Raw genomic sequence first — 64,772 nt, 5'->3', positions numbered from 1 at the left:
CATTTCCGGTCTGCATTGTTTCTAGTCAAATTAGGGTATATTCCGAGCTAATAAACTAATGTTAAACCTATTAAAATGTTTTTAAAAAGCACATGGCTCCATAGCGCCATCACTTGGCAATGTCGCAATGACCATCATTTGTCAGTGCCTCACTTTAATGAGTGTGTAGATGACACGAAGCAGCGGAAGGTAGCTACATTAAAAACACATGGACGCTATTTGAATGGGTTCCTATGGAAACCGGAACAGAAAAGCATTCAATCTGACGTTAGAATTCGTAATGGCGGCACTCATCGTTTATTCAGGAAAAAGGTCTATTGTCTATAGCTCTGTTACCTGTATCATGGTGGGAAAATTCGGTCTATTTGCACTTTGAATATTGAAAGAGTAGCCTACTTTGATTATGGCTGCATTTATTGTCTACACGACTAAGAAAGAATTGTGTTGTTTATTTTTTGTTATTTATACAGTAGATTCCTTAAAAATGCAGTGACTGCCTCTAATTTAAATGGCTGTACTTATAATAGAAAAAAATAGACATCTTGTTCATGTACTCATATTTTCCTTAATTCCTATCCCTTGCTTAAGGCGTAAAATAAATATAAAAAAGGCTTTGAGAATCAGCCCATTTTCTTGCAAAACATCTGCAATCAGAATCAGCCATGAAGAATCAAGATCGGCACATTTGGGTAAATTGGGTGCTCCTATATTTTTTTTGTGCTCTAACGTTTTTACGTGGTAGCACTGTAAAAAAGTTCATTTCATGCCCTGCTATGCCTTAGGACAGCATGAAACCTACAAAAAATATATAAATAAATAAATAACATAGTGAATTATAATAATAACAGTTATTCTCCCTGTGCTATTTTTTTATATTTCAAGTGTTGCACGGTGTTTTCTCCTGTAGCTTTTATTTATTTATTTATTTTTTAACTAATAAAGCATTCATTTTTCATTAAGTTTAGTAAAATTATTTATTAGTCTTAGGTGGGATAGGTATCTTTGGGAGGGGGGGGGGGGGATTTTTTTAAAGGTTTAAAAGTTTGAGAACCACTGATTTAAAGTTACTGGTGTTACCACTTACTGGTGTTCAACGTTAATTGAGTCGCAGCCACACACCTGACTCGTGTGTAGAGCAGGCAGTGGGCCAAACCACTGTGAGGAAGGGGAGGGGAAACTCACTGTTTCTAAATGCATTTTTTTTTTTTTTTTTTTTTTTTTTTTACTTACACGAGTATTTTAGGTATACAAACATATATTTTCACAATAGAGAGTGCGATTTTTTAAATATTTTTTCATATTTAAATACAATTTAAATACAATTATATTTAAATACAAATCCCCCCCCCCCCCCCGGGATTTACGCCCATGGGGCGGCGTGACAACCATATAACTATGGTGAGAAAGACACAGTTTGAGTTTGGAGCGTTGTTAGTGTGTCAAATAGACACAAGTCTACGTTTATAGATATACACGACTATATATAGTAATTAAGAATAGTTGTTAATCGTCTGTTTTAACAACGAGCCTGTGAACTTTATTTCGTTGCTGCAGCACAAACATGTTTTCAGATCTGTATCTTGCAGGCCGGGTTGGACCTCATCCTCCGATGGGCAGAGGAGCACCTTCTCCACGTGAGTGTCTTTCTTTGTCGCTCCATTACGCTGTGTCTTTCTAATGGCTGTGCTGATTCTGCAGCTGTGATGACATTAATGTTTTCTGAGGCTGATGATGAGTCCGCTTGAATGGTGGCAGGATTACGCTGAGCTCAGAATCACATGGCTGTGTAGCGACTAGTCATTCTGCTGTATGAGGGTTAATATCAAAGACTATCTATAGAATGCCAAAGACATGTCACTCGTGTAGTTTTGAATGGGGGGAAAAATGCAACGGTCATCATGGCCGCGAAGCTCCGCCTTCTTAGTGAAAGAGCCAATCGTTGATTAGTAAAAAGAGTTGCGACACGCTTTGATCTCGCCGCCGCGCGGTCACGTGGTTCATGGAGCTCTCAATAGTTCCAAACAGCTCCGTGCTGTCAATGTGTTTGAATGGAGTTAAATAGGATAGACAGCAGTTTTACTATATTTGCAGCAATTTCGAGTAATTATTAACACATAATGTGCATTGATTGTGTATTGATAACTTCTCTGAATACTTTATAGAATAATTTACAATTGCATTTTATTCTGGGGAGTGATAAAGAGACATAATTAATATGTTCTCATACTCTTTGGCAGTAAAATGTGACCAAACACCTTAAGTGTAACTTTTTTATTCAATTAAATGACTGTAATATATAGTTAAGTTCTATTTAGTAAATATTTTGAGGTTTTTTTTTGTACTTAATATGTGCAATAATGATCCTGACCATTTAAAAGATAACATTTTCTAATATAGTATTTAGATTACAGTTAGTGTAATATTTAAGGTTAAATACATCTGCATGTGTATTTGGACATGATCAAACACTTTTTTTTTATACAGTATGTTTCGATTTAATGTTAAATAAAAAGTAATTTACTCTTGTTTTATGATATTCAAATATACAACATAAGTGAATATTATAAAAGGCAAGCAAAATGGCATTTAACATAATAGAAAAGATGAAAATAATGCAAGGCAACGAATTGCATTCAGCATACATTTTTATCGTGTTTCTTGAATGCAGTCTTTACTGAAACTCATTCAACCTCCTACAGTGAGAGAAAGATTGCAGAAAGACTAAAAACATAAAAATATGACAACTAGTATCTGGTTATGGTCGCTATTACGGTGTTTCTCACGTTATCCAGCTGCATTTATAGTTTAACTGTTTATTTTTTAACGATAAACATTAACTGTAACACGCTTCATAAAACACCACTATCGGCCAGTTTTTCGAGAGGTCAACTGATGCGTTAAAATGTAAAGAAATGCAGTAATTTCTTCAATATACTTGCGACTGTGCTTGAGAAGCGCTGAAATGAATGGGCTTCAATGGAGGAGCATATTGGTTGTTTGGAACTATTGACCGCTCCATGACACGCTTTACTTCCGCATTCCTCAGTTCCTATGAAAGCCTATGGGAGTGTCGCAACTCTCTTTTTATATGGCTCTGCAGCTACCGTGAGAAGTTCGGGTTGCTATAGAAACAGTCGGCGCTCTAAGACGTGCGTTTAGTACTGCGCATGCGCACTGGCTCATCTAGCCGGAAAAAATAAGCGTTTAACGCTAATAAAGCATAGGGAACTATATTTGAGGCAATTGTTGTTGGATTTCTTTGGAGATTTCAAATATGAATTGGCGAACAGTTTTGGAGAATTTTATCTTTCCCCATTCAAAGAGATAGGAGCTGCACTTGTATGCCCGAGAGGCGTTTCAAAGATGGCCGCCGAGTGACATGACTTGTCTTAAAAGGACTTTGTTAATATTCACCCTTGTGCTCTCGTCTGTCACTGCCACAGGTATGATGCCTCCAGGCATGCGGCCGCCCATGAGACCACCAATGGGAATGCCACCCGGCCGCGGCGCTCCGATGGGAATACCTCCTCCTGTCATGAGGCCTCCACCGCCTGTAATGAGCGGTAGGGCTGGTTTAGTTCAAGTGTGTTTGGAGTAAATCCACAAATGCAAATCAGCTTCTTTCTTGTCTGATTTTAATTGCTCTTTGGTTTCACCAGGTTCTTCAGTCATCCGTCCTTCCATGCATTGAAACGCCGCCCTGGACTGAGATGTCTAACATGCATGTTTTCCTTGCATAGGAAAGATTGGCTGCAAGTTCTTGTATAGTGTGTGGTTTGTTTGTTTGTTTGTTTTTTTTATTTCCTTTTGTTAATAAAGTGTCTATTTGCCAGGTATGTTTTAATGTGACTCCTGTGTTTTTACCACATCCTGAGCTCAAGATCAAAAACATGCATTGATATTTCAGACAGTGTTTCTACAGTACATCTCTCCTAAACCTGAGCTCTTTAAATGGTGTCATTGGTCGTTCTATGAGAAGTATAGTTTGTACATTTAGCTACTTCTAGGTATATTTGTAGCAGTAGCCAAAAGTTTGAGTGAAATTTATTTTTTTTCAAACATCATTAGGATCTTCTTAAAGATCCTACATGTACATTTTCTACTGTAACTGCATCAAAACGTAATTTGAATTGGTCTTATGCATTAAGAGCTACATTTGGACAACTTTTGAAGGTGTTGTGTGTGTGTGGTGTTTTTTTTTTTTTTTTTTTTTTTTTTTTTTTTTTTTTTAGAACAATTTTTATAAGATGTTCATTAGTAGACCTACTGCATTCCGTTTAAAATTTAACAGCATGTGTTAAAATGGTTATTCATATGTGCATTTTAATTTATTGGCAAATTATGAATCAAATGCCCCAATTTATTTTAGTGTTAAGACATATTTCAAACAATATTTTGTTACTGGTAGTAGTGTGTGTTTTTTTTTTTTTTTTTTTTTTTTTTTTTTTGTTTCCTGCCAGGTTGTAAAGTAAGGCCTGGGAGTCCAAACACTATCATAATGTTTTCTCTAAAAGGGCAGCTGTGATCTTGTTTATTTTATTTTTTTTTTTTTGCTCCCTCAGATTCCAGATTTTCAAGTAGTTGCATCTCCAAATCAAACTTATTTATCCAACTTTCAGGTGATAAGCCTCAGGTGCTCAGTATTGTTAATACATCAGACTATTTTTAGAACCAATAGTACACTTTTATAAGCTGTCCATTAGTACACATTACTGCGTTCAGTTTAAAATTCAACAGCATGTGTTAAAATGGTTATTCATATGTGCATCATAATTTGACAAATGGCTCACCTAGGCTTTTGTGAGCATTTGATTATGAATCAAATGTCCCCTTTTTTCAGTGTAAGACTTATTTAAAATTATATTTATTTTTTTTAAAGACATTTTTACATAATATTGTGTTTATTGTTTCTACTACTAGTAGTGTTGGTAGTATTTCAGTAAGGCCTGCGAGTCCCAACACTATCAATTTTTCTCTAAAAGGACAGCAGTGACTGACTCTTTTTTTTTTTTTTTTTTTTTTACAATATTGTATATTTTTTTTTTTTTACTACTAGTAGTGCTGGTAGTATTCCAAATGTAATAATTGTATTTTTTGTACAATAATATGTATATATATATATTTTTTTTCAGTTTGTAAAATAAGGCCTGGAAGTCCAAAAACACTATCAAAATTTTTCTCTAAAAGGACAGCAGTGACTTTTTTTTTTTTTTCTAGTTTTAAGATATTTTTTTACAATATTGTATATATTTTTTTTTACTACTAGTAGTGCTGGTAGTATTCCAAATGTAATAATTGTATTTTTTGTACAATAATATATATATATATATATATATATATTTTTTTTTTCAGTTTGTAAAATAAGGCCTGGAAGTCCAAAAACACTATCAAAATGCTTTCTCTGAAAGAACTGCTGTGACCAACATGTGTTGCCGAGATACTTGCTCTGGAAATCCTGTTTTAGTTTGGCCAACCACAAACGGCTTTTGTTCCTCAGTTTTTTGTGCTCTTCTCCTTGCTTTGTTATAATTTTTCGCAGTCTGTAGTACTCCAAATGTTATTCCCAGTCCGACCGATTAGTACAGCGCAAAACATGACGATAATTGACCATTTTCAGCAGGAATAATCATCAAAATATGCAAGATTTTTATTTGGTTCAGAGGCATTGTTTACGTTCAGTGCCGCCAATATGGCCAACTGACCATACGTTGTAAAAACACTCTGCTGTCTACTTCTATAAAGCACTTTCAAAGACGTTTTTGCTTAAAATCTTTGCTTAAAAGTTTGTAATGTTTAGATTCACCTCATAACAAGTTGGTTTGGTTCATGGCTTACAACTATTTAACAAAAACTACTTTTTTAAATCCCCATGGGAAGAATACTTGACTACTGCCATAAACTGGATATTTTACTGTTGTTGGTTGTAACATACATGTGTTAGTCATGTTTCTAGTAACACTTTGAGGTCTTTTCATATAAATTCAATTCAAGTTTATTTAAATTGCGTTGCCTGTTGTTATGTCGACTATTTTTTTATCCCTGGACTTTTTTTTCTAGTGGAGTCTTTGCGAAGGTAAAGTAAATCGACATTTCTTGTTAATGTAGCCGTGTAATAAGTAAGGTGGATTATCAGCCAGTCGATAGCACAAAAAAAAACTCCTTCACAGTGATCAGGATTTACCACGTCTGCGGTTCATCCGAGCGGAACTCTTGTCTACGCCAATGCTTTCTACACCGACAGATATCGGAGTAACTCCTTCCGCTCCTGTAGCAGGCTGTTTTCACGCCCAGCCGCTAAGCTAGCAACACAGAGTGCTGTTAAAAGAGCTATTCATTTACTTTCCTCACATCTTACTCCGTTTTACTTGAGGTAAGTACGTACAATAATATTTGCAAACAATAACACGTTACAGTGTCGTCGTTTAAAGATATTTGATATGAAATAATGTTGCCCGTTCAGCTGAATTAGCTTAACTAGTTAACTAAGTAAATAAACTCATTGTCTACATAGTAGTAAAAGCTGATGGTTTGCATTTATTTTATTGCTTTTCGACTTTCCGAGTAAGTTAGCTGTTCGTTATGTAAGCCATATCTTACTGTGCTCTATATTTCTCCTCTTTAAAAACACAGTCCGGTGTTAATACAACAAACCACACTTTTAACTTTATGTGTGTGTGTATGTATATACAGTACACACACAGACATTTAATATAAAAAATGCATTAAATACATCTTTAGTGAAATGGCATATCTGATGTGTTTAAGAATAGCAATTCATTTATTTTATACCTCAGAGGGGCTTTAAGTTATTGTTTGTCTTTCTTTTTGTCAGAAACACAGGTATTTGAAGATGACAGACCGTTACAACATCCACAGTCAGCTGGAGCATCTGCAGTCGAAGTACATCGGCACGGGCCACGCGGACACCAGCAAATGGGAATGGCTGGTTAACCAGCACAGAGACTCATACTGCTCCTACATGGGCCATTTCGACCTCCTTAATTACTTTGCCGTCTCTGAGAACGAAAGCAAGGCTCGGGTCCGCTTTAACCTGATGGAGAAGATGCTGCAGCCGTGTGGTCCGCCCGCTGACAAACCTGAAGATGCTTAGGACTGTTTTGACTCTGGATGTCTTCTGTTCATTCATTCATTCATCAAATATAGAGACTACTCTTGGAATCTTGTTTTAAACCAGTCAATGTTTTCTTGTTTTATGCTTTTTTTGTGGTATTTTGTATAGATTGTTGAACCACAAGTTTCTTTGAAGAAAATAAAGTTGATACAAATGCATTGATTTATTATTATAATTCATTATTTTATTAATTGCAAACTTTTTTTAAAAGAAATTAATATCTTTATTCAGCAAGGACCTATTCAATTGATCAAAAATGAGAGAAAAGTATAGTCATAATGTTACAAAATTTTTATAAAATTTCTATTCATCAAAGAATAAAAATGTATCAGCTTTCCACACAAACACACAGCACAACTGTTCTCAACATCGATAACAAGAAATGTTTCTTGAGCAGCAAATCAGCATATGTGACCCTGAACCAGTCTTAAGTAGCACAGGTATATTTGTAGCAATAGGCAAAAATACACTGTATGGGTCAAAATTATCAATTTTTCTTTTATGCCAGAAATCATTAGGCTATTAAGTAAAGATCACGTTCCATTGATATTTTTTGTAAATCTACTACCATAACTATATAAACTTCAAAACAAAACTATGATTCGCACTCACATGAAACCGTAACTATATCAAAACCTAATTTTTTAATAGTAATATGCATTGCTAAGAACTTAATTTAGACAATTTTAAAAGGCGATTTTCTCAATTTTTTTTTTTTTTTTTTCACAGATTCCAGATTTTCAAATAATTGTCCTATCCTAATTAACCATACATCAATGGAAGGCCTATTTATTTAGCTTTCAGATTATGTATACATCTCAATTTCACAAAATTTACCCTTGTGACTGGTTTTGTGGTCCAGGGTCACATATTAGAATGACTTCTAAACTATAATGTGATACTGAACACTGGAGTAACAGCTTTGCAATCACAGGAATAAATTACATTCGAAAACATATTACTATTGTTATTTTTTTTTTTTTTTACTATTTAAAAACGATTGTTTTAAATAGTAAAATACTGTTGAACAATTATACTGTTTTTATTCAAATAAATGCAGCCTGTGTGAACATAATTTTTTTGTGTTTTGAAGTAAAAAAATAAAAATTTCATACTTGCTAATAGGGCTGGGCTGGGTAAAAAAAAATAGTTTTAATATAATTTTTAATAAACAATATCAATTATTAAATCCTGTTTTTAGTTAATAAAAAAAGACATACCGCACCTCCCATCCAATAAATTGCAATAAGATTTGTGTTGTTACTTTTGGTATAAAAGTGTAATAACAATAATTAAAGGAAAAGGGAAAGGAAAGGAAAGGAAAGGAAAGGAAAGGTGAAGTGAGGCCAAGTAAGGTGACCCATACTCGGAATTTGTGCTCTGCATTTAACCCATCCAAGTGCACACACAGTAATGAACACACACTCGGAGCAGTGGGAAGGTTTGGGGCCTTGCTCAAAGGGCCTCACCTCAGTCGTGGTATTGAGGGTGGAAATAGTGCTGGTTATTCACTCGCCCCACCTACAATCCCTGCCGGACCTGAGACTCGAACCCGTAACCTTCAGGTTAGTCCAACTCTCTAATCATTAGGCCACGGCTGTCCCAAAAATTAAACAATAAATGGCGTTTTGGCGCTGTTTTAATGAGGAGTGACATAGCTGTAACGCCTCATTTCAAGAGAAGCGACACCTGAACGGATCATCTCCTCGCTTTAGCATGAAATAAACATGAATAGGCTAAACAACCAAAGATATGTTACAGGAAGAACTACAACTTAGTGAAATCCGTATCTAGCCTCATGTAATCGCTTAATCATTGTTTAAATCGCGCAAAGACATCAGTGTAACAGCTTGTAAAATGTAACATTTACCTCTGAGAAAACATATTCGGTGACCATAAACTCGTTAGTCAGCTAGAAAAATTTACTCTAAAGATGAGCATTTTGCTAAATATATGCACCATATAACATATTCATTAGACATATGTTTAATAAAAGTTTTTTTTTTTTATGACAGCCTTCATTTAAATGTTTATATTTCAAAAAACGAATTGGAGTAGAAATATAATTATGTATTTGTAACTTTATTATTATAAAAAAATGGTTGAGTGTAATTTAAGCATTTGTATACAAATCAGTTAATTTTAACCTTCAGTATTACAGTAATGTAACTCTCATGTGACCCTGGACCACAAAACTACTCATACAATAAGGGTAAATTTTTTTAAATTAAGATTTAAACATCATCTGAAAGCTGAATAAATAAGCTTTCCATTGATGTCTGGTTTGTTAGGAAAGATACAACTATTTGAAATCTGAGGGTGCAAAAAAAATCAAAATATTGAGAAAATCAATTAATCAATTAAAGTTGTCCAAATTAAGTTCTTAGCAATGCATATTACTAATTAAAAATTAAGTTTTGATATATTTATGGTAGGAAATTTACAAAATATGTTCATGGAACATGATCTTTACTTAATATCCTAATGATATTTGGCTATTGCTACAAATATACCCGTGCTACTTACGACTGGTTTTGGTGTCCAGGGTCACATATATATTTTACAGCATTAGTTGAGAGATTATTTTTCTAATCTAATCAATATTGAATCGCAAATTTGTGAATCAGAATCGGATCAAATTGTGAAATTAACATTCTTAATGAAAGTTACTATTATTATTAAGAAAATTATCTTTATTTTGGGTGTCTCTGGGTTGTTTTAGAGCAGTGTTTCTCAACCCTGGTCCTGGGCGCCCCCCAACACTGCACATTTTGTATATCTTCCTTATCTGACACACACATTTCAGGTCCTGGAGATGTTTTCTAATGAGCTGATGAGTGCCATCAGGTGTGCTTGATTAGGGAGACACACAAAATGTGCAGTGTTGTGGGGTGCCCAGGACCAGGGTTGAGAAACACTGTTTTAGAGTGAGTTGGTTTAAAGTGATAGTTCACCCAAAAATGAAAATTCTGTCATTAATTACTCACCCCAATGTTTTTCCAAACCTGTAAGACTTCCGTTCATCTTCAGAACATTTTTGGATGAAATCCAAGAGCTTTATGACACTCCATAGACAGCAAGGGTCCTACCACGGTCAAGGCGCAGAAACGTAGTAAGGACAAAGATGAACGGGTTTACGGGTTTGGAAAAACATTGGGGTGAGTAATTAATGACAGAATTTTCATTTTTGGGTTAACTATCCCTTTAAGTCTGTAAATGCTGAAAGCCCCAGCAAGGAGATTTTAAGGTTGGTCTGATAAGTAATTTATTTTGATGTGAAATTAGATCCATTTACATAATCATGAGATGAAAAACTATGGAAAGCTGCATCGATTTCCTGTGGCATACTGCTCATTTATAGGAAAACCAAGCGAGTACATAAAAAGGATTGGATTTTTCCAATGTTTGTCCGATAAATCACTGCAGAGGAAATTTCGCATCACCATGACTTCACTGATAAGAGATTTGCAGTGTTTGAGCGTGGCAGTCAGCGGTTGCCGCCAACATAGCAGGGCAAATCCTCACCAGCTGGCCACACAGTTGGATTTATTCTTACAACAGAGTCATTTCTGCTGTGTCAGGATCAGGAATAACATACTGGCACAGCAGATCACAGGCTGAGCTCATGCTGAAGCTCACCAGCTATTTTTATTTTGAAACGAAGAATAATGCTGAATTAAGCTGCTGAAGACCATAGAAAGATGCTACAGAAGAAATCGTGTACAAAAACGCTGCAGTTAAGCAGTTTTGTTTTCCATATTTTGGAGGAAAGCAGCAACAAACGACCCTTTCAGTCACTCATTACCTTTCTACAGCTTGAGCTCTTCTTTCAAACATATCGTCGCTCTGAGAAAATAACACCTGGACGGGCACACAAAAAGGTCATTGAGCAAACATTTAACGTCCTTCAGTGGCTGACACTAACCTTGACATGATGCGTTTACAGACGTGGCTATTGCTATTTAGTCAACCATAAAGCCATCACCAACATCTCTGATGGTAAAGAGCTGCCGCATGCTTGCTAAGTCTTTAGGCTTGTGCCTAAATGTGCTTATAGATTAAAGGTCATTTTGCTCCAGCGAGTCACTTATGCACAATTAACTTTGAAAATCTGTCTGTCATGCTGTAATTCAATATAAGATCATAAAGGTTTCAATTTAAAACGTTCTGTATGAGTACATATCTATGATTGAATATGTGAGAACAGATGCCGGTACCATCTGATTAGAGGCACAAGCAACTGGAGAAGAAAAACAAGTTAAAACAAGCATGAAATCAAATGGAGTGCACTTGGCGCCTATGACGACAGCACCGGTCATGTCTAAAAGGGCTTGATGGGAAAGGTGTGACTGGCCGACATATACAATATTTGCTCTGTATGTGTATACATGGCAGTTCCTTTTACAAGAAATAGGCTGTCATTAACTGTACATCGAATGTGCCACAGAATCAAAGGCGGCTTATGGATTTCTTGGAGATGGATCATTACAGATCTACAGTTGAAGAGCAAACACATATGTCGATACTACGAGAAGCCACAATTCATGACTGTGCAGTGCGTCACCGGGAAAAGAGTTCAAGAGCACAGCTGACTCTTCAATTATCTTACGCACTAAGATTTCCTGGACACCATCCAGTATTTACAATAATAGCAAGCGTATGATTGATCATTTACAATAATGGCATGTTAATACAACCATTTTGACTTAATATCAGTGTCTCTGGCCACTGCAGGATGTTGACCTACCGCAGGAATCTAACCAGTAGAGATGCATTAAAATGGCTTTGTATGCCAGTAATGACACCTGCTCATTTCATTACGAATTCTCTTGCTTTGTTTTACTCTAATCAGTTTTGCATAAAAGAAAACCAGCCAAATGTCCTTGTGTCCTTTTATTCGTTGCCCAAACATTCTGTAAAACAAGTGCACTTATGATGCTTAGATTCTTAGTCCATTATCTTCATTAAGCACAATGACAAACGAAGGCTTCAGTGATGAGACCATTTAGATGTAACAGAGATAACTGAAGAGGAAACAAAGGATACTAGCGTTTACAGTTATTTTTATGTTTTTATAGCCTGAAATCATTTACATTTTCATATATATGGGCCATTCTACAGAAATGGTTCAAAGTCAGAGTTTGAAACATCCTGAGAAATGTATTTTTCACAAATTTTATGTGTATGCAAATTGTATAATATCCAAGGTAGTACACATTTCTAGTAATTGTGCAGTAAATTCTCATATTTTATTTTCAGAAAGTTTTGTAATATTTGTCCTCTTCCCAAATTTGTCACTACCGAAACACAGTAATATATTTAATTAGAAGGGTTATATTGACATATTAAGATTTTGCTTACATCTACATTGTAAATATAGATTTTTGCTATTTTCTTACTTTTTTTTTAGAGGTAAATCAATAATAACTACACTTTTAACAATATTTTAAGTCTAATTTATGAGATTTGATGTATTTCCAATTTTTCTTTGTAAAAGGCAAGGTTTCTCAAAATCTTAAAATTCATAGACATCAGACGGTCCGTGTACTTTTTCGTTCATTCATTATTCTATTTTGGAATGAAAGATGAAATTTAAAAAAGGGTGCAGCTTGGTTTTTTGTTTAAAAGAAAAAAAAGCAGAAATTGCTGTATTTTGTTTTCCAAATTTATTGTTGTCATCAAATAATAGTATTAGAAAATTGGACGCATTTCCGATCGTTTTTTAATATGTAATATTTATTTGTACATTTATTGTATTTCATTTGACTGATCCTATCTTTACCCGGAAGTAAATTACACCGTCGTGCGGTATCAGTGATGCGCGGGTTGATCCGAAATGAGCGGGTGCCCGCGGTTACGAGTCATCCAAAAATATTTTTAATGATATTCGGGTAGCGGTCGGTCGGGTCGTTTGAAATAAAGATGCTAATTAAACCTTTGTGATTTATATAGAACACTTTTCTATGAAATACATAGACCTACACTTTATTGGCTGAATAATATTTACCTTTTGAATGTTGAGCGTTATTAACTGTTGAATAAATGCTGACGCGGGACAAAATGCCCGATTTCCCGACAGGTTGAACTGAGCAATGCCATTGTACCATTTTAATAGGCTACTTCTAAAGGCATATAGCTCAGTAATGTCAGCTTTATGTATTTTCTGAGAGGGGGTGGGATTTTTGTTGGGAAAGTCTGTTGGGAAACGTACGCTGTTTGGGTCCAGGGGATACGCTCCAAAATGGCGCTATTTTGACAACGTCTCTCATACTTTTCTGGGCCTTGACACTTTAATTACTTGTCAGTCAATGGGACAGCCACAAAGCTCCAGGTTTTCATCCAAAATATCTTAAATTGTGTTCCGAAGACGAACGAAGCTTTTACGGGTTTGGAACGACATGGAGGTGAGTGATTCATGACAAAATGTTCATTCTGGGATGGAGTAACCCTTTATGCACTGTGAACTAACGTGAACGAACAACTGTATTTTTATTAACATTAACAAAGATTAATAGTGTAATAAATGTATTGTTCATTGTTCGTTTATGTTAGTTAACAAATGACACCTTGCTGTAAAGTGTTACTATAAAACCGCTTAATAATTTGATTTAGAATTTTGTATAATGTTTCCACTACATTTGAAATATGCAAATAAAAGCTATTGCATACATACACACACTAAATGTACATGATTTCAAGATTATGTATATTTGTTCTAGATATGCTTTTTGTTAAAAGAACAACCACATAATTCTCAAACATGTTTACATTATAAAAATCACTGAAACACTGAAAACAAAATTTAATTAGAATGACTGAAAATATGACCCTATATTAGATCAATTGTAAGATTTAGCTTTTTGCTTTAGGACATAAAGGATATATTGACAAACTTTAAATATGAATATATGCCTTAATATACAGTGGAGGAGGTAATGTTTTCACCACCTTCATATGTTTCTCAGAGAAATAAATTAAGCCAATATACTGCAATATACTGGATGTATTCACATATATCTTACAGAGACTGTACAACTGATTTGAAATAATTTAAGTTTCCCCAATTTCTAACTACATGAAAAAAACAAAAAAAACAAAAAACAACCTCAAAGCTGGACATAAGTGACCATCCAGCTAATTCTGCCTGTGATATACAATCATATATTATATAGAGCACCAAAATATGCAATAATGCAATAGACACATTCTATAATGGACTAAAATAATGGGCTAGAAGCCCTTTCCAATTTAATTTTCAATTAAAATTACTGTTTCACTACATTATATTGCTTGCCACATATTGTATATGGTCAATACCACTGTACTCAATAAAACCCACCAAATTTATGTACAACCTAAAAGCCAAATCAATGAGATGCTATCTTAAACTTTAGGAAAACTGTGATAATGTTGGGGGAAACTAAAATACAAGGTATAAATATGAATTATGTCATAAACATTTGATAACAGACTTCCTGAACAGCAGTTACAGATATGTTACAACATGACCACATATATATCAAGTAATCAGATGTTTTTTGGGAAAACAAAACAACACTGTCAAGGCACAACATAAATCTGATTACATTCTATTATATTGAGGACATATTAATCTGGATACAGAGTAATAATGGCAGTAATAAATCTGGACATTACATTGCCCAAACAGACCTCAATATCCATGTAATATACACTGAACCAGATACATGAGTCTTATAAAATGTTTTTTTCACATGCATGGATATTCATAGATATTACTGGACTCTGCACGAATACTGCAAGAAATATGTAATATATACAAAACAAAAGAAAATCCTCAGAGCTGCACTCAGCAACAATGCGAGCCACCGATGAGTCACTGCACGCGCGTCAATGTTTTACACTGCTGTGCTCAACCTTGAGAGAATATCAGGGACACTTTAAATTAAAAGAAGTGCAAGTCTTGTCCTTAGTGTGTGCAAAAACAGTACAGATATGAAAAACGTGTCAGAACCATTGCATTGCTTTATCTCGTTTGAAGGTCCCTCTCTCTCTGTTTCCGTTTGCAATGGCATTCCAGGCCCATCTTTGGCCACGATGTAGCCCTCTAGTGGCTGAAAGCGAGAACCAAAGTGCAGCCGGAGCCAGAGAAGAGCCGGCTGCCGCAGGGAGCCAGTCTGTTAGCCTCCCGGCAGGAAGCATGGCAAAGAGACAGGAAGAGAGAGCCTCGAGTTTGCAGCCGTCCAGCACCCCCACCAACCAGGCACCGCCTCAGGGCCGATGAAACCTGCCACAAAACGGAGAGAGCAGACGCCAGTTTAGTCGTGATGCCAGCAGACGGGACACAGAACAGATCTGAGCAATATTTAGAGGAAACGAGGCAGTGAAAAGAGCAGCTGATGGGATCTTTTTTTTTATCAACTGTGAGTCTATTAACACTGCGCTTGATGAATGAAGACCCCTGCCAGATACTGAAAGATGGATAAGAGATGCAAACTAGTTGCACTTTGTCTATGCATTTCCAGCAGTTTGACCCACTCAGGGTGATCTGCAGAACGACTGTGACGATAGACACGAGCCAATCATAGTGCTATAGAGGCACCATCATGTGACTTTTTGCTGTATTTCATGGGTTACCTCACCTTAAACTCACACCACATTTCAGGACCTTAAAGAGATATTTCACCCAAAAATGAAAATTGTGTCATTAATTACTCACCTTCTTGTCGTTCCAAACCCGTAAGACCTAATTAATGACAGAATTTTCATTTTTGGGTGAACTATCCCTTTAAGTGGACACTAAAATGCTTCCTGTGGGCCAACAAACTCATATTGAAAAAGCAACTGCACTAAACTGTAGGTCAGTGAAAGGCTAATGTCCAATTATTATAAAAACAAAACATTAAACTGACTGAAGAGCTTTTGTAAAGCCCATTCAGTGCTTGACTCGTCTCCCACGATGTTTTAAATTCATCCTCCTTTGATCAGACTGCTAGTACACAAACATACCTGGTAAACTGTTTGCTTTCTTCATGGACTGCCATTTCTTTGCTTTTAAATTCATTAAGTTCTTTACGTATAGCAGCCTGTGACAAGAAAAAGGAAAGGTCATTAGTGACAATGACAACTGAAAGTTTGTAAAATTAAATACTTTCAGTAACAATGCAAACTGAAAAAAATATACTGCCATTTAAAAGTTTAGAATTGAATGTTTCTTAAAGAAATATTGTGAAATATTACTTTAATGTGAAATATTACTTTAATTTAATTAAACAGTTTTCTATTTGAATATATTTTAAAATGTAAACAGTAAGTTCAAAAGAACATTTGTTTGAAAATGTGTATTTTGAAGTCTATTACACATCATTATTCATGTTAATATAATGTTTTATGTTCATTAAAAAACAGCACTATTCATTATCATGAAGGACTGACAACACAAGTGATTGAGTTTTTGTTAATTACCATATTTTAATGCAAGAGTCACATGTCCAGTAGGTGGCATCTTTGACCATACAAAAGTAATGTAATGTAATGTAAAACTTACACTATCCAGATTTACTTTTCTCCAAATTATACAAGAGAGGAGCTGAAATTATGCAGTTGATAGCCCCAAAGGTTATATAACAATATAGACAGGTAATGAATGTGATTAACCTGTTTATTAATAATAAACCATCAAGAAATGGTTGTATAGTATGAAAGGGTCTCATTATTCACTTTGGAGCACATTGATTTTGTCCATAAAACGTTATCCTATGGTAACATTATAAATTCATAAGATGTCTTGTGTTCAAGAAATAAAAGGCGGTAACAGGTTTTGAATGATATAAGGGTAAATATTTACAGATTTTTCATTTTTGTTTAGACTGAACTACTACAGTTATGAGAGAACATTAAATCATTTGTGCTCTGAAATATATAAAATGATCTAGAAGATCTTTTAATCTACATAAGTGATAAATTGAATTAGTTTAAGATTCCCATTATCTTTAAAAATAGAATTAAAATATTTATTTAGGAAATGTATTAGATTAAGTAAAAAAAAAAACAGTATTAATTTAGTTGTAGGGATGTAATGATAATCAAAATCTCATGATACGATAATATCTGAATATGAAGTCTGATACAATATTTATTGCGATTTTAAAGTTAAATTCTTCTATCTAATGCATTTTGAGAGTTCAAAATTCTGAGTTCCAACCCAAGTTTTCTTAGTCAAGAACGTAAATCAGAAAAAAAGTCAGTAAATTGACTGACTTGAGGGGGACTCAACCCTTTTTTTTATTTGTGATATACTGTCTCAGTCTAAATAACATTCACACTGGTGTTTTAGGAACCCAAACAAATTAGAATATAATAATAATAATAATAATAATAATTATTTGATATTATTGTAATTCCTATGACAGCCATATATTATAAAACAATTGCACTGTAAAATAAATGAATATTTCATAGGTATATTATTTTTGCTTTACACTACAGTAGGGAAATTACAAATTTCCTTTCCTAATTTCTACACCTGAAACAAAACAAGCTCACTGCGTTATTTCAGTGTGAACGGAGCCGTTCTGAGGCACGAAAAACACTGGATCACGAGCTGATCACCTGAACGAAGTGCGCACTTTACTTTGAAACGCAGAGCAAAAACAAACTTGATGAAGGCATTAAGCTAAATTGTGCTTTCATTTTTAGCTCGTTTGAGAGATACTGTGACCTAAACACAACTTTAATAAGAAGTTTAAATATATTTTAAAATCGACACTTTTTGCCCGGAAGACCTACACTGCAAAATTTTTTTTGCTTAAAACAAGCAAAATAATCAGCCAATGGGGTGAGCAAAATAAGAGTGTTTGAAGTGTTTGATTTTTTTGCTTATCCCATTGGTAGATTATTTTCTTGTTGTTTAGTTTTCTCTGAAAACAAGAAAAAAAATGTCCTTGTCTAGAAAATCCATTTTTAGATATTTTGGCTTTTTGTGTGACTATAAAGATATTATCTACATTTCTTTTAATTCTCTGAACCATTATGTTATTTAAAATGAAAAATACCCTAACTTTAACAACTGGCATGGTGTATGTGCATACAGCACAGCATGCACAATGTAGAGCAACAGTAAGAAAGAGGAATTCCTTACTTTGTCTGCAGGGGTTAACCTGGTCCAGGGCTTGTCAGCACGGCGATCATAGTCTTTTGCGTCGGTGACCTCCACATATTCATTGAACCGCAAAATTCTCCGTGCCACCAGCTCTGCAACCGTGGGCCGGACGCTGAGCTACAGACACAGAGCAATTCCTTGAGTCACCTTTTAAATGTGTGTGCAGTCACCTTTAAAAGCAGTAAAACATGTTCCTTCTAGTCTAAGTAATACCTTATGTGTGTGAAACAATACATATATCAAACTAAATTTCTTCTTTAAAAATGAAGTAGGTTGGATGTGACTGACTTTACTATTGAAAATATTTAGAAATGGTTTCTTTGCCTGCAGTCATTTGTCTGAAAAGCATTGTCCATTATTGCAGTTTCAACTAGAACAGGTCAATTTTGAGAAAATCTCTAACTGACTATGGAACCACTTTATAGATCTGGTCTATCCGCCTGATTACATCCTCTGTCCTAATTCTCTCCATAATATAGAACATTAGCAGCAAACTAAATTAGAAGGCCATAATTAAAATGGTCAGACTTTCAGCCACTTCTGGCCACCACTCTTATAACAAGTCAGGAATATAAAACTCTTTTATACTCCTTGTACATTATACTTAGGAGTCAGCAAGTGGGTTGCAGACACAACCAAATTACCTCTTTAATTATTTCACAATAGTAGATGAACATCTTAAAGTATTAAATAATACATTCGAGTACAAGGACATTATCAAAATGTCAATTAGTCCTTGTGAAAGTGATGTATTGAGCTACTATTTTGGGGGCAGCCGTGGCCTAATGGTTAGAGAGTCGGACTTGTAACCCAAAAGGTTGCAGGTTCGAGTCTCAGGTCCGGCAGGGATTGTAGGTGGGGGGAGTGAATGTACAGTACTCTCTCCACCCTCAATACCACGGCTGAGGTGAGTCCCTTGAGCAAGGCACTGTTCCCCCAACTGCTCCCCGGGCGCCGCAGCAATGGCTGCCCACTGCTCCGGGTGTGTGTTCACGGTGTGTGTGTGTTCACTACTGTGTGTGTGCACTTGGATGGGTTAAATGCAGAGCACAAATTCCTAGTATGGGTCACCATACTTGGCCTCACTTCACCTCCTTTCCTTTATTTAGTCTCCTCATATTTTATATATTTTACTTCCTTGTCAGGCCAGCAGATGGCGCAATGCCCCACAATCCCCTATTTTCCACTAGATGATGTCACAATGATTTTGAGTCATGGTGATTCATAACTTCTGTTTTCACTGTATTTACTCAAGATTATTTTGGAAAGATTTCGAATTCTTATCAATAGAAAACTTGAGTGAATGATAAAAATACGTATATTTGATGTACTTTTTTTATTCAGAGAATTACAATTTGACAGAAAAAAACAAACATAAGCAGAAGTAGGGTCAACGTGAACCAAATTTTTCACATTTTATAATTGACTTTAAATTATATGTAAATCTCTTGGAACAAACCAAAAACAAACAAAAAAAATCTGAAAGCACGGAAATTTATGTCATTTTCCTGCTTTCTTTTTTCTCTTTCCTTTTCTTTTTAATTCCTCTGGCAGCTGTTGTTAATATGATATGTGAATACATAACATATTCTTGTGGCATTGAATTAATAAAGCATTAAAAAGTAACAGGTTACAAGTTATTTGTTATTTATTAGAGAACTAAATTAAATTTGTACCTATAATGTTTCAATATCTGATATGTCTATGGAAGCCTATTTCTGCCCCATTAGAAAAAAAATTCATGCTTTGAGAAATCATAATTATGACATAAGTCAAAATTATGAGACACTTAGTCAATTATGACAGGAAATTTGGTTTCAGAATTATGACTTCCTGTCTGTCTCAATTGCGATTTTTGTCACAATTATGACTTATCTTCTTTTTATCTAATAATTTGTCATAATTGTGACTTTGTAATGATTATGATTTGCCAAAACATGTTTTTGATGTTTTTAATTTTTCATACATTTCTGACAGATTCAACAAATCTTTTTTTTTTCTCCTCTGGCAGTTAATGTTAATATTATAATGTGGATATGTAATACCTCTTGTTCTTGTGCCATTGAATTGATAAAACATTAAAAAAATAACTTCTTGCAGCAGTAACGTATACCTGTAATGTTTCAATTTCTGACAAGTCTAATTTCTATAGAAGTCCATTTCTGCCTCATAAGAAAAAAAATCATGCTTTGATCATAATTATGACATAAGGAGTCAAAAATATTTCAGATTTCCTGTCTTAATTTAGATTTTTGTCACAATTATGACTTGCTGTCTTTTTATCTGATAATTTATATTATAATTGTGACTCTGTAATGATTATGATTTAGCAAAGCATGTTTTTTGTTTTTCATTTTTCATACACTATCATACACTGGTAGTGCATATTTCTTACAGATTCAACAAATGATGGTCGTACCTTTCGAGATAGCCTTCTTTTGATCTCCTGCTTGGCCTCATGTTCTTCTTCCTCGTTTTTCTCTGAAGGGATACAAGAAAAAATTTTGTCAGTTGCAAAACTGAAAATAAGACTTTACTACAACTAAGGTCACACTCAAAATTAACTGACATTTATCTGACCATTCTGATTTTTAGTCTTTCTTGTCAGTTAAGTGATCATAGTACAGAAAAGCCAGCGGTACATAACATTAAATGGTAGTTTAGAATCAAAGCATGGTCATTGATGAGCTTAAAACTGAATTGTGTAACATACATTTGCCATGGGCCAATTTTCAATATCTTATTTAATAATGCACCTTACTTTTACTTCAGGAGACAATAATGACTTGTTTGTATTGTAACTCTAGATTTGGGACATTCAAGCCCTCCAAGGGATACTTGCTGCGAAGATCAATTATATCTCAGGTAAGCAGTGAGCTTTAGGCAACCGTTTGATGAATTGTTTACACCTGCCTGTTTGTCAAAATATCGCTTACAGCTTGTTAGAGCAGAGCTCCTTCATCACATTCCTAGCCTTCATCAATTATATCATATAAAACCAAGGCAACAGAAAAGGCAGAACGACAGGGACTGAGACACACAGTGACGCCTGTGACTCAATGAATGTCTCTGCAACATCACAGGCAGCAATAAACAAGAACAAACATTAAAGCCCTGGGCATCCCAAACAAAGCAACTGTCTTCAGACTATGTAAATGAGATTGTGACATACGTTTTAGAATATTTCGCTGTTCAAGCTCTTCTGTAGTGGGCCTTTGGCTCAGCCGTCTATGCGAGGAGGAAAACAAGAATCAGTCTGGGAGGAACCACAAAGACTATTGATGAATCTTTAGAATCTTTTTGTAAAGTGAAAAACAGGCCCAAATTGTACTTCGAGTCTGGTACGTCAAAACTTTTGACTGACATTATATTGATTATTATAAATTGACAATGTGTCAAAAGCATATTAGCAGAACAGAACAGCATGCTTTAATGTACCTGACTAGTTTACAGCCGATCTGCTGCCGTAGCTCCTGTCGCTCCGTCTCTGAGGTCCGTGGGAGAATGTTCTTCTCTTCTAGCTCCTTCTTGCTGGGCCTGTTACCAAGTTTGATGGCGAGCGTGTCCTTGCGGCGAATTTTGCTGGCAAGTGAGCCTACAAACAGAAAAATTAAAAACAAACTATGTGTGATATTCGTACCATATTGGAGTTATTTTAATGTATCATTGTCTAAATAGATATACAGTTGAGGTCAAAAGTTTACATACACCTTGCAGAATTTGCAAAATGTTAATTATTTTACCGAAATAAGAGAGATCATACAAAATGCATACTATTTTTTTTATTTAATATCACCTGAATAAGGTATTTCACATAAGACATTTACATATTTAATTTATAAAAATGACTCAAAAGTTTACATATGCTTGATTCTTAATACAGTGTTGTTATCTGAATGATACACAGCTGTTTTTTTGTGTGTGTTTAGTGATAGTTGTTCATGAGTACCTTGTTTGTCCTGAACAGTTAAACTGCCCACCGTTCAGAAAAATCATTCAGTTCTTTGGTTTTTGTTTATTTGCACCCTTTCCAACAATGACTATATGTTTTTAAGATCCATCTTTTCACACTGAGGACAACTGAGGGACTATTACTCAGCAACTGTTACAGAAGGTTCAACTGTTCAATGCTCACTGATGCTTCAGAAGGAAACATAATGCATTTAGAGCCAGGGAGTGAAAACTTTTTGAATTTGAAGATCAGATTAAATTTAACTTATTTTGTCTTCTGAGAAACAGGTTCTTCTTCTGTAGCTTCTGAAGGGCAGTACTAAATGAATGAAAAATTATATTTAGGCAAAATAAGAAAAATGGACACATCCTCATTCTGGTCGAAAGTATACACCCCCTAGCTCTTAATGTATAATTTTTCCTTCTGGAGCATCAGTGAGTGTTTGAACCTGTAATAGAACTTTGTTGAACTCCTGTAATAGTTCCATATGAGTCTCTCAGTTGTCCTCAGTGTGAAAAGATGGATGTCAAAATCATACGGTCATTGTTAGAAAGGGTTCAAATACACAAAAATGCAGAAAAAACAAAGAATTTTTCTAAAGAACAGTGGGCAGTTTAACTGTTCAGGACAAACAAAGGACTCATGAACAACTAAAACTAAAAATAAATAAATAAATCACTAAAAAACAAAAACAAAAAAACAGCTGTGGATCATTCAACACATTATTAAGAATGAAGCATATGTAAACTTTTGAACAGGCTCATTTTTAGAAATGCAACTATTATTTTCTCTTGTGGACTATATGTAAACGTCTTTAATGGGAAATATCTTATTCAGGTAAGAACTAAATAAAAAATAACATGCATTTTGTAAAATAAATAACATTCTGCAAGGTATATGTAAAATTTTGACCTCAACTGTATATTTGTATATAATGGCTGATATTGTGATACTTTACTGTGATTTTGATCGTTGATGATAGCAAAGGTAATCTAGATGTAAAAAATAATATTGTACATTATAATGTAGACAAAATAGTAAATAATTTAAAAATCTGCCATTTATTAATAAATTATTATTGGCTTATCTGCACTGGACAGTACTTTAGTTCTAGTGCAACCCTAAAAAAAACACTACACAAATATTTGCATTCTGACACCAGTGAAGCATCTTCAGATTGCAGTGTGGAAAGAACAGAAAATTAGAAACAGGCATCAGTCTTTGCAGGAATGTGTTGTGCATAGTGCACTAGCAGCAAAGTCTGCGTAGTAACCAGCATGTCAGAAAGTAATGCTGACTACACAGAGCATGTTTTTCCAGTTTGACAAACTAAAGGCTCGAAGCTTCAAAGAATTCTGGCAAAGCTGTGGTCCAAAAGAAACTTGTAAAATGCAGATACCAAGAATGAAACCTCTTGGAAATGCATCAACTGCACTGTGTCGTTTATACATAAACATTTGGCGACCATTTAAGACACACCTGTACTAAAATACTTTAAATGCATATACTGAAAAGCTGCATATTTAAGGTCTATCAGTTACAATTTTTAAAAATGTCTTTTTAAAATCCCATTAGTGAAAGAATATACAGAGAAAAAAGGGGTTGGTATCCAAAAACAAAAATGCAAATCAGACTTAAACACATACTAGAGGTATACTCATCATCCTCATCCTCCTCTTCATCATCCTTGTAGAGTATAGGTCCATCTGAATCATCCGAGTCGTTGGCCTGGTTTTCTCGAATCGAGTCAGGAATGATGGTCACGTGTGGGCTTTCCACATTGACGGTTTGTTGTCTCTCTCCCTCTTCAGTCCCAACAGTCCTACAAAAGGCAAACCAAAATACTCATTCAGTCTAGCTAAATCATTCATTGGGATGAGCAGACATTATAATCAGTTTACATAATCAAATAAGGGAAACAAGTCAACTTATTCAAGACATTAAATGGAATCCACATCATTTAATTTTAGGTCTTTTCAAAATTTCAGTAAAGCTGTTTTTATACCAAAAGAGTCATAATTTAGTTTCCCATGACCATTTTTTACCCTCTTATTCTGACTTTTTGAGATACATGGTTTGTTTTTAGCTGCTGTGCCTTTAAGAAATGGCCACTCCACATGTGAGGTGAGCAACAGAGTTGATCGCTGCACTTCAGTGATCACACTTTTTTTTTTTTACTATACACTGCAAATAGCACACATTTGACAAATTGTCCAGCATGCATGCTGATTCGTCATCTGTTTTACTGTAATGCCATAGGTCTAGCTAAAAAGTTGATTATACATGTAATCATGTGATAATGTACTAGGCAACTCACTATATTACTACAACTTTATCACTAGTCAAATTTCCTGTCAAGGTCTATTTGATGTCTCACGAAAAACTGATTACGAAACCATTTTGGCAAACTATGAATAAACAGCACTAAAAAAAAAAAAGTAACAGAATTACACTACTGGTCAGTATAAATGTTTTTCTAAAATGAATCAATTTTTTTTATTTAGCAACGACACATTAAATTGATCAAAAGCAAGAGTAATTACCTTTACATTTTTATAAAATATAAGAACTCTGTTATTTTGAACTTTCTATTCATCAAAGAATCCTTAAAGTATCACAGTTTCTACAGAAGTAATAAACACCAAACTGTTTTAAAATATGATAAAAAAATGTTGCTTGAGCAGATAATAAGCGTATTAGAATGATTTCTGAATGATCATATGACACTGAAGACTGTAAGCTGCTGAAAACTCAGCTTTGCCACCACTGAAACAAAATACATTTTAATATATTTAAGAATAGAATATTATTGTTTTTACTAAGGCTGCCGTCGAGTCGACTAGTAGCTGTTCATTTTAAGCATTAGTCGACTATTAGTCGCATGTTTATTAATAAACCATATAAATCATAATGATGAGCCTTTAGTTGCCTACATAGCCTAATAAGCACTTAAGTGCACACAAAAAAGCTTGTCACAGCGCAGTGGCAGATATAATAATTATGAATGTGTCATAATTATGAATGTTAATGCAGCCTGTTTCAGGAGGCTGCATTAACATTTTAATAATTTATTTATAGACTAGTGCTTTCTTTGTTTTTGGCTTAAGAGATGAAGTTGGCGACACTGACTCGTCATCTCCGCAGTAGTGATGTGCCTGTATGTTTCATATACATAATCTGAGAATATTTGTTTTCAGTTTAAATTGGTTCATTTATAAGTAGACATTTCACTCTCTTTAGATATATTTTTCATGTCTGTAAGGCAAGTATACACAAAGTTTCGAAGTTTAGCGCTCAAGTTCACAGAGACCGAGCTTTATTTTACAAAAGCGCAATGTTTCGTTGTTATTCTGAGTGCACACAAATAAACGTAGAGTCTTTACAGATCCGAAAGATGTATTACTTTTATCTGTATAACCGACTAATATAATTTTGGTCGGCCAAGCCACTTCTCGTCGACTAACAGTTAGTTGACCTTTAAAGGCAGCCTTTAGTTTTTACTGTATTTTTGATCAATAAACTTTTGAACGATAGTGCACACTGTAAGTTAAACCCAGTCTCATTAAACATTTGATTGGAGGTTGACACAAGAGTATGACTCAACTGCAACAATCATATTACCCTTAGGGGAAATACACAGTAAGAGCACATGCCACACAGACATGCATGTGTTATATAATCAATATCAATAGCACAACAGAAGTGATATTAAACATTTACATTAAAAATGACAACATGTGTAAACTGACCTCTGTGTCTGATCTGCCACAGCCTTTTCTTTCTCCGTTTCACTCTCTGTGCTCGCAGGTTGCCCTGAAGTGTCTGAAGAAAGTCCATTTGAAGATCCAGTGAAGGACGTTTCCTCTGTAGTTTGGTTAACATAGGGTTGCCTTTTGTCCTTCTCTGCAGAGGACTCAGAGAGATGACTGGCACCCTTCCCGTTCTGAGATGTTTCCTCAGTCTTCGCATTATTGGAGGTCACTTCTTTTTTCTTTTGGTCCTTTTTAGAAGAGCTTTCCGCAGTCTCGGACGGAGTTTTGGAAGTGGGCCGTGGTGACCTGGAAGGTTCGGTTTTCTTGCCAGACTTGGGTTGCGCTGCTGTTACTTCTAAGTTGTTGTTCTTTGGGGTCTTCGAGCAGGTCACTGAAGAAGATTGTCCTGAGGCCTGAGAGGAACTCTTGGATGTGCCTGCAGTTTTCTTAGGATTCGAAGGCTTAGCTGTGTAGAAATCAGGGAAATCAAAGACTTAGATCTTGAAACGATAAGTTTATGGATACACCAACAACAACGGTGGAATTTAAATGTTTTTTCTAAGAATAAAAACCAATTACTTAGAGATAATCACAGAACTAAAAGATAATAAGATAATATAGTGCATGTTCACATGCAGGTTCAAACTAAAAACAAATTCCCTATGTGAAGGTCACTGGTGACCAAAGATAAGAGTTTAGTTTAACATTCACAAGAGCAAGGAAGTACAAAACACTATAAAACACAATAATATCAAATTCACTTGTGTATTCAATAAAAAATGCACAGATGTTCATTTAAAAAAAATGCTTTAGCTAAAAGAGGAAGCTGTCAAGCCACCAATGATGAGCTGCACCACAGACACACAATGGATGGGTAGAAGGACAAAGGAATTGCACAATGTGGAATAATAAGCCCCTGTTTATAGACTATTACATGAGTGTGGCATACATGCACAAAGTCCCAGTTACATGCAAAATGCAACACATTAATTGTACCATTATATTTAGACAAAGGCAAACATCAATAAAAGATAATGTGTTTAACCAATGAGAATGTAATGTAGGCACAATGACAACACAAGAAAGCCATACTGGGTCACAAATGAGTCAGGATGTCACTTTGCACAGTGGATATCAATCCCAAGCTAGTAAAACCATATAACTTTACAAAAAATGCTGGCTAGCAAACTTCCCATTTCCCTTTCTTAAACAGAAGACAGACAGAAAGACAATTCCGACAAACTTTTTCTAACTATTCCTCAAAAGACCAAGTTGGTTCCCAGTGAGACCAGTCAGGGGGAAAGAGACGCAAAAAGAGGACCCCCTCCATGCAGAGCTTGTTCACCACGCATGCAAACACGATGCTCTATTCAGATCACTGACATGTGTACTTACCATTGCCACGAGTGGCAGTTCGGGTGGTTTGTTTGGGTGGAGGAGCGGAGACCTGCTTATTGGTGCTCTTGGTTACCTTTTTAGCCCCTGCTTGGCCCCCTTTCTTCACGCCTGTGCTTGTTGCCTCACCGGAGGGTTTTTGGGGTGTGACCTGATGTTTTTTAGTAGGGGTTTTTGGAGCGGCTGACTCACTGGCCTGCGGGCTGCATTTGCTGCCATTCCTCTCTACAGGAGCACAGAGGAGCAGAGCACCCTAAACTGTTATTGACTAGGAAGACCCTCATGAGTAAGCTCATGAAGAAAGCAGTTCCTAGGCATTGTAAATACTCAAATAAGACCAAACATTATAATAATACGGTAGGTGATGACACTAAATGGCCTAAAAAAAAGAAGCTTATAAACTACAGTTGAGGTCAAAAGTGTACATCCCCTTTCAGAATCTGCAAAATGCTAATTATTTTACCAAAATAAGACGATCATACAAAATGCATGTCATTGTTTATTTAGTACTGACCTGAATAAGATATTTCACATAAAAGATGTTTACATATAGTCCACAAGAGTAAATAATAGTTGAATTTATGAAAATGCCATTTAAAAGTTCACATCCTTTTGATTCTTAATACTGTGTTCTTAACTGAATGATCCACAGCTGTGTTTCTTTCTTAGTTATAGCTGATCATGAATCCCTTGTTTGTCCTGAACAGTTAAACTGCCTTTTTTGTCTATTTGAACTCTTTCCAACAATGACTGTATGATTTTTTTTCACAACTCATATGCAACTAGGTTTAAATACTCACTTATGCTCCAGAAGGAAAAAACACTCATTAGGAGCCAGGGAGTGAAAAGGTTTTTTAATTTTTGAAGATCAAAAAAAAAATAATAATAATAATTTTCAGAAAATTAAATGTATTTTGTCTTCTGGGAAACTTCTCTTAATGCATGGATTTTTCCTTCTGGAGCATCAGTGAGCATTTGAACCTTCCCTAATAGTTTCATATGAGTCCCTCAGTTGTCCTCAGTGTATAAAGATGAATCTCAAAATCATACAGTCATTGTTAGAAAGGGTTTAAATGCACAAAAATGCTGAAAAAAAAACAGACTTTGTGGGACCTGAAGGTTTAATTGTTCAGGACAAACAAGGGAACAACTATCACTAAGCAAAAAAAAAAAAAACAGCTGATTCAGGTAAAAACACAGTATTAATCAAAGGGATGTAAAGTTTTGAACAGGGTCATTTTTATAAATTCAACTTTGTTTACTCTCTTATTACTGTATATAAACATTTTATGTGAAGTATCTTTCTCAGGTCAGTACTAAATAAACAATAATGTATTTTGTATGATCCCTCTTATTTTGGTAAAATAATTAACATTTTGCCCATTCTTAAAGGGGATGTAAACGTTTGACCTCAACTCAATTATTAGTAATTTAATTGGTTTATAAAACTATTTATTAAACATTGTTTATAAACTGTTGGTGCTGTTTTATAAAAGCATTTTATAATGGGTTTTTAAGGCATTTAAAAAATTTTTTTAATGGTTTAGTGAATCCATTCCCCAAGGCCTCTCCAAGATTAGAAGAATAACATATATTCATTGGTGGGAGGTAAAGAGGTGGAAACAATTACAGAATTGTTGTAGAACATTAAAAAGGTAAAAATGATAAAAATACAGTTTTGAGGTTTCCTATGCGCATCTCATGACTGTGGCCACGTCTGCCCACAGCTCAGATGAAAAAAAAAATAAAACCCAAAATGATGTCAGTCTAAACAGCATAATATCCATTATCTAAACGGAGGGTTTCAATACAAAGCATTTCCTGCTATTATTACAAATGGTTTTAATATAACTTCAACCAAATCTCACCACCTGAGTGGTTCAAACAATCAAGAGACATTCATTAAAGACATATATGGAGAAACCAAACACACTCTGGAAATAACCTTCAGGAAATGCCCTTGTTCTACAAATAACGTCATTTCTACAGTTTATTAAAAACTTGACCACATCTTCATTTCATTTTACTGAACGAGATAAAACTGTTACTCCAAAGCTGCTCAAACTTCCTCTAAACAACACACTATATTTTTGCCATCAGTCTTTATCCATTTATTTTGATACATTTGCTCTCACACTACAAGCGTTGAGTTTACTAATGTTCAGCCACAATGATATATGAAATGATATGGATGGTGTGATGTGATGTGCAGAAATTACACTGCAACAGCCATTTTAATATATATTTTAATATGCTCTGCCCATGCAGTGAACACAAGGCTGTGTAACTTAATGACCACAACATGATCATGCCAAAAAACCCATGAAGGGACCCTCTAGTTAGAGTGAATAATTTAACTTATGAGTGGCTTGAGCTTAAAACATCAAAAGATAGATTAGTATTGCGGTTTAACTCATGCCGAAGATTCAGCACTTTGTTTTACCTCTTTTCGCTAGATTAAACAAAAAAACAGTACCTTCTGGGTCCTCTGCCACTGCTGCCAAGTCTGCTTTTTCTTCTGGGACCAGTTCTGGTGTTTCAATGTCTACTTTGACCTTTTCAGTAACTCCACTGGGCACTGCATGACCATTCAAGGTCTCTGTGTTTAAAGGATCATCTAAAGATAGGCAAACGGTTCAGTTATCATCGACTAGAATCACATGCCTGCTATTCAGTAAAAACACAATTCTGTTTGCATTAATATGTTCTTATAAAAAGCTTTGGTTTCCTCATGTAAGACTGAGAACTCAATAAAAGGCCTAATAAGAGTATTACTGAAATAGTTTACTCTGAGCCTGAAGATTGTGAGTGATTCTGTTGTTCTCACAAAGTAAGTCAATTTCAAAATGTTGGATGTGAACAGTACGTCCAGGAAGTGCTTAGCTTTTATTATATGATTGGATAACATCAATCAAAGCCATGTCATAGAAAACATTCCTGGGTAGTAGAACAAATTATTAATCTTAATTACTAAAGCACCCTATGCATATCAGCTGTTTACACAGTGGTAACTGCGGCTATAGACATTGATAAAGGTTTTAATGAATTTGTCTTCTACTGTAGGTGGTGGCACCACAGTGGTTAGATTTTAAAGACTGCATCTGATAACCCACCAGCACCAATTCACACGTGAAGTCCACAGAACATTTCTCCATTTAACCTCATTGAATTATATGTTGCTGCAGGCAACTGTCATGATAGTGTGCTATAAACCACTTCAAGGGAGAAGTTTACTTCCAGAATAAAATTTCCTGATAATTGACCCCTATCTCATCCAAGATGTTCAGGTCTTTCTGTCCTTCAGTTGCAAAGAAATTAAGGTTTTTGAGGAAAACATTCAAAGATTTTTCTCCATATAGTGGAATTCAATGGGAACCATTGGGTTGAAGGTCCAAATTGTAGTTTCTTATCTAGTGAAACGATAGGTCATTTTCTTTTTACTTTTTAACCACAAATGCTTGCTCTGTGATGCACATTTTTATTGTTTTAAGAAAATAACCGATTGTTTTGCTAGATAAGACCCTTATTCCTCGGCTGGGATTGTGTAGAGCCCTTTGAAGCTGCATTGAAACTGCAATTTGGACCTTCAACCCATTAGCCACTATTGAAATCCACTATATGGAGAAAAATCCTGCAATGTTTTCCTCAAAAACCTTAATTTCTTTGCAACTGAAGACAGAAAAACAAACAAATGAACATCTTGGATCACATAGGTTAGTAAATTATCAGAAAATGTTTATTCTGGACTTGAACTAATAATCTAATAACAATTCTATTGAAACTAGAACATTCCTTTAATATTACAGAATAAACAGGTCAATGGCCATCTATGCATGCTCAGTATCACATTCACTGTTTATATAAAATATCACCTTGGTCTGGAATAAGGACACCTTTTCTTATGAGCTCTTCTCGAGTTTGCCTGGTGGATATTTTCCTCTCCAGAACTATAAAGATGAAGGAGACAAAACACATCAAGATATCATTATATCTATTGCTCACAGAGTTCAGTGAAAGAGCAGCCAGCTGCCAGCTGTAATATGTGTAATAAATTTTATGATCCATCCAACATAATCACCAACTGAATGTCATACTGGATGATGTAACTTTCATAAAATTGTGAGGGAGCATCAAGAAAGAGGGTATCAAGACTACATTCTAAATATACATACACAGTTGTTTCAAGCATAAACATTCAAGCTAAATGCTATTATTAAATGGGGATATACCTTTGGAAAGGTCCTGGAACTTATCACTGGTTCTCTTCTTCCTCCATTTCCAAGGTTTAAAGATCTTGCCCAGAGAAGAGAGCTTCCCCTTTCCTTTCAGCTGAGGAGACTGCGAGCTTCCCACCACCACATCACAGTTGGCCAGAGAAGATTTTTCCAGTCCCTCCACTAAAAGTGAATCACAGCAAGAACACAATTTTGAATGGACTGATTAAAAAAAGCTGACCCCTAAACAATGGATGACAGCCAACTGGTCTTTATAACAGGAAATACTTGTGTGAATGAATGTTTCTGACCATAACAAGAGACATTAGGGCACCCTTAAGCAACAAGAACAACTAGCTGTCTCTTTCCACAAACAACATACTAAAACAGGGTATGTAAGAGCCTCAAGCTCAGAAAATGTTAAACTCCAACCTCAGGTCACTGATCAAAAGTTTTATTTAATAATTTTATTCAGCAAGGAGACATTAAGTTTTAAATAAATTCAGTTCTTTGGAACTTTCTATTCACTAAAGAATTTAAAAATGACATTTTAAAACAGTCAAATAAACAGTAAATAGTAGTTTTAAATGTATTTAACAATATTAGTGGTTTTACTGTATTGTTTATCAAATAAATGCAGCCTTGGTGAGCAAAAGAGACCGGTAGTGTAACAGATCAGTAGTGTACTGTACATCAGGGACATTTCCTCCAAGCAGCCAAGGGAGGCAATGTCTCCACGAAATATTGGATGAGAAAAATATACATAGTACAACAACAATACAACACCAATATTACATAAAAATGTGTATAAATCACTCGTTTTTCTTAAGAAAAATTGTACAACAGCGATACCAGCAGTTAACGTTACAGTGAAAGTCCACATCTCTCTTGCCTCCCCTGAGCCCATTGTGTTTTAACAGACCCTCCTAAATCATGCAGAGAGATTGGTGGGGGGTAATTGAGAATGAACGGGGGAAAGTCACATGAGAGGAGGCAATGCCTTCATCGTGATATGATTAGATATGACTGGTTATTAGGAATGGGACAATTAATTGATTTGTGGATCGATTCTGAGATCTTCCGAATGCACTGCGTTTCCCTTCCGAATCGATTCTGAGCTTAGATTTTAACAGCAGATGGTGCTCTAATCTAGTTTTTATCCGCACACCCACACGCTCACGAAGAAGAGTGCTAAAGAGCACGAGTCATGTAATTTCACCTCGGCTTAGAATGCTTTTTTGACACAAGATTAATGTAAACACAGCCCACTGTGAACACCCTTGTAATTCGCTTCAACCTTTTTGAATTGCATGAATTGTGTGGTTATTTTAGGTCCAAGTGCGTGTAAGGATTTGGAAACAAGCAGAGCGCGGCTGTTTCTAAAGCAAGCAGTGCCATCTGCTGTTCTAAAGTAAACTCGGAACCAATTTGAGAAAGAATCTTGATGTGTTTGGAAAATCACAGAATTGATGCTAAATCATTTCTCGATTTGCGTTGCAATGATTTATCGTCCCATCCCTACTGGTTATGTTAGGCTGTGATTGGTTCATGCGATAAATCACACCTCTTGTGTGTGTGAGCCGTGTGAGCGAATCAGTCTGAATGAACAATATAATGGTGTTAATGGGAAGACAAAATTTAAAAAGTAAGTAAACAACTTGCACTTTTAGATATAGCCACTTTGTTACTCCAAAATAAGACTTAAAACGACATGAAAACATGATCTGTGGGTGTTTTTAGCAGGTAATTAGCTTGGTAAAACTTAAAGTAAATCTCTGTGTCTGACCAATATTTACCAAGCTTTGATGACTGATGATCAATTAAATTGTTTTTGCCTTGAGTTATTATTTTGGAATAAATGTAAAATGCTCAAAAACACTTAACTTGATGAGATTGGATACTTGGTTTTAATAAATAGAATACTGATTACATTGTTAATGTAAAAATATAAAATAGAACTTTGAGGACTTTACCTTTTCATTTCAGAACACCACCCCACACCACTGCTGTACATGTATGTGGAAATACTGCATAGTGCATACAGTACATACTGCAACTCTGTTACCAAAAGTTTGGATGGATGGCTAAGAGTGTTGCAATATATTTACAGTAAATGTAGTATGTTGGTTTGTAGTTACAGATAAACATCAATTTTCCATAAACTAAAACACCATCATATATTTTTATTAGATCTTTTTTTCCTACAATAACCAATAGTTTATATATGTAAATGTTCAAAATGTTGGGATTTGTGCTTCTTAATCTTTACAAGAGGAATAGAAGACAAGAAAGTGTTCGTAAAAGGTGTCAGCTACAAGCATAAGCAAAATGAGTCAACCGAGACCCTTAATCACACAACCAACCGATTGATTATTTTAGACGTTAGATGTTCACTTTATGTTTAAGGTTTGTGATTCGGCCAAGAATTGAACTCTCTTCCACTCTACCCCCTCGCCTACATATTTCTTCTTAGCTTGCAAAAAAGAATAGACTCTGACAGATAGTTGCAGCTTTTCCACATGGCCTACGCAAGAAGATATTAAACCCGTTCATCAAACGTAATGCAACAGAACAGCAGACCTAATGTCACAGGCACAAGCACACCTCGGCAGATGAAGTGTAAAACGATCACAGAAGCATTTCCACACGCCTAAACGACATCAAAGAACTGAGAACAATAAACAAAGAGTCAGGCTGCAAAGCGGTGACACCATTTATCATTTGTAGAAAATGCACACACACTTACATTGTTCTCTGCAGAATTACAGCAGAGACCTGGGTCAGTGTGTGCACGGGTCATTGTTATGAGACCTGCCCTATTAAAGACATCTATAAAAATAACAGTCCTTTAAAGGACAGTTAAAAAAATGAATGTTCTGAAAGAATATTTTGGCCTTTTTTTCCATACATTGAAAGCCAATGGAGTCCAATGTTGTTAGGACCTCAACATTTCTTAAAATATCTACTTTTATGTTCCACAGAAGAAAGTCAGTCATACACCACTGTCAATAAAACAAAGATTATTGCTGTATGTTTTACACGTACTGCAAGGTTTCTACTTTAAATTTCATTATTAATTCAATGTGTCACTTGCCATTTCTTAGTAATTTTTTTGTGAATTTTATGAGCAATTACTGAGTAAAAATAGTAAATCCTGACGTGAAGATGAGTAACTTTTTATTTTTCGAGAACCATCTCTTCAGATGCTCAGGAGACAGGAACTTCCTGACTCTTGCATTTCAACTATGAGATTTTATCACTTGTTTCTGATTATACTGTCAAAACACAGGCCAACTAACTTAGAAACAAAATGAGAGACAAACTTAGGTCTCACTTTTCACAACTGTCATTTCTCAAAATCGTCACACAAAATGTTCCCACACACTTACAATGTTTTAAGTGGTTCACTCCATTATTTAATGTTGTTTCATAAGAGCCTAAAGCAAATAATCAAAAGACTGTGTTGTTAAATGGAAACACAGAAACATTTACCTCATGACATGCAGCAAAAATAGGCTCAAGCTTCAAAACTAGACTGTTAATAATCAAGGTTGTTTATTGGCATCAGAACCTTTAACATCAATGGAACCTTTTTATTGCACAAAAGGTTCTTTATAGTTGAAAAAGGTTATAAGAAAAATGAAAACTCTATTTTGGAAGCTTAAAAAATGTACACTTCTGCCATGCTTCAATACACCACAGTGTACAGTGTAGGGCTGTGCAATTAATCGCAATCGCAAAAAAATCGCGATTTAAGCACATGCGATTTCTAAACCGCACAAGGCTGCGATTTTATCTATCCCCCCAACAGCACCCCCGCCCCCTTGAACGTCAAGTTCATTTTATTTTCGATATAGCGCCAGATCACAATAGAAGTCCTTTAAGGTTATCTTTCCTATAGAACAGGTCCATACATAGTTCTTTTATTAAACAAACTAAATTGCCTTATGTTATTTATCTTATTTACACGAAGGCATGTCATTTCTGTCTCTTCATGGTCGCGTAATTACAATGTCTCCTCCAAGAAAACACGGACTGGATCGCGGACTCCATTCATAAAAACCTAATTTACTATAGCGCGGAATGCCACGTAATTCGTCGATTTTTGGATTCATAAATCAAAAGTTGGTCTGTCACTTAATTCAAATCGCGATATGGACTAGTGTCTGTGAAAACTGAAATGCAAAAAGACCGTTTTAATATGAATCCTGCATGTTCCGTTTGCTTCTGCATGTATGAATGGACGCGTTTTTATTTCTTTACTACACGCACACTGAAGCACACGTGATGCTCCCGCTAATTTTTGGCATTTGCATCTCACATGAACAGATAAACTCAATCGCCAAATCGCTGCTGTGAGTTTCACTTTTACCGTTTCATTTGAGAAAACTAGCATCATATACACACAGGAACTTCACTGCAACCTGTCAAAATAAAAGTACGGTTTAACATGTAATAGAACAATATTAGTCCTGTATTACTTTTGTACAGTATAATGTAGGTGTTTATATATTCCTATTTAAATAATTTACATAAAAATATATATGATTAAAAAAAATATATTACAACAAGATTAACCACTTAATTATTATTTAAACGTTTTAAACTGAATATAATTTTTCTTCCATGCATTGATTTTAACAGTAAATTTCTGTTTGTTTGACAAAAATTAAAAGGATTTATTTTTCATTTGATTAAAAATAAATAAATGTTTATGCTTTTTCATTATCAGAAAAACTAAAACACATAACAATTAAAAGCAAAAGTTTTTTGAACCCTCAAAATGTTAAAATAGAGTTTTGGACTTATTTTTCCAATGAAGTGAATGTATTCGTTATTGCACAAAGTAGGCTAAAGTACCGGGGGAAAAAAGTAAAATGGCTTATTTATTTTATGTTGTCTGTTGTAAAGACAATTTTACTACAGTTTTGTTTATTAAACTTAATACTATGTTATTTCATGGTAAAATGTTTTGTTATGCACTTCTTGTGCACTGAATACATTTAGAATGTATGTATGTAGCTTGTTTGAAAAAGCAAAAAAAAAAAAAAAAAAAAAAAATCGCAAATAAAATCGCAATCGCAATATTTGTTCAAAAAATCGCAACATGATTATTTTGTCCATATTGCACAGCCCTAGTACAGTGCAAGAGAATGAAATGTGCTGCCAAACGCACATTGCTTCCACATGCATCACGACTCTAGGAGTCCAAAAACTGACCAGCAAACAGGATATTTTTCGCACAGAAATGTGTGAAACCCAAACATGAAGCCTGTTTTTCACACTGCACTGAAGGATTTCATTAGCGGACACATGTGACAGGAATGTGCCAGACGACATGTCCGTGGTCTTTCCACCACCATCATGAGGATGCCAAAGCGCCTCTTCACTAATCAATTCTCCCCAAGGAGCCACTGACCCTAGATTTCATTGGCCTGTCAACAGGCAGTAGGCCTCTGATTGGATTATTAATAGAAAATGTTACACCTAGAACTCCCAGTGATGAGCACCGTCCCCGAGATCAAACCTCAGAGGATCAAGCACATTTAAAACAATGAGGACACTGTATAATTCATCTGAAGAGCACAGATAAACAAGTGTAGATGCTGCAGAGTAAAAGTAAAGCTACAGCAAACTAGGGTTGTGCCGATAGACAATAGTATCGTGTATCGACGATAGTCAGAGATATCGCCTGTTGCTGATGCCTTTGACGATGGTAAGACGATTATTATTATGCGTCAAAAAGGCACCTTTCTTTAGCAATGCAGCGTGGAGAGTCGGTTCTAGGATGCCTCAGAAACTTGCCGCGGTATAAACACAAGCATAGAGTGGCCACGTCTCGCCGCAGATGTGTGCAGTGAAAATGGGTAAGAGATTTATTTATCATACAGTGTACATAGATTAAGTGTTGACTTAAGTGTAGACAGTCATTGGATAACAGAGGTAGTAAAATGTAGTTTAGGCTGAATTAAATGCGATATATGAGAATCCGTCTGTATATAGTAAACATAAACATTCACCTCAGTAACATCTGTATGCGTTAACTAGAATTACGATGCGTTAAAGTGGCGCTAAACATATGCATGCGAATTACACGCACATCGCTTCTCCACAATCAATATGAACTGAACTACAACATGAACTGATGACAAAGATCAGACATACAGCGGTAACATTATCGCAATATGACGGGAAAAGAAAGATACATTCATTTACATTTAGGCACGCACATTTACCGCTCCCTGAAGATAGCAGAGAATGAAACCGAAAGTAAACTACCGTCAGTGCTCTGTACGTGCACAACTGTGTCACAAGTAACAAGCACTACCCTTACAAAACGAATAAGGAATTTATTACATATTGACATATTGACATATTATTAAATAAATTAGCACTATAGTATCGTGTATCAGCGATCTCACAGGCTGACGATAGGACGATTTGAAAATTGAGCATATTGCCCAACACTACAGCAAACTGTTGAAATACTGTACATGATGCCAATTTGATCCTTTATGCACTTTATAGTGGCATGAATTCAACAGACAGGTTAAAATTTTAACTTAAATGGAGTTTTTAAATGGATAGTTCACCCAAAAATTCAAATTCTGTCATTAATTACTCGCCCTTGTGTCGTTCCAAACCTTTAGGACCTTTGTTCATCTTCAAAACACAAATTAAGATATTTTTGATGAAATCCGAGAGCTTTCTGACTTTCCGAGAGCATAGACAGCAACACAACTGACACATTTAAGGCCCAGAAAGGCAGTAATGACATTGTTAAAATAATCCATGTGACATGACTGGTTCAGGACATGGGTGGTGAAGGTATGAGAATAATTTGGGCCCAAAGAAAACTAAAATAATGGCTTTATTCAACAAGTGTTTTAGTCTTTGACGTTCACACAGTTTGGTTTGTTTGGTTCATTTAGTCCGAACCAAAAAGGAAAATGATTTGGTTCTGGTCCGTTTAGCGTTCACACTGGCATTTTTGACAGCGAACCTAAAAATACTGAACCAAAAGGCATAGTGATAAATTGACTGGTCAGGTTGAATGATGTACATTTCATGACGAAACTCACCGAACACTCCAAACAAAAGGAAATGGTATGTTCACCAAAGTCGAATACACATAATTAGGGCTGCAACAACGAATCGATAAAATCGATAAAAATCGATTACTAAAAGCGTTGGCAACGAATTTCATAATCGATTCGTTGTGTCGCGCGACGCAGAGACATTTGGTTGTTATTATATATATTTAAAAAAAATTGAGCGCAGAGCGGAGTGGACACATTCGGTCTCTCTCCCGCACTGATGCCAGCAGAGTTCGGCACCTCATAAGCTGTGTTTCCATCCAAAAATGCGAATTTAACTTATGCGCAAAACTGGAACATTTGAGCATAAAGCGCCGTTTCTACATTATATATATAGGCCTATGCTGCCCCGATTTATATCAAACATGTTTGATATTTAAGCCTACTTTGGCTAGCGTACTTTCACAGCAGCCAATGCTCGATCGCAAAACAGCTGCTGTACGGGTCGTTGGATAGTGGAGATGGAGAAAACTACTTCTATAGTTTTTGTAACACTGTCTGTCTGTATAATGTGTCGAAAACATACCACAACCGTGAGGAGAAAGAGGAGCTCTGCTGAGGTGAAATCGTCTCAGTTTTGAATAGGGCTGTGACGGTGGCACGTTGTTTTTTTATATATAGCCTACACATCAGTCAGCAAACAAGCAGCCTAAAAACGCTAAAATAAATCAAAGAAATAATATATTTAATTAAGAAAGTAGCCTAAGAGTATTAAATAGGCTATTAAACAAACATTCCTTGTAAAAATTTCCGACAGCTCATCAATTTTTGGCGACTGAATTTCCAGTCCGACTGTCTTTTTTTCTCTTTCTCTTCCTCATTACACAGCTCCTGTTTTTAATAGCAAAGTGATTACATTTATTTTCGTTCCTTTAGTTTATAAAGTTAATTTAGAGATATATTTGGAACACTTTTTGTTTGTTAAATTCAAGTTTTTGTTTTTTAAAGTTATACCTAGCAAACAGCGGCAGACAGATCTAAAGCCTGCTTAATTCATCGCGATTTAAATTAAAATCCATTGATATAAAAAACTTAAAACATATCACAATATTAGTTTAATCATTCAATCAAGATAATTCCAAAGTTTGTGCGGAGAGAAGCGCGCTTTGCAGGGCATGGAGACACCAGTGAAATGTGGAATTTCTTTTTTTGCTCATAAAGGTAAGAGTAATTTACCACCCGGGCCGGAACTGTAAAGGGTCTACCTTAGTTTGTGTGTACTAACAGTATCAACAAAATGTGCTCTTAAAGAAAACAAACAGAATACGCTTGATATCTTTGGTTTAAACAGGAGCGCTTCACAATAATTAACCGAAACCCAGGTAATTGCCTCACAAACACAATATCTATAGAAAGCTTTAAATTATTATTTTACTATAAAACGAAATAATTAAAATCGAAAACAAAACTCTTTCATTAGCTAATCCATAAAGATGCATTAGGCATTAATGAGCAGATGGCAGGATCTTCAATTTCATCTTTGCAACACTGAATCAGAAAATACTAGTTTATTAATAAGTAATTCGAATATTTTCTTAATTTTTGCCTTGACTCATTCATGGTAATTACTTTTGCTGGGGCTTTGAGGCCAGTTTTGCGTGCATTTGAATGCGGAACTCTTCCAGCTGGTCGCTGCTGATGGCAGGACACTAAACACCGCCATGGCAGAATGAATGTAGCAGAAAGTTAGTCAAGTTATCCCGTTCCAGCGTGCAAAGTCACATGACTTTTTTAATGCGCACTGAGGAATTTAATTTGAGAGGCTTCTTGATGGGAAATGCCAACCATGCAGCATGTAAACCACAGCAAGCCGCTGTCTTGACGGATAGTAATTTTAGTTTATTTAGTCTATATATTTGGCAGATGTAAAGCATACATGTGTATGTTTTTTGTGTTAGTCCATTTTTATTTTATTATTATTATTATAACAGTTCAAGGAGCAACATGTTCGTGCACTTTCTAAAGATTTTAGTTCTGTTTTTGAATAAAGGGTTGTAAATCCCTTGTTTTTTTTTTTATCCGATTCATCGATTAATCGAAAAAATAATCGACAGATTAATCGATTATTAAAATAATCGTTAGTTGCAGCCCTACACATAATGCCGTCTGCTGGACTAAGCACGCTTATTGCTTGTGTATATGATTTTAATTATTACCACCTGCAAACTGAGTTGCTCCACGTTTGCCCTCTGCTCATTTTGTTTTGGATACACTGCTTGTTACCTTCGTGAAATCATGTTGCATCTTGTCATTACTTCCTGTTTTTAGTTAATTTAGAAGTATTTAGTCTATGTCGTGTTCATATTTCAATCGAACCACACCAGAGTTCGTTTGGAAGTAGACCGAGACCCATCTTTTTCTGCGGCCTTGGTCCACTTGGGTTTGGATGGCAGCGTTCACACTTACTCAAATGAACCGTAGTAACAGAGCAATCGCACCAGAGTTTGTTTTAATCAAACCAAACATGACAAGTGTGAACACACCCTTAAAGTCCTTATTTTTGTTTTCTTTGTTCACAAGAAGTATTCTTGTAGCTTCATTACATCACAGTTGAAGGACTGATGTCACATGGACTATTTTAAAGATGTCCTTGCTACTTTTCTAGGCCTTGAAAGTGTTTGTTGCATTGCTGTCTATGCAGGATCAGAAGGCTCTCGGATTTCATCAAAAATATTATAATTTGTGCTGTGAAGATTAACAAAGGTCTTACGGGTTTGAAACAACGTTAAGTTCAATTCATTCTGAGAATCAGTTGTCAAAAAATGAAAGAAAAAACTGAGAACTGATACAATCTCCACTCCACTACAACTTCAAATTGCATCAGACAAAAAGGCAATTTTACGATAACTGTCTTATATTACGCTAAAATGGCTGGCTTGAATAAAACAAGCAAATAAATAAGATATACTGCATATCAGCAAAAGGCCCAAAAGATGTAGCCATCTAAATTATGGCAAAACAAAATAAAATTGCTGCAAATACTATGTTTTATATCACACGGTTGACTAAATTGCTCACTTCCTCTTATAAAGGGAGGGCCACTGAAAATGCACGAAACCAATAATCATGATGACCAGAAAATAAAAGGCACCATTTATTCAAACCTCCAAGGATTCAAAAGGAAGCATGTGAGCTTAAGGGTTAAATTGTTCACGGGAGTTATATCACAGTGCAGCTCATCGCTGACAGCGTATTTTGTACAGTACAATCACACATTTGACTTGCCTTATGCTTCTAAATATAAAGACAAAGCAGCTGTAGAGATTTAGTTCATTATCTCAATGCTTTAAGCCTAAAATTCTGTAATGAGCAAATCAAAAAATGAGCTAAGAGTTCTGAGAACCGAGAGTTCTGAACGTGTTACAGTCGTCAATTACTACCGCTTTAAATTTACTCATAGACTGAGTGTAGCCTGTTTTTTTTTCTTTTTTTTTTTTTACTTTTTTTGACATCCGGTAAGTACATTAAGCCTATAACAAATTCTAAACCTAGCTTTGTATTAACAACTGCTTGCAGCATAGGCTAATCCCACAGCCTCAGTTCCTTATAATACCAATGAAAAAACAATAGGCCAATTTCAGACAACACTTTGTTCCTCTATTTACAGAAAGGAAATGCCTATGTTTGCAATGGACTTTCCTTTAAAATGATTCAGAAAAAAACGAAAGACCCAAGACAAAAACAATTCTGATTATTTGTGGATCTAATTAATAGAGGTAGAGATCATTCTGTGTCATACGATCGTTTCTTTTCATTCATCAGTTGCTATACATTTCAAACAAAATCAAAACTATTTAAAACATGATTCAGTCTTATTTAAAGCATAAGCATGCTGTTCATGAGGACACAGTAACATCTAAACAACCTTCCTTCGAGAGCTAGTAAACTGATAGCAACAGAAGATTTTATAATCACAGCACTCTGGCAATAATGGAAATTATGGGGAAATGAAGGTAGTGGCTCGTGATTCAACATTCGGTGCTGAAAGAAGCTTAAGATTACAATAACACTGCTTTGTGGAGCACTTGCTTGCAACTGTAGCAACTGAAACGTGATTGAAGCGCATACTAAGACATTTCTGTCACTTACATTTAAAAAAAAAATTTAAATTAACACTTAAGTCTCAACAGCCTCCAGAATAACTGAACATGAGCTTGCCTTGTATTAAATAAAATCAAAACTAGTAAACCAGCTATTTTAAATTCGGTTTTGATAATGATAACATAACTCCACTATGACAAAAAAATAGAGCCATGCTGAAAAAAATGGTTTTACTGGATATAATGAGAATTGTACTGGTTTTAATGGAAACTGTAATGGTGTCAGTTGGTCTCTACTGGTAATTAGTCACCTTCTATTGGTGGCTTGTTAAAACCACAAATCCTAATTTACACATTACATGAAACCATTTTTATTGGTTTTAATGGTTAAAAGTTGATGTTTGTTATGTTTGTAATAATATTTGTAGTGGAAACGATTAGAATTTCTGTAAATGTTTTTTAGCAGGGAGTAACTTCCATTCATCACTTTTTACTATGAAAAAGTGATTTTATCATTACAGAATGAAGCATATCTGTTTATTAAAACACATACATAAATCTGATTGTTTGTGTAAACTGTATCAACACAGGTGGCAAAACAATGGAAGGCCAATGATGAAGTTCTTTCCAACAAATGCAGCCAATAATAACAAATTAGCAAAGTGTCACTCACACAAACACAAAGTAGTAATGCAATAGCCTGCCAAAATTATCATATCTATATTTTTAAATAAAATCTAAACAAGCATGATGGTTAAAGGAGTAGTTCACTTTCAGAACAAAAATTTACAGATAACGCACTCACCCCCTTGTCATCCAAGATGTTCATGTCTTTCTTTCTTCAGTTGTAAGTAAATTGTGCTTTTTGACATTTCAGGATTTCTCTCCATATAATGAACTTCTATGGCGCCCCTGAGTTTGAACTTACAAAATGCGGCTTCAAATGGCTCCAAAAGATCACAGCTGAGGAAAAAAGGGTCTTATATAGCAAAACGATCGGTTATTTTCTAAAAATAAAAATTATAATTTATATACTTTTTAGCCTTAAATGCTCATCTTGTCTAGCTCGGCAAGACGAGCGCTTGAGATTAAAAATTATATAAGTTGTAAATGTTTTTAGAAAATAACCCATCGTTTCGCTAGATAAGACCCTTCTTCCTCGGCTGGGATCATTAAGAGCCCTCTGAAGCTGCATTTAAACTGCATTTTGGAAGTTCAAACTCTGGAGCACCATAGAAGTGCATTATATGGAGAGAAATCCTGAAATGTTTTCCTCAAAAAACACCATTTCTTTACGACTGAAGGAAGAAAGACATGAACTACTCCTTTAATGTCCCTTTCTAACATAAATGTCCACCATAACATAGTTAACCTATACTTAAAATAGCCTATTGTATTATGTTTTGCATGCCTAAACGTGCATGTATTGTTTTCATACAAATAGAACTGTATGGTAACTTACAGTTAACGAGGTAACACGTTTAAACTGTAGCGTTTTCCGTTAAAACGACTCACATTTTTACATTATGCACTCTGACACGAATTAGGAAGTACATTTCTAACAGCGCATCGCCTTGACAGCATATATTACGACAAACAACATGTGAGCAAAAGAACAGAGTGAAACAATCATTTCCTGAATTCACGAGCCAGTACATTTATGTTTTTTTCGTCCTTTTCAAGTAAGGATGTTACTGTTAACTAAACCATCAACACAAACACCTCAATTCGCCAAAAGATGCGCTTGACAAAGTCCCACTTGTTGATCGTTTGCACTGCAAGCGACAAACCAAAATCCACGCGTTTGCTTGGAGCATTATATTGGCAGAGTTTAGCTCGTCTCATCACTTAGATAACAGTAACAGTTAGATTACGTGAAAGCCAACGTGCAAGAATCAGACTTGATAATGAACTTGGTTTGCCGCGGAAACAGACCTAACTAGTCACGTCTTCCCTCCCTGTGCGTTTATTGAGATAGCGGTGTGGGTGAGTAAACACAACAGCGGGTCATTGAATGAAGAACAAGCCCTTCCAGGCACTTACCGCTCGCTCTCTGAGACAAGCTGGAGACAGATGTCTGGCCCATGTCGATCTTCAATGGGCCGCTAAACAAAAATCATACGACGCCCCACGAACTTGTGCAACAAAGCCCACTCGATCGACATAACAGCAGATTCATTTCACTCCTCCGACTCTGAGATCTGCTTCTCAAAAGAGCTTTCCCATACTTTGCAAACTCGCAAGACGCGCAAACGAACTCCGAGTCTCCGGATTGAAATGCCTGTCATTCCTTTTTTGCAGATTGTAAGCAGTCAGAGGTCATAAGGAGGAAGTTTCAAGCCCCTCCTTGCTTTAGCCCTGCTTAAAGCATGGAAATGTACGTGGGTAATAATGTGTTGGACAAAAGTGACATCATTAGAAGATACTAGATCAGGAGTGTCCGTGCTATTTTTTACTCCACTGGTTTACTCCATTAAAATGACGTTAAAATACAATTAAAACACGGTTTGTTCTGTTGAAAATGTCTGTTGCTGAGAGTTTCTGATGAAGGCTGACAGTGTAAAAGTTCCTCTGAGTTGTAACCAAAGAGAGTATAACAATAAAGCTGTATAAGAATTTCATACATAATGTATAAAAACGAAAGATGGTTCATTATTGATGATTTTAAGACATGATTACTCAGTGGCGGGGCACGTTGTCACACCAGAACTGGCCATTAAATAGGCTTTCAAATATTTTAAAGCAAAATTTAAATTATAAAAATATAAAACATTAAATATTTTAATAAACAGCAAAGGTAACCTGTAAAATACTAAAATACTAAAGGCTATTTTTATTTTAAATAATAAAATAACAAAACTTAATAAGAAATTAAGTTTTGAAATATTTATGGAGGGAAATTCGACAAAATATCTTAATGGAACATGATCTTTAGTTAATATCCTAATAATTTTTGGCATTAAAGAAAAAATGATAATTTTCACGCATTCAATGTATTTTTGGCTATTGCTACAAATATACCCAATACTACTTAAGACTGGTTTTGTGGTCCAGAGTCGCATATAACCTGATCTGAATAAAAATACCCTTGTCTTGAGAACAGCTCAACCTCAGTGACTCTGGGTAAATGTCAATGCGGTTTTATTGTTCACAATAAGACCATTTTCAAGGTTTGACCCTTTTAGGTGTTTGAAACCAACGCTGGTAGCAAAAACACACGTGTGTAATCACACTTTTGAGTCACAGCCCTTATGACAACTTCTCACGTACCAACTAGCCCCAGTCTCACTTATATGATACTGCACACTTTTCTGCATGTCAGTGTTCTATGATAGGGTAGCACTTTATTTATTTAGCATAAAAAGGGAAGCCAAAATGACACCATCAACCTCTGGTTCCATTTCTCCTTTAAGTCGCATGAGAATAAGCATGCATTTTTTTTAAACAAAAACACAGTTTTATACCACCAAATGCTAACGTTGCTATAAACTTCAAGTTTATTTGCGGCTAATGCTTTGCTTCCGCCAAAAGAGGCCAAAAGCCCCACAGTCTTAGGCCCCACACTCCCCCCACCTACCCCCTCTTCCAAAGCAGAATTAGTGGGTGGGATTCAGAGCAGGAAGCCTTACAAAAACAAGTCTACTCTAGAGATGTGAGCTATTGTTTTGAGCACAGCTAAGCTGAATGTTCTCATCAAGTATGAGCTCTCCACCCCTTCCCCTCTTCCTGACGGTCCTCCTTACCATCATAACACCACAGCCCTGAGTACAAGCAGCTGGAAACCGTGTGATTTGTTGGTGTAGTCTTTGTTTGTGCAATCTTTGCCCCATTTTATTGTTATGTTTTTGTAATTGAACACGTGGAATTATTTTTTTTTTTTTTATTCAAGAGGGGTGACCTAATATGGTGGTTTAATATGAAGGTCACAAACCCAAATAGGGGAAACCAAAAACTGCAGAGCTACTGAGAGCTAACTGTTCCATACAGCTAGACATACAGCCTGGTGAAAAAAAAAAAAAACAGCTAAAACCAGCCTAGGCTGGTTTTAGCTGGTCAACCAGCCTGGTTTTAGCTAGTCAGCAGGCTGGTTTTAGAGGGGTTTGGGCCACTTTTCCAGCCTGGCCAGGCTGGTCTTAGTTGGTCAGGCTGGGAAACCAGCTAAAACCAGCTACTTCCAGCATAAACCAGCTAAAACCATCTTAACCACCCTAGGCTGGTTTTAGCCGTTTTTTTCAGCAGGGCAGTGCTTCTCAACCAGGGGATCGGGGCCCACTAGGGAGCCTGAGCAAACGTCCAGGATGATCTAAAAGTATTAAAATAAATAAATTATAATTAATAACTAACTTTAGTCTAAATTAAAATGCTACTAACTTACTATGTAGTATTTATAATGTATAAACACTACCAGTCAAAAGTTTTTAGATGCTTTTTAAAGAATTCTCTTCCACTCACCAAGCCTGCATTTACAGTTAAAGTCAAAAGTTTACTGCAAATCTGCAAAATCTTAATTATTTTACCAAAATAAGAGGGATCATACAAACTTTCACAAACATAAAGCATTAAGAACTAGGGCTGGAAACTTTTTGAATTTGAAGATCAGAGAAAATTTAACTTGTTTTGTTATCTGGGAAACATGCAAGTATCTTCTGAAGGCAGTACTAAATGAAAAGAAATATGATATTTAGGCAAAATAAGAAAAATATACACATCTTCATTCTGTTCAAAAGTTTACACCCCTGGCTCTTAATGCATCACTTCTCCTTCTGGAGCATCAGTGAGCGTTTGAACCTTCTATAATAGTTGCATATAAGTCTCTCAGTTGTCCTTAGTGTGAAAAGACAGATCTCAAAATCATACTGTCATTGTTGGAAAGGGTTCAAATACACAAAAATGCTGAAAAACCAAAGAATGTGTGGGACCTGAAGCATTTTTCTAAAGAACAGCAGGCAGTTTAACCGTTTAGCACAAACAAGGGACTCAGAAACAACTTTCACTAAACAAGCAAAAAAAAAAAAAAACACAACTGTGGATCATTCAAGCAACAAACAGTATTAAAAATCAAGTGTATGTAAACTTTTGAACAGGGTCATTTTTATAAATTTAACTATTATTTTCTCTAGTGGACTATATGTAAACATATTTTATGTGAAATATCTTATTCAGGTCAGTAGTAAATACAAAATAACATGCATTTTCTATGATCCCTCTTATTTTGGTAAAATAATTAACATTTAGCAGATTGTGTGAGGTGTATGTAAACTATTGACTTCAACCACATTTATCTGAAATAAGAAGCTTTTGTAACATTATACACTATACCATTCAAAAGCTATATATGTATATATGTATATGTATATGTACAAAAGCTTCTTATTCTTTTTATTGTACTCTATTTGGGAAAGAAAATATATATTATTATATAGAGATTAATACTTTTATTTAGCAAGGATGCTTTAAATTGATCAAATTTGATGATAAACACACTTATAATGTTACAAAAGATTCTATTTCAGATGAATGCTCTTCTTTCGAACTTTCTATTCATCAAGAAACCTGAAAATTCTACTCAGCTGTTTTCAACATAATAATAATAATAATTATTATTATTATTATAAATGTTTTTGAACAGCAAACCAGAATATTAGAATTTTTTTTTCTTTCTGTTTTTGCTGTACTCTGGATTAAATAATTGCAGGTTTGATAAGCAGAAGAGACTTCTTTAACAACATTAAAAATCTTTAAACATTAAAAAACTTTTGACTGGTAGTGTATGTAACTTATTATGTACTAAGTCTTACTCTGTATATAAATATTTATATATTTATGTAATTTTTGGCTGGGGTTAGCAGAAGCCCTGAATGGCCTGTATGCGGTCAGAGTGGCATGTCAGTCTGATATCATGGTCTGTCTGCATCTGTTCAGTTAACACTGACAGAGAACCTATCAGAGTACTCTGATAACCCAGTTTCATACATAACACATATTAAACACAACAGACTGACACACACATAGGTTTGACAGAATCCACAGCCAAAACAAAACAGTCATCAGGGCAAATTCATTTTAAGATCATCTTTGATTTTCCATGAAATACACCTTAATATAGAGACACAAATTGTGATTGTGCCAAACAACTTGTTTATTTTTTCGCTTAATAACCTTGGAAATAATGTGAAGAATATCTCCATGCTAAAGAATATGTCTGAAAAACTATTCAAGATGGCTACATTAGTATGCATACAAAAGAACTGAATCACAGTATTCTATAATGAGTTCCTGACATGCATCGATTATGGCCTCAGCCCAGGTTTAAAAACAGAAGGGGCGTATGGTGAGTCACCAAATCACAACACACCTCCTCATATCCTGACACTATTCCAGGAGAACGCTGCCATCTATTGACCAAATGCATGCAGGCTGAATGCAAATGTCTCATTTGGGTAAAACACACACACACACACACACACACACAGACACACATTTCAACCTGACTTGTGAATGTTTTCCACATATTGCGATGCTATTTGATCATTTACAATGTGAACCACTGCCAGTGCCGCTCAGAATGCCAGGAACTTTCATCCCAACTTGTAACAAGTAAATCTGTTCAATCAAATGAAGTGAATTCACTTACTGGCACGATTTGTTTGTCCACATGCCGTACAGACGCTTTACCTGAACTCTTTTGAGAACATTTGAGAAGGTTAATCTGAATTCCAATGTAGTCCGATATCCCAAGAGACGGACGTCTGGACTTTGTGAAGAGAGAAAAATCTGTCCATTTGCTCTAGAGTGCAGCCTAAGTGCATATGGGAAGACAGTAATGGCATACAGCTAATATCGGCAAAGCGGATCTCTTTGCAACCCATCAAAACAAACACAAGCCTCAAATGTTTACAGAATGTCTATGTCTTTAATACACCGTTCATCAGCTCATCCACCACTGTCTCTGCCTTTTATATTATTAAAGGTAAATTGTGTTGATCAAAATGATCACTTCAAGCTTCTGGAATTCACTCTGAATGGGTGCAAGGACCAAAACTTAAATGCTGGAAACGACGCTTATCAATTATTAACTGCCAATCTCAGCACAAAATAGCAGCTAATTATTGTTTAAGTGATGCCATTTAGTTCTTTCCTCTGCACAGATGGTTTATTTATTAACTCTAAACTTAGAAAAAAAGTTATAGCGTGTTAAGATTCTTGCAAGATACTTCATCATGATATGCAAATATCTAAACCGCAGAATCAACTCTGCAAATTTAAGCGAGATTTGGAGATAATCGTCTTGTGCATATTTCTATAACTGCGATGCATAAGACATAAGCAGTTTTGTTAAACAGGCATCACCTAAATATAATATATGACCTGCACAAACCACCAGATGATGTATAGCTGGAAATGTTTTTGTAGACAACTGGCTCCTGTTGGGCCGTTTACCCAATGATGGAGAACAACAAGGTATGGCAAACCTTGTCGATCAATACTTGACATCCTGCCTGTAAGTGTTTTTCCCCAGCATGGACGGCTCTTATTTGGAAATCTGGGACATTTAATAATAGTACATCGCAGGGGGAGTGGAGAGCATTAAGTTTCACTAAGTAGGGAAACAGACGCTGGTGATGCTCCCAACATTGGAGGACCAACACTGTTCAACTGCTGAAGGGAGTCTAGTGATAAAAGGTTTTACCAGGACACTAAAACATAAGGAAACACTTGAAATGTTTAATGAAGGGGTGCAGCACTATATCATTCAGTTTAACACATATTTACTTCAGATTTATTTGACAGGACACTGTATACAGAGGTAAGTGTACTGATTCATGCCCACTTTATAAAGGGCATAAACAAGCACATGCAAATGACTAAGCTGTAATTTTTTATTCCTTTTTGCATTTTGTAAATGGAAATGAATAAATATTGTAAATATTAATGCATACTGAAGTAAAACTAGTTAATTTCTCTGCCATTTACAGTATGTTTCGCTGGCTGATACAGCAATCATCTTGGACTTTTACTAACAACTAGCAGCATGAATGTAGCATCACATAAAAAGTTTAGTTCCTGCTTTTAAGTGGAATCAAATTGACTGTACAAGTCATTTTTTCAAAGTCAAGTAATTTTGAAAAAATCTTTTCATTTAATATTTTATATCTTAAAAAGATGAAATCTGAAGTAAATAATAAAAACAGTCAAACCAAAATTTATTTAGACACCAACATTTCTTATATTACCACAGTTTATTCACTAGAGCTGAAATTAGTAATAAAATATGACAAGAACTCAGAGTTAAACTGTGTCAGAAAAATTCATCGAAAATTATTCAGACATCAGATATCATTTTTGATATTTTTTTTACTAGCGGGTGAAGGACATTATAGTTCATTTATGCAAGTGAGGATAGCAAAATAAAGTAAACTGTGATATATTATACCCGAAAATATAATACTACTAATACTAATACTACAGTGGACTAACAGTAAATTTGATACAAATTTGGGACCAAAATATCAATAATAGCAGGTCACTTTGATAGAAAGGTATAGATTACAATCAACCAAAAATTCAGACAACTTAGTATGACAATATTTACACAGCTATCAACACTTTGTTGACAAATTACCAAACAATGCTTAATTTTGTTCAGTCTGTGGTGTAAAAAGGTCGCATTAGCAATTAAAGAAAAAACACTTAAGCAAAACATGGTCAGGTCAAAGTGTCTGATAATTTTTGGTCCCAAATTTGTATCAAATTTACTGTTAGTCCACTGTATGAATTATTTTCGGGTATAATATATCACAGTTTACTTTATTTTGCTATCCTCACTTGCATAAATGAACTATAATGTCCTTCACCCACTATTAAAAAATATATATATATCTGGTGTCTGAATAATTTAGGATTTGACTGTATGGACTTTATAAATCAATTTTTAAGTTCTTACATTGTACTCCCTGCAACCAGTCATGATTAACTTATTAATTTATGTGAGTAAAAGTGTCCAATAACAGGCATTTCTGAAGAAAACATGAGTAGTATTCATGTGATTTCAATATGGCCGCCCCCATAAGCAGACCCACTCCATGTAAAATAAAACACCTTTTAATAGTCTACTAATATTTGGTTTGAAACTTTTTATGAGGAAAGAACACCCATTTTCAGCATTTCTAAATTTTTAGGTTGCATGTGGAGTGCAAACAAAAGGATATACACTTACTTACTCAAAGCTATTTTATTTAAACAATTATTAACAGCTAGTCACATGCCTCTTTCATTATAACAGCAGCATATACTACATTTCCTGTGGATTTCCACTGATACAGCAGATCCATTCAGTGACTTTGTGACTAACTTTTTCACAGAATGACCCACATCTCCATTCCTGTATGGAAGAATAACCCTGCTTGTATGTAAACCCCAAATCGGAAAGGTTTTGCAAACCACTCCCAAACAAATATGAATTTGCTTTGCAAAATATCCAGAGGGAGGTTCCCCTGTGTAGTTTGTGTGAGCCACAAGCACGCACATATACATATACCTCAGAATGTATTTCAGGTAGGAAAACAGGATATCAAAGCATTTAGATCTTGTGTTTGCTCTGTTTTGATATATATGACACCTGTGATGTTACAATCAAAGTAACACCGTAGTTCCTGTAAGATTTACTACACACAGAGTCACAAACAAATGATATCTGTGTCAGATTTCCTCTTTGCTGCCAAAAAATAATTGACAGAATGAAGGACTGAACCTACTCGCAGCATTTCCACACTATGACACACAAAAACCATTGCAAATCCAATCGAACATCTCATGACACGGACCAAAAATAGGACAGTAATACAGCACCAGCGCTAAGCCTATGTGTGTTTATTCAATGATTAAACATCACGCAAGCTGGATTCCCAGAATGTGAGCCGATAACGAAAACATCAATACAATGCGAGGCACGTTAAAGAGCGTACAAGAGTGCACGTGTCAACAAACCATGACAATCTAACACTCTTCTTCAAACTAAAACACTATCAAATAACCTAATCAGAATAAAGCCTAATAAACTTTCTGAACTCAGTACTTTATCTATCTACGTACACACACACACGCATGTACAAGTGTCAAAAAGTTGAAGACTTACAGGCATGTTCCATGACTGGAAGGATATAAAAAAAACAACTGCTCCAGTGAGATGGTCCTCAGTTTCCTTTCTCACTCTTTCTCTCTGATTCCCTCTCTCTCTGCCTCGCACTCACTCTCTCTCCTCACTTCCTGTGGTGCTCTCGCAGCCTTCTTCTCTGCAGTGGTGCGCGGCAGGAAGAGCGGCGAAAGCTTGAGGATGACAAACAGCCATTACCTCCATTAAAGTGAGCTGACTGAGCCAGTCTGAGCCCATCAAGTGGAACCTCCCAGTCCACTGGGGCTTTCAGCTATCGCCTTTGGCTACGGGGATTGGTGTTGAGGAGGAGGGGTGAGTTGATGTAGCGTGAGACAGCTCTGTAGCCTTCATTACATTACTTGCGTCCCGTTGAAACAGATGACTCTAGTCTTATCGCCAGCGTTAAGTTGTTTTACACGCTGCGTGCTGAGGCACACAAGTGAAGTGCTTGCCGGTCTGTGAGATGTGCTACATTCCAAAGGAAAGTAAGCCACGCCGGGGTCAAAGCCGGGCAGGGCCTCGCACAAGTGGGCTTGATGGGCGCGTTACTCGTGGGTGAAAATCTATAACAATTTTTTGCAAATCTATTTTCGTGTTGCAACCTGACGTCAAGAATTGGCTGAGGTTCAGAGAGGATGAATCACTGCTCGAGAGTAGGTTTTCAAAGCTCACCCCTGTAGGCTGAGTGTTCACATGAACCTAAACTTTTTCTTAGCATCAGTCAACTGCAGAAGCACTATTCAGGACACATGAGTTTATGGGATGATAGTGTATAATTCCAAATTTACACGGCGAAGGTGGCACAGAAGCACTTCTGATGTGACTTTTAAAGGGGTAGTTCACCCAAAAATAAAAATTCTATCATTAACCCTCATGACGTTCCAACCCGTAAGACCTTTGTTCATCTTCAGAACACAAAATGAAATTCAAGAGCTTTCTGACCCTGCATAGACAGCAACGCAACTGACGCGTTCAAGGCCCATAAAGGTAGTAAGGACATTGTTAAAATAGTCCATGTGACATCAGTGGTTCAACCGTGATGTTATGAAGCTTCGAGAATACTTCTTGTGTGTGAAGAAAACAAAATAATTACTTTATTCGACAATTTCACATGCATTGTACTGTTGTGAACGCGCAACGAAGACTGACACAGGATAGAAGAAATTTGTTATTTGTGTTTTCTTTGCGCACAAAAAGTATTCTCGTAGCTTCATAAAATACAGTTAAACCACTGATGTCACATTTTATTGATGTCCTTACTACCTTTCTGGGCCTCAAATGTGTCAGTTGCGTTGCTGTCTATGCAGGTTCAGAAAGTTCACAGATTTCATCAAAAATATTTTAACTTGTGTTCTGAAGATGAACAAAGGTCTCATAGGTTTGGAGCGACATACGGGTGAGTAATTAATGACAGAATTGTCATTTTTGGGTGAACTAGCCCTTTAAGACTGCTTAATGTAGCTCGGAGGTGACATGAATGCATTTATGCAGCTATCACAACTGTATACTCTGATACTAGAGCAGGCATAATCTAGTCTGGCTTTTATGTAGAATTACGTGTTTACTCTTTATTTTAAGCAGGCACAGAGCAGCATTAACTTGGCTGTATGAAGACACTTTAAGTGAACACTGAGGTGTTGTCAAATTTACACTGCCAAGGTGCCACAAAAGCAGTTCTGAAGTGGCATTAGTAGTCAATTCATAGGTTAATGCTCCTCAGAAATGGAATAAATGCATTTACACAGCAATTACAGGTATATACTTGGATACTAAGGGCTGAGGTGGATCACAGCAGCATATTGTAGTCTGGCTTTTATGCAGTATTGTCTTTTATTTTGAGCAGGGAAAAAGCAGCCTTAACTCGGCTGTGTGCAATGCCTGCAAAGGCATTCTACTGCACTCTTTCCACTTTCTTTTTGCAGTTTAAAACATAGTATTGCAGATGGGTTAATGATTAGCTTAGAGGTTTAGTTCACTTCCAGGATTCAAAATCCCTGATAATTTACTCACCCCAATGTCATCCAAGATGTTCATGTATTTCTTTCTCCAGTCGCAAAGAAATTAGGTTTTTTGAGGAAATCCCAAGATTTTTCTCCATATAGTGGACTTCTATGGTGGCCAACGGTTTGAATGTCCAAACTGCAGTTTCAATGCAGCTTCAAACTTCTTAAACAGAATGTTCTGGGTTCTATTTGAGTTTAAGATGATGCATGCAATTTTTTTTTCTTAGATAAAGTTCTCTTTTATCTCAATATTACATGCAAATACAACTATATGCAAGACATTTGAACTTTTTATAAATCCATTTGCTGACAGTAATTGTGCAGAAATTACACCTTATTTCATCCTTAAGATTTATTCGACAGCAACTATGACATGCTGTCATTTACCTAGAAAATCAGTCAGCACAGAGCATTTGCAGTAATGCACTTTCAGCAGGCTGTTGGGTATTGTAAGCATTATGCAAAAGTTACCAGCAAAAGCTTTTACTGGTGCACCAAATTTTGCACAGTAAAGTTAGTAAGTGATTTTATCTCACTAGGCTCATGTTAACACATACAAAACGTTTAGGTCTAGTAATGTAGGGCAGAAAGTTCCAGGAACATGATTCTATCCATCAGTCGTTGATTGGATTTTGAGATGTGGGCGTTACACTCAAAAAGGAATGCAAGTCTGAAGTGGACTGTGGAGGGACAGGGTTGAAGCTTACTAAATAATTGGAGAAGAAGCATGAAGCACATCAATAGGTATATTTGTTTAAAAAAAAAAAAGTGGTGTCAAAGTCCAATCAGCACTTCCGAGAGCAATTAATTAGTGCTCCCTGTGTTGTTGAAACAGCACTATAGCTGTTACAAGATCATAGCAACACACAGAGATAGTCTTGTGTGCTTTTGGGGGGGATATTGTGAAATATGAACTGTAATATTTTAACCAAGTCAGGTTACCTTTTGCTATTTAAGTTAACCAGTACTGAAAGAAAAGCACACGGTGTGATGGAAACATCCAAATCTTTCAAATAACAGAAGACAGCGCTGTCACTGATTTACACTCTATAAAAGCAACAAATAACAGCTGTCAGGTTACATTATGATGCAAGCAATACCACGCATAATTGCTTTTTACTAACCATGCAGAGATATTGTCCTGCTGGTGGCTTGACTCATGGATAATGTGGCATGTCTTAGCTTGAAATGCTCATAAATTGGTAAATAAACACCCTTTCGTTAAAATGTTGAATAAATGCAGATGCCATCCTCTCAGCTCTAAAAATACAACAGAGCATAGCAATTACAGATGAAAGGCATGATGGCCCATCTTTACATGTGCTCTTTGTGTGTCTGCCGAGAACGCCCACACTGTCTGACGCATAGAGCCGCTTCACGCTCCTACCAAAGACCAAGCTGAACATGAAGAAGAAGAAAAGGAGGATGGGAGAACGAGAGAAGAGAACAGTCAGATCGGTGGACATAAAGGGCTCTTGTCATGAACCACTGATATGCTAAGAATAGCGGCCTTGCAAGTGCATTCACGCCCCTACGAGAACTACAGATACCTAAACAGAGCCTCTACATGTACATCATTGTCAGATAAAGGTCTAAATTCTGGTTAAACTTTTATTTAAAGATGGTTACTAGAAACTGGAATATGATATACTGTATACATAACAATCAGCACATTCTTTGGCTATTTATTATGCTGTCTGTATTTTTTTCTATTAAATAACATAATAAATATACAATTTATTTACTTGGGATCAGTAAGATTTTTTTTTTAAAGAAGCATCTTATGCTCATCATAACAGTTTTCTGTTTTAATATACTTTAAAATATAATTTATTTTTGTAATGCAATTCTGATATGCTGATTCATTATCAGTGTTGGAAACAGTTTTGCTGCTTAATATTTTTTTGGAACCTGTGATACTTTATTCAGGATTTTTTTGATAAAAAGTTAAAATAACAGTTTTTATTCAAAATATAAACTTTTCTAACAATTTTAGTCTTTACTATCACTTCTTGTCAGTTTCCTTGCTAAATAAAAGTATTATTTCTTTTAAACAAAGAAAGAAAGGAAAAAACGACTGACCCCAAACTGAACGGTAGTGTATATTGTATATTTTAAATAAATGCTATTCTTTTTAACATTTTATTCATCAAAGAATCCTGAAAAAAGTATCACAGGTTCCAAGAAAAAAATATTAACAGCACAACTGTTTCCAGCCCTGATAATAAATCAGCATATTAGAATGATTTCTGAAGGATCATGTGACACTGAAGACTGGAGTAATGATGCTTTGCATCACAGGAATAAATTCTATTTTAAAGTATATTTAAATAGAAAAACACTATTTTAAATTGCAATAATATTTCACAATATTACTGTTTTTTCTGTATTTTTAATCAAATAAATGCAGCCTTGATGAGCAGAAAAGTTGATTTATTTACAAACTTTTGAACAGAATGTACTAATATTATATATATATTATATATATATATATATATATATATATATATATATATATATATATATATAATATATATTTTTTTTTTTTAGTATTTTGAAAAAGCAAAGAACATGCAGTACTATTTTTTTTAAAGAAAAGTCTCTTTATGCTCACCAAGGCTGTATTTATTTGATATTTAAAATATCTCTTTTCTATCTGAATATATTTAAAAATGTACACTGCCGCTCAAAAGTTTGGGATCAGTAAGATTTTTGATGGTTTTTAAGACATTCCTTATGCTCATCAAGGCTGCATTTATTTGATCAAAAATACAGAAAAATGTGTCATATTGTAAAATATTATTTCAATTTAAAACAACTGTTTTCAAATGCGAATATATTTTAAAACATAATTTATTCCTGTGATACAAAGCTACATTTTCAGCATCATTACTCCAGTCTTCAGTGTCACACGATCCTTCAGAAATCATTCTAATATGCTGATTTATTAACAGTGTTGGAAACAGTTGTGCTGCTTGGATCCAGCTGTGATACTATTTTTTAGGATTCTTTAATCAAAAAAAGGTTAAAAAGAACAGCATTTATTTAAAATAGAAAGCTTTTCTAACAATACACACTACTGTTCAAAGGTCAGTACATTTTTCTTTTTTTGAAAGAAATTTATATTTTTACTCACCAAGGATGTGTTAAATTAATAAAAGGTTATAGCATAGATTTACAAGAATCACAGGATCCAAAAAAATATTTGGCAGCACAACTGTATCCAACGTTGATAATTCTAATAATAAATCAGCATATTAGAATGATTTCTGAATGATCATGTTTCACTGAAGACTGGAATAACAGCTGCTGAAAATTCAGCTTTGCATCACAGAAATAAATTATATTAAAATAAAAAATTATTATTTTATATTATAATAACATTTTGCAATATTAGTTTTTTTTCTGTATTTTTGATCAAATAAATGAAGCCTTGATGAGCATAAGAGACTTACTGATCTAAACTTTTGAGCTGCAGTGTAATTTATTCCTGTGTTAACAAAGCTGAATTTTCAACATCCTTTACTCCAGTCTTCAGTGTCACATGATCCTTCAGAAATCATTCTAACATGCTTATTTCAAGAAACATTTCCTATTATTATGAATGTTGAAAACTGCTGCTATTTTTATGGAAAAGAGTGTTTTTTCCAGGATTATATGATGAATGGAAAGTTCAAAAGAACAGCGTTTATTCAAAACAGAAATCTTTTGTAACTATTTTGCTCTAACTTTTCATTTTAAAGAATCCTTGCTGAATAAAACTATTTAAAAAGTTTCTATATCATCTATATCACGGACAGATTGAACTCAGTATGCCAAGTCTCTAGTGACACTCTATCTCCCATGAAACTCTATTCAAAGGCTGTTTAAAATTCATCCAGAGGTGAGAGGAACAAGCTTTTAAAGGGTAAAGAACAGAAAAGGTTCTTTAATGAGTTCTGTCTCCAGCGCATTGTTAGAAAAGGGCAGCCTCTCTGAGCAGCTCCGCTCTGCCGGCCTCCATCTCCGTATCATTACGTGACTAATTGTGTGCAGAGAGGGACGACACACATCCTCACACCAGCATCAAAGGAGGCAAAACCTACAAATTAATCCAAACAAACAGAGAGCGAGGAGGCTTTCTCTTAGTGCCTTTTCACCACGTCGCACAGTGTGAAAGATAAAGTGCGGGTTGCGCTAAATGCAAACCACTGTTGCATGTATATTTAAATGTGTCCCTTACACGGCTCTCGAAACACAATGATGGGATCTTTGCAAAGACTGCATATAGATCACAAAGTGATGGCTCACGAAGAGGAAATAGATGTACACTAAGTAGCATTAAGTGGTTGCAGGAACACAAACAAGACATTATGAATTATTAATGTGAGGCTTTTGAAAAACAGTCATGGGGTTAGACTTAAAACATTGCAGCACAGAATCATTCTTAGACATCAGGGTTCAGAGCAATACTGACAACAACTGATGGATTGCGTTGAAAAAATCTGAAGGAAAACACCCCCTGGTGGACATGCAGTGACATGCAAAAAATGCATTGAAATACAGTATTATTCAATCACAGCACAAAAAGCAAGTCAACTGCATTGGGCATATTTAAAAACATTTTCTAGGTTCAAAATAAGTGTTTTACAGACAGCATGTCACAGGCATAATGTTAATTACAACATACTTGTATAACAAAAAACTAAAAATTACATGGTTACAGTATTGCAATGTAAGTAAACAAAAGAAGAAATCTAATGCTTGTATTTTTCAAGAAGCACTTACATTAATTATTCAGTAACGCTGCTTATAATTTAAGCTTAATCAATACGTTTTCTAAATGTTCCATTACTATTGGGAATACTTTTCTAGGATGAGGCTCTCATTAAAGTTTGCTAATGTAAACAGTGATTTACAATATGTACAGTACGTCACACCTATTTACAGAACCACTGCATGTTTTATTTTATTTTTTGAGAATGTAATTTAGCATGGTTTTTGCCATTGCCATTATAACTAGTCATTATAACTTGCCATTGCTATTATAACTAGTTACACTAGTTCCAAGTGAGTCTAGGGTTATTAGAGTCAACTAAATTTAAACCTGAAACTAAAAAAAAAAAAAAAAAAAAAAAAAAAAATGAACTACCTGAATTATCCATTTTAAGTTTCATTTTAGGTTTAACTTTGAATTACTTAAAGTGAAAAAATAATGAAAACTATATAGACACTGCCAACACTGCAAGATTTGTAATGTTTTTTAAGAATTTTCTAATGCTCATCAAGGCTGCGTTTATTGATGAAAAATACAGAAAAAAAATGTAATATTGTAAAATATTATTAGAATGTAAAATAAAGTTTTCCTATTTTAATATACATTAAAATCTAATTTATTCCTGTGATCAAAGGTGAATTTTCTGCATCATTACTCCAGTCTTTAGTGTCACATGATCCTTCAAAAAATCATTCTATGCTGATTTATAATCAATGCTGGAAACAGTTATTCTGCTTTTTTTTTTTTTTTGGAACCTGTGATACCCTTTGATGAATAAAAAAAACAGCTTTCATTTAAATATAAATATTTTCTAACAATATACACTACCATTCAAAAGTTTGGGGTCAGTACATTTTTATTCTTTCTTTTTTTTTGGAAAGAAATTAATATTTTTAAAATTTAAATTTATAAAAAGTGATAGCAAAGACTTATATTGTTAGAAAAGATTTTTATTTTGAATAAATGCAGTTCTTTTTATTCTAACTTTTTATTCATCAAAGAATCCTGAGGGGGGGGAATAATAATAATAAAAAAATCACAGGTTCCCAAAAATATTTGGCAGCCCAGCTGTTACCAACATTAATATTTTCGAATAATAAATCAGCATATTAGAATTATTTCTGAAGGATCGTCGACACTTAAGACTGGAATAATGGCTGAAGAAAATTCAGCTTTGCATCAGAGGAATAAATTATATTTCAAAGTATATTAAAATAGAAACCTGAAAATAAAGTAGATTTTACATTTTTAATTTTAAGTTTAACTTGATCGACTAAAATAATTACAACTGAACAAAATAATTAAAACTATATAGACACAGACTGTTGTTCAAGGCTGCGTTTATACAGAAAAAATACAGAAAAAAAAAGTAATATTGTGTAATATTATTACAATGTAAAATAAAATGTTTCTATTTTAATATACATTAAAATCTAATTTATTCCTGTGATCAAAGCTGAATTTTCAGCATCATTACTCCAGTATTCAGTGTCACATGATCCTTCAGAAATCATTCTATGCTGATTCATTATCAATGTTGGAAACTTGTGCTGCTTAATATTTTTTTGGAACCTGTGAGACTTTTTTCAGAATTCTTTGATGAATAAAAAGTGAATTTATTAAAGCATTTATTTAAAATATAAATCTTTTCTAACAAAATACACTACCATTCAAAAGTTTGGGGTCAGTACATTTTCTTTTTTTAAAGAAATTAATATTTTATTCAGCAAGGATGCTTTAAATTTATAAAAAGTGATAGCAAAAACTTACATTGTTAGAAAAGTTTTTTTTTTTTTTTTTTTTTAATAAATGCTGTTCTTTTTAACTTTTTATTCATCAAAGAATCCTGAGGGGAAGGAAAAAAAAATCACAGGTTCCCAAAAATATTTGGCAGCACAGCTGTTACCAACATTAATATTTTCTAATAATAAATCAGCATATTAGAATTATTTCTGGAATAATGGCTGAAGAAAATTCAGTTTTGCATCAAAGTATATTAAAATAGAAACTATTATTTTATATTGTAATATCATTTCACAATATTACAGTTTTTTTCTGTATTTTTGAACAAATACATGCAGTCTTGATGAGCTTAAAACACTTAAAAACCTTTACAAATCTTACTAAACTTTTGAATAACAGTGTATATTTAAACAAAATACTAAAAATGACAAAAGCTCACAGCAAAATGACTAAAAATGTAACTAAAATGAAAATGAAAAAATATAAAGAACAAAAACTAATTCAAAATATTAATAAAAATTACAATAGCATTTCAATTTTTCTAAAGTAACAATGCATCAGACTTAATCCTGTAATTTTAAAACAGAATTAATTTTAAATCTAAATAATCATTACTTTTTCTTTTTTTAACCTGAATGATGAGTCAAAAGAATCTTCTGTATTTGAAATCATGCCACAAATGCTGTGAAGCTTAAACTGTATTGAACTGTGAGCATGAAGGCCAATGTCTGAAACAGAACAATGAAATCTTTAACTGTTCACAAACAGAGTATGCACTTTAACTGAATTCATTTGACATTAACTGTATTTCTGTGAATATGCAGCCAACATACAGGGCTCACCACACTCCAAAAATAATAAACGACTCAATTTAAAATTGAGAACATTGATAGAACAAAAAAAAGCTTGAGTGTGGTTAAATGAAAGGTGAGCTGCCAGGAAGTGGTTTTAAACTGTCATTTCCACAGATATCTTCCTGAGCACAACACTACCAAAAAATGCATCAAGCAATACAAAGACATGATATTTTATACACATGACTAACAAGGCTGAATTTGCAGCAAGATGAGGACTGTACACATTTGAAAATTGTCAAGCATGTAACAATCTTTCTGTTTGCCCTGGACATCTGTACTGTAAAATGTCCGTACAAAACAGAACTATTGAGCTCAACAATGTTATAAACTTTTCCACTGTCAGTGAATCTAAACAACTTTCCACATCACCTCTCATTTTGACATATATAGAGATTGTGGTTAGAAAAAAAAAAGTGTCAGACAACTAGGCAGCTGAGTTTAACATGTTCTAAAGGTTACAGAACAATGTGGGTGATAACATTTAAACCAGACTTTCTCTGAATGTGCTTACTAATTACAGTTGGTTTAGAAATTATATCTCTCCTACGTGGTAAGACACGAAACTACAGAGGAAAAATTCTTAACACAAGCCTGTACACAACTTTACAGTGTTTAGCAGCCATAAAATATAGGGGAAATGACTTCAATCAAAGAAAAACAGAAAGAAACATAAACAATATTAAGACTGCAATTCATACTATTTATAGGTGTTTTGTTATTTGACTAAACTGGCTAATCTTATTCTAGCAGTTATACTAGACTTTTTTTTCCATTTCAAATATTTAGAGGTCAAATGGCAGCACAGGTTTAGTGTAGTAATTGATTGCTGTCAACATTGTTTTATCATTTTATCTTTTACAAGAGGAAAACCAAATGGCCGCATACATGAGTTGTCCATATCCTGTTTGGGTTTATATGAAGCATCTTGAATTGAAACCAAAGCTCAGACAACATGCCGCATTAAGGCCCAACGGATGTAGTTTTTGCACCCCGTCTTACATTACATATAAATATCAACATTTTTTCATCAGATTCAGTCAATAGGACACTATATTTGTCATTTGGGAGTCACACCTAATGCACATCATGAACCTTTCAAACATTTGAAAAATAAAGAAAAAAATAAGCAATATACACTAACAGTCAAAAGTTTTTGAACAGAGTTTTGATGTTTTTTTTAAAGAAGTTTCTTCTGCTCACCAAGCCTGCATTTATTTGATCCAAAGTACAGCAAAAACAGTAAAATTCTAATTTAAAATAACTTTTTACAAGTAATTTATTCCTATGATTTCAAAACTAAAATTTTTAGCATCATTATCATTACTCCAGTCACATGATCGTTAAGAAATTATTCTAATATTCTGATTTGCTGCTCAGTTTTTATTAATTATTATGTGAAAAACAGCTGATTAGAATTTTTTCAGGTTTCTTTGATGAATAATAAATTCAGAAGAACAGCTTTTATCTGAAATAGTAATCTTTTATAACATTATAAATATCTTTATCACTTTTGATCAATTTAAAGAATCCTTGCTACGTACTAATTTCTATAATTTCTTTTACCCCAATAAAAAACATAAATATATACTGACTCCAAGCTTTTGAATAGTGTAGTGTATCATGTTACAAAACTTATTTCATATATATATATATATTTAACAGCAAATCAGCACATTAGACTGATTTCTAAAGGATCGTGTGATACTGAAGACTGGTGTAACAATGCTGAAAATGTAGCTTTGATCACAGGAATAAAATTACATTTTAAAATATATTCAAATAGAAAGCAGTTATTTTAAATAGTAAAAATATTACACAATATTACTGCTTTTGCTGTTTTCTGGATCAAATAAATGCAGGCTTAGGAAGCAGAAGAGACTTCTTTAAAAAACATTAAAATAAGAACAAGAACAATATTGTAAAAGCAGCATTTATCATGTCTTAAAATATCCTATCTGAAAACAGGTCATTCATTGGAGTTAACCAAACATTACTGCGGAAGGGAATCACTGCATCAGCACAATCTGATAAAAATAAATATATAAATCCAAAATAAATACATAAACATTATCTTACCTGAGCAGGCTGAGCGGAGTCTGGTCAATATTCTAGATTTAAAAGCCGAAGTGTCACTTAGAGAACGAACTCGAAATACAGGAAACACCTGAGGAAATGTCTTTAGGTATGAAAAACTGTCTTCCTCCGCCATTCCGCTTGTATAAAAAAAAAATGTAAATTCGTTTCAGTGCCCTGTAATCTTGTTGTCAAGGTAACGTTGCTAAAATCTGATGCTAAGTTTTGTCTGCAAAGCTTTACCCATCAGTTTGTCGGTAGTGAGGAACTCTGTTCACCTGTTTAGGAGTACTCAACTTTCAAAAACACTAAGTCGACTAGCTACTTCTCCCTGAGCCTCAACAGAAGTTGTGCAAGTCTTTCCTCGGCAAATAATCCTCTGCATTACATCAGCAAATGAGACAGAAACGGAAACACCTCCATCAAAATGATAATCATCTACAAAGACTTTTATCCGGAGGAAGA

The 64,772-nt window shown here is 34.8% G+C and overlaps 2 protein-coding genes across 4 annotated transcripts; one reads left to right on the top strand and one right to left on the bottom strand.

The window, feature by feature from the left end:
• Positions 1–6,223: 6,223 nt before the first annotated feature.
• Positions 6,224–7,290, top strand: sf3b5 (splicing factor 3b, subunit 5). The gene is made up of 2 exons (XM_073835200.1): positions 6,224–6,370; positions 6,833–7,290. Exon 2 carries the CDS (start codon positions 6,851–6,853, stop codon positions 7,109–7,111), a length of 261 nt encoding a protein of 86 aa, XP_073691301.1. The 5' UTR covers positions 6,224–6,370; positions 6,833–6,850; the 3' UTR covers positions 7,112–7,290.
• Positions 7,291–13,821: 6,531 nt separating this feature from the next.
• On the bottom strand, positions 13,822–53,271 carry phactr2 (phosphatase and actin regulator 2). Of its 3 annotated transcripts, none has more exons than XM_073835041.1 (13): positions 52,858–53,271; positions 31,601–31,768; positions 31,244–31,318; positions 29,848–29,988; positions 27,372–27,596; positions 25,974–26,442; positions 23,871–24,046; positions 21,711–21,867; positions 21,445–21,500; positions 20,692–20,753; positions 18,252–18,389; positions 16,121–16,197; positions 13,822–15,398 (listed from the first exon to the last, which is right to left on the bottom strand). In XM_073835041.1, the coding sequence occupies exons 1-13, from the start codon at positions 52,868–52,870 to the stop codon at positions 15,383–15,385; spliced, it is 1,773 nt and encodes a 590-aa protein (XP_073691142.1). In that variant the 5' UTR covers positions 52,871–53,271; the 3' UTR covers positions 13,822–15,382. The 3 variants fall into 3 exon arrangements, with proteins under 3 accessions (XP_073691142.1, XP_073691141.1, XP_073691143.1); XM_073835040.1 differs by lacking the exon at positions 52,858–53,271 and adding an exon at positions 44,766–45,028; XM_073835042.1 differs by lacking the exons at positions 27,372–27,596; positions 52,858–53,271 and adding an exon at positions 44,766–45,028.
• Between the last annotated feature and the right edge of the window lie 11,501 nt (positions 53,272–64,772).

This window comes from Garra rufa, chromosome 2 (assembly GCF_049309525.1).
Source record: "Garra rufa chromosome 2, GarRuf1.0, whole genome shotgun sequence".
Taxonomy (NCBI): Eukaryota; Metazoa; Chordata; class Actinopteri; order Cypriniformes; family Cyprinidae; genus Garra; species Garra rufa.
Note: the sequence above shows the minus strand (reverse complement) of the source record. Positions and strands in the feature narration are given on the sequence as shown.

Bases quoted from the DNA above. Each gene is read 5' to 3' on its own strand.
- sf3b5 (XM_073835200.1), top strand. From the start codon at position 6,851: ATGACAGACCGTTACAACATCCACAGTCAGCTGGAGCATCTGCAGTCG.
- phactr2 (XM_073835040.1), bottom strand. From the start codon at position 44,808: ATGGGCCAGACATCTGTCTCCAGCTTGTCTCAGAGAGCGAGCG. The intron at 31,319-31,600 runs GTATATCCCCAT...TCATCTTTATAG, and splicing joins GTTCCAGGACCTTTCCAAAG to TTCTGGAGAGGAAAATATCC. The intron at 26,443-27,371 runs GTAAGTACACAT...ATTTCTACACAG, and splicing joins AACTGCCACTCGTGGCAATG to CTAAGCCTTCGAATCCTAAG.